Genomic DNA, 71453 nt, shown 5'->3' with positions numbered 1-71453 from the left:
AATTTGGTCAAACAACCCACTTCATCAAATCCTTTCCTCTGCTCTTATGATTTTATGAATATCACAAATAAAACCTTATTAATTTCAACCAAATTATATCATGCTTTCAACAGAACATCAATCCACCTACACGACTAGAAAGATAGTTCAATGAAACATGTTTAGTTTTCAAACATAAAAAAAAAACTAAGACCAGCTAAAACCATCTTTTAACAACAATATAAAAGTATTGCCAAGTCAATCTGCTACTTAAGTGTTATTACGAAAAGAAACTCGGTATAAATATTTGTATTGGGTGATAAACCATATATGTGACAGGGCATGGAGAAGAAGTACAAGGAAAACCAAAAGGGTGGTGGACACTTAGCATAAGTGAACTGCCGTGATCAGGGCCAAACAACATCAACCAACAGGTACAGCGATGTGTTTCGCTGACTTGGCTTAACGTTGAAAGGACTAAAGGTCTCATGGAGTGGCAAAGAGAGTGAGACTCATCTCTATGGAAGAAAAGAAGAAAATAGAAGCTAAAATTAAACAATTGAAATTCTTTCCCCAGTAATTTATCTATTTTTCAAAATTAAGACTAGCAGCATCGACTTAAAAATAAGTTCTTTATTCTCATCATAAAACTCAAATTCCAATCTCATAAATCTTTCTCACTGCACTAGCAAAAGGGGACACTAGTGGTCCACTAACCTGTAGCTTGTGGTTATCGCCACTAATAAGGGGACGTTGATTCACTCCCAAAAAGAATGCACACTCACGACAATTGGCAATACATACACGTTTTGCTGCTATAACCACATGAACTCTCTCACATTGTTTGCTGCCTGCAAAGACAAAGATAGAGAGAAAAATATCATATTATATTATATTCATCCATGAATCAGAATACCATTAGTTGAACTAGAAATGGGTCTAAACATCAGGTTGATTATTTATCAAGAAAGTAAAATATGGAAAGATCTAGGAGGCCGGTGTTAGCGAAAAGATATATTTCTATAAGAAAAGAATAACTAGAAACAAGAATATTAGAGAAAAAACCTTAACTGAAAACAGCTTCTGTATTTAATAACTTCGCACAAAGACAATAACCACTTATACATGGTAGGGCAAGAAAACATTTTTTTTATTGGTCTAACAATCTTAGCAATAGAAAGTAATCGCATGCTTTTTTTGCATGTTTGTTAATAACATAAAAGTTTAGAGGCTTATATTAACGGTGGATTCAAAAATATTTTCGAAGATATGCACACATATATTAATAATATAAATTTTTTTAACGAAATTAGCATAAATTAAATTTCAGAATAAACATTATTAATGAAATAAATAACTAATAAAAAATTAAGGAGGATTACGTGTTCTTCTTTAGGTACAAGTGGATCCTTAGACAATGGTGTCAGTTGTTCATTCTTTAAGCGTTCTCATCTCTAAAGCGGTGTCTATTGGGTTCTGGGGCAGGTTATTTATTTATTTTTAATAAATTTTAGGTAAATATAAAATAAGGCTTATTTAAAGATTTTTAATTTTTTAATAATAAATGCTTATACCTCTAGCATACGTAGTGTTTCAATCTGGAAACTCAAGATATAATAGCGAATCTTTTAACTATTGAAGTCTCTTAATTCGTATAACTGGTTAATTATACGAAACGAAGGTTTTGAAGTCTTGCAAATTCAATTTACTAAAACTTATTCCATAAACATTAAAAAACATTTTTAGATGCTTTGAACCTGTGTCCAAGTTGAAATTAAATATTTAAAAAATAACTATTATTTTGGGATTAAGGTTGAAGACGCAAAACTTGATTATTGGGCTTCTAAAATCTCTTGCTCTCGAGGGTCCTTCCCTACTACATATCTCGGATTGTCGTTAGGAAATCCTAGAACTTACTAATGACTTAATGGTGTTTGAGCCCCTAAAACTTTTTTTTTAAATATCCAATGTGACCCTCAAATTCAAGAAAAAATAATAATGTGGTCATTTGACTAACGACTTCCATCGTTGACTGTTACGGTGTTGATATGGCAGTTTACGATGCTGACATAACGATCAATGATGCTAACATGGAAGTCCATGGTGATTAATGATATGACAGACATGTTAAATTAATTTTTTTTATCAAGTTCAAGGGCCAAATTGATTTTTTAAAGTTCAATGACTTATTTGATTTTTTCAGAAAATAAAAATATTTTAAATTTAAAATATAGAAATATTCAAAATTTTAAATATAAAAATTAAAAATTAAAAATTAAATTTCTGTTTATATATATATATTAAAAATTTAAAAAACATAAAATCTATAAAGTCATAAATTATTAAAAATTAAAAATATTAAAAAACATATATTATATGTCTTGCTTCATATATATGTGAACATGTACATGTCATATATTGTGCTATGCTTGATATTTCATCAATGGGTTATTATATTTGATAATTTTCCTTTTTATCTCATAGTTTTTATGCTTAGATCAAAATATCACAGACTCGATAAATTGAACCTAAAAATGCTTGATATTCAATTGATGATATTTCGATTTTTTTTGGTATAAAAGTATATCACGGGAACAATGTTCTACTGAAAGTATGCATGAATAAGAACATGTTTTTTGTTTCATATATTTTTAATTGATATGAATAATGCTTTTGGTATTTTAAATATATATTTTACATTTTTAGTATTTTATTTTAATTTTTATATATATTTTTATATTTTAAAATTAAAATATTTAAAAAAAAATAAGTTTGTGAACTTATTAAAAAAACTATTTTAGTTATTGAATTAAAAAAAACCCAGTTTAGCATACTTACTACATCATCAGCCGTCGTGGACCGTTACATCATCATCGTTGATCGTCATGTCAGTATCATGAACTGTCACACTAGCATCTTAACGATTAACGACATAAAATGTCGGTTAAAGGGTTATATCAAGTTTTTTTTTCTTTTGAGTTTGAGGGTCACATTGAGTGCAAAATTACTTTGAAGGTTATATTGGTTTTTGGAAAAGTTTCAGGGTCTCACATACCATTAAGCCATAATTAATTTTACTTTTATGTTTTGGTTTAATTTTAAAGGAATTTTTAGGTTTAATTTGTTGAGTATGTGATATTTTTCATTGGAATAGACATTAAACTCGTGTTTAAGAGGTCAAAAAATGGACTCTAAATTTAAGGTTCAATGGTCGTCGTCGTCGACCAACAGCGACCGACAATGACGATGGGTGGTGATTGGCGATGAGGGACTTTGGTTGAATTCAGAGCGGTCAAATTGAGATTTTATCTAAAATTTAAGGGTTAAATTGATATTTTATATGAATTTAAGGTCAAACTAGTATTCTATTTGAAGTTCAATGGTCAAATTAAAATTAATGTCTTTAACTAACAAGTTACATCATCAAACTAACATAAATTAATAGATACGTGATAAAAAAAATATAACAATCGAAAATGTAAATAGTCAAAATTTAATAAATCGATAACATAAGTGACTGAAGTATAAATTTTCTAAAATCAGTAGTTTAGAGTGTGCAAAACTAAAATAAAATGGATCAGTAGTTTAACCTTATTTTATTATATTTTTTAAAACATTGATTTGAAGCCGGGGATTAAATTATCGTTTACACAACAACCTTCAAACATTCCATTCTCGAGAAAAAAACACGTCGACAGAGTACAAAAGTGATGAAATTCCAACATTACCCCTAAAGGAATCCAAGTATCCTAGGAGGTAAATACGAAGAGAGAAGAGAAAAATTGGTTTGAAATGACGTGAACTTTAAGCAAATCCCACCCACAAGAAGGGGGTCGATACCGACAATTCACCTAAAACAATGGGGACCCACTTTCCCTATACCAAACAAGTACGGACAGGGTCCCCAGATTCATTAGCCCAACCAACAGCAAAAGTTACTTATAAAGCAAAAGCACACACTCCCCCTCTCTTGCTTTCTATTTTTCTCCTTTGATTTGCTTCTTTTAAGTTTTATTTCTTCCAAGTAATTGATTTTCTTATGTATCCATTTTGGTTCAATCATCAACCTTCATTGATGTAAAGTAATTCCCTTGGGATTTCATTTCTTTTCTCGTATGCTTCAATCCAGGTCTACGTGAATAGTATCTATTTCTATCACTAAATGAAAAACACAAAAAAAAAATTTATTTCTCATAATATTATCTATTTCTATCATATAAGATAAAAACACGTCTAGCTGACAACGTCTTTTGGAAGAATCTTTCTCAAAAAAATCTTTTATTTGAGTAAGCGGTCTTATATGATATCAGCATTGGACAAACAATCCACGTAAACAAAGATGCTTCCTTAAAGAGTAGTATTTTAAAAGACATTGTCATGTAGATATTCCTTTATCTTATGTGACATAAATTAATGTCATTTTAAAAATTATTTTAATAATTTAACGGTCGATTCCGATTCAGACTCTTTTTAAAGTAGATCAGCTGCATTACTTATTATTGATCGTTTGGAATATGGCGATAGCGATTTATGTATGTACGTATGCTATATCTCTCCCATTTGCTAATTTGATTCCAGTGGTGGACGACTGACAACAACATGTATACTTCTTATCCTCCTTTTCTTTTACAAACAAATATTAATTATGCGTTTCAAAAGAGGAAAATATTTTATTTAACTTACGTTTCAGATTCTTTTTTACTGTGCTCCTCGTAAATAACTTGTGAATGATTTTTTAAAAAAATAATTCCAGTGGTAGGGTAAATGAAGTGAGGATGGTGAATTGGGGGAATAAAATGTGAAAGATGAAAGGGTTAAAGTAGGGTCGTAAAGCGGAGCCTGTCTGAATTTTAACAGCGAAATTTGACCGCTGGGACCGTCTCTTTGTTGGAATTTTCTAGATTCTAGGGGTGCAGGGGGGACCTTCTCTTCTCTGTCTCTTTATTTTTCTCCTTTACAGCCTGTAACCATCGTTTCTTTTGTTTTTGTTCACCAGCACCTGTGGTAGTGGTAGTGGTAGTGGACGCGCCGCTGAGTCGTTGCTAATGCTGGTAACCGCCTCAATTCTTGGTTACCCACTCAACACTTTATGTAATTTTCAAAACTTATTCATTAGACTTTAGGATATAAATATATATATATATATATATATATATATATGATCTTTGACTATCAGATATTATTTTATTAAGTGATTTAATTATTAAAAGTTATAAAATAATTATTTAATTATTTATTATATTTTTAAATAATCTTTTTATATTAAAAAATTAATGATTATTTGAACTAGACGTTAACATACTAATTGAGATATGATAATCGTTTGAGACTATAAGATCATATTTTATCATATCTTAGTCAACATGTTAACATTCAAATTAAATTGTTGTCAATTTTTTAAAAAAAAAGACGAGTTTAATATATAATAAATAGTCAAATGACTATTTTATAAGTTTTAATAATCAAAAATTTTAATAAAATAATACACTATAATTAAAATATTATTTTTATAATAATTAGAGAACTCAAAAAAAATAGTATATAATAATAGAAAACAATTTCTTTACGCTAGATTTTAAAATACTGTTTTTGACGCATGTAGGTTTTCTTGTTTCTTCCTACGGTCTCGGGTCTCGGCTTCTGTACCTGCGGGTTGGCCCGAAGCCTTGCTGCTTTCGTTTTATCCTTTTTGAACCCAACTATAAAACGCAAAATGTATTTTTGTATTTTTGTTCTTCTGTGGTTCTTTCTTTTCTCTCTCTGTTCTCTGTACACTTCAAATTCTTTTTAAAAAATCAGAACCTCTGAATGCTCCAAACCCAGCGCTGCTAACAACCGACATCCGCCGCGTTGCACCCGTCGGCCGCCGCCTTCCAAGGCTGAACCATCTCCTTTTACAATCTCCCTTGTTTTAGATATCTTCTTTACATTTCCGCTCTCCATTTCTCCAAAAAAGGAGAAGAGTAGATTTTCTAAATTTACAACTTAATCCCGAAACTTAAACTCCGGTCGGCGTATACCTTTGGATCGTCCGTAACTTTCAGTATGTGTTTCCTCTCCCACTGGACTTTCTCTTCACCGTTTTTTTTAAGAGAACCTCAAACCGAAAATCCAAATATTTTCTTTGTGTGTGTGTGTTTAACTTTGTTGGTGATTCTGATTTTTTTTTTGTTGCGTGTGTGTTTTCTCTTGAGCAGTGTGTTTTGAAGTTGTGCAAGAGTAGATGTAGATAGTAACGGACGATTGCTGTGTTGTTTTGTGTACTCATATGGATATGATTTTTGGTTAGGGGGAGGAGACCAGATCCAAGACTTAGGATGATTGTTCTCAGCCTGTTAGTTAAGAGTGAAAAAAAAAAAACAAGTTAGGCATCTACTGTTTTTCTTTTCTTTTCATTTTCTTAGTAGCCAAACAGGGATTAGTTGTAGTTACTCTTTTTAACATATCAGGGTAGTTAGATCTAAAACCTTAATTTTCATGCAATTTTTTGCTTTCTTTTTTCAGGAATCGAAGTTGGTGGATCTGAAAGTTTGAAAGGGGTATCTGTTTACGGTTCTCACTTTAACAAAACGTGAAAGGTTCGTGAGCAGTCCTTGTCTACCATGGTTTTCTTCTGTGACTGGATTATGCGTTTTATATTTAATCTACTGTCGTTTTGAGTTCATATAATAAAATGGATGTAACTTCATTAATAATATTTGGTGTTGCTTTAAGTGTTTGGATGCTTGGATATTCTCTTTCTTTTTATTGCCTATTTTTCATTTCCCAAGCATTTAGGAAACTCAAGTCCCCCCCCCCCCCTTATTAACTGATATTCTATTCCAATCTTTGAGGTTCTTGGAAACCATTTTAATTATTGAACTGATTTTTCCTTATTTTGTTATTTAACAGTTAATGTTGAACATTTTTTTCTGTTTTCTTTTGGGATATCTAGTTAACTATTGAACTTTATTTCCAGGTTTTTCTTGGGTCTCTTTGTTTGTTTCCAAAGATGATGCCCCGTCCTCCACCCGAAGATTTTGCCCTCAAAGAGACTAATCCCCACCTTGGTGGTGGGAAGGTCAGTGGTGACAAGCTTACGAGCACTTATGACTTGGTAGAGCAGATGCAATACTTGTATGTTCGGGTTGTCAAGGCGAAGGATTTACCAGGGAAAGATGTTACAGGTAGTTGTGATCCTTATGTTGAGGTTAAGCTTGGAAACTACTTGGGTAAAACTCGTTTTTTTGAGAAAAGGTCGAATCCTGAGTGGAATCAGGTGTTTGCTTTTTCGAAAGATAGGCTTCAGGCCTCATTGCTCGAAGTTACAGTTAAAGATAAGGATGTTGTGAAGGATGACTTTATTGGGAAGGTTTTCTTTGATCTCAATGAGATACCGAAAAGGGTTCCACCAGATAGTCCACTGGCACCACAGTGGTATAGGTTGGAGGATAGGCAGGGAAATAAGGTTAAGGGAGAGTTGATGTTGGCTGTTTGGATGGGAACTCAGGCTGATGAAGCATTTCCTGAAGCATGGCATTCTGATGCAGCTTTTGTTAGTGGTGCTGATGGTCTCGCAAATATGCGGTCAAAAGTATATCTCTCTCCGAAGCTTTGGTATTTGAGGGTCAATGTGATTGAGGCTCAGGACTTGCAACCAGGTGACAAGGGTCGGTATCCTGAAGTTTTTGTGAAGGCTATCTTGGGAAATCAGGCTTTAAGGACTAGGATTTCTCAGGCAAGGGGTATTAATCCAATGTGGAATGAAGATCTAATGTTTGTGGCTGCAGAACCTTTTGAGGAGCCTCTAATTTTGAGTGTAGAAGACAAGGTTGCTCCTAATAAGGAAGAAGTTTTGGGGAAGTGTGCAATTCCTTTACAATACGTAGACAGGAGGCTTGATCATAAACCTGTGAATAGTAGGTGGTATAATCTTGAGAAGCATGTTATTATAGAGGGAGAGAAGAAGAAAGAAATTAAGTTTGCCAGCAGAATTCATATGAGGATTTGTTTGGAAGGTGGTTATCATGTTCTGGATGAGTCAACTCATTACAGTAGTGATCTTAGGCCAACGGCAAAGCAGTTGTGGAAGTCCAGCATCGGGGTTTTGGAATTGGGTATTCTTAATGCACACGGCCTAATGCCAATGAAGACAAAAGATGGACGGGGGACAACTGATGCTTATTGTGTTGCAAAATATGGCCAAAAATGGGTACGAACAAGGACAATCATCGATAACTTTGCACCCAAGTGGAATGAGCAGTATACGTGGGAGGTTTTTGATCCTTGTACTGTCATAACAATTGGGGTGTTTGATAATTGCCATTTACATGGAGGAGATAAGGCTGGAGGAGCAAAGGATACTAAGATCGGGAAGGTGAGAATTCGACTTTCGACTCTTGAAACTGATCGGGTTTACACTCACTCGTATCCACTTCTGGTGCTACATCCAAATGGGGTGAAGAAGATGGGTGAAATTCACTTGGCTGTGAGGTTCTCCTGTTCTTCCTTGCTTAATATGATGCATATGTACTCCCATCCTCTCTTGCCAAAAATGCATTACCTTCATCCATTGACGGTTAGCCAGCTTGATAGCTTGAGGCACCAGGCCACACAGATTGTATCAATGAGGCTAGGACGAGCTGAGCCACCATTGAGAAAAGAAGTGGTGGAGTATATGCTTGATGTTGGTTCTCACATGTGGAGTATGAGAAGAAGCAAAGCTAATTTTTTCAGAATTATGAATGTATTGGGTGGGTTAATTGCTGTTGGAAAATGGTTTGATCAGATCTGTAATTGGAAAAACCCAATTACGACAGTATTGATTCACATATTGTTTATCATACTGGTCCTCTATCCGGAGCTTATTTTGCCAACAATTTTCCTCTACCTGTTCTTGATTGGAGTATGGTACTATAGATGGCGGCCAAGGCATCCACCTCACATGGACACACGCCTTTCTCATGCAGATTCAGCACATCCTGATGAACTGGATGAAGAGTTTGACACATTCCCAACTTCCCGGCCATCTGATATTGTCAGGATGAGATATGATCGATTGAGAAGTATCGCCGGGAGAATTCAGACGGTGGTGGGGGATTTAGCCACACAGGGCGAGAGGCTGCAATCTCTTTTAAGCTGGAGAGATCCAAGAGCCACTGCTTTGTTTGTGATATTCTGTTTAGTTGCAGCTATTGTGTTGTATGTCACACCGTTCCAGGTTGTGGCGCTTCTAGCTGGATTCTACATCTTGAGACATCCAAGGTTTCGTCATAAGCTTCCTTCGGTGCCTCTGAATTTCTTCAGGAGGTTGCCTGCAAGAACTGATTCCATGCTGTGAACAAAACTGATTTCATGTGCAGTTGGACGGAGAGAAAAGGGAATTGAGAAACAAATAGAGTGAGTTTGTTTCTTGTTTATGGTTTAACGACGGGTGTTGGGTTCTGGTATGATGTTTAACCTTCCCGAAGGTAGTAGATTTTGTGGATTTGTGTTTTATCTACATGATTTCTGTTTTAAAACTGAGTTTATCGGATGTTAATTGTAATTTTTTTTAGGTTGTGATTGAAATTTAACCAATGCCGAATCGTCCGTATTTTCTAACCCAGCTCAGAATCCGTGACATTCTATTTGTTTTGTTTAGGCATACCATATCAACACCATGCGAACCATAAATCTTGGGTTTATCTATTATGAATGTAGTTTAGAATCAGCCATCGATCAAAATGCACTTCATCCATATTATTGCATATGAAGTATTACCTGCTTGTGTGTTTTCATTCCTGGAGTAGATAAACTGCATTAAAAAAAAAGTGTATCTTAAATGTGTGGTTCAATCTGTAAGTAGTTTAATATTATTTAAATAGGTTTTGACTTATAAAAACCATACGTGCGATACGAATTATTCTAAATTAATCAAGGTAAAATCTTGGATTATTCTAAATTAGTCAAGGCAAAAGTGTTGAAGTTATATATATTTTTTTTCATTTGGGTGTTCAAACTTTTTTCGATCGATATAAATGTTTAATGTTATAAATGTTATCATTTTAATTGTGTCGATTGTAATTATCGTTAAAAAATCATTATCTGACACATGTTGTGTTTTTTTTAATTATTTTTATTTTTTTTTTTAAAAATTAAAAATTATAAACATAGCCAAATTTATTTAAAATTATAAAAAAAAAATCTCAAAACTTGAACCCATAATTTTACACCCGTTTATAACTGTCATCGACCATCTCGGTCATTTTCGACCATCGGTTTTATTATTGTTTATTTACTAATCAACCATCACTTTTATCGTCATCCCAATTAAATACATAAATTTCTAAATTTTGAACCCTAAATTTAATGAGAAATTGAGTTGAGATTTTAATCCCTACAATCCCACCCGTTGGGAGGAATCACAAGGGACAAAGGGTGGGAGGGAATTTGCAAGAAATTCCTTGGGGAGGCAGGGAAAGCAATTTCGGGGGAGAGGGAAAATGCAGATTCTCTGAGGGGAGGAAGCAGGACCACGCTGGGTATAAAAACATTTTTTTAAAAATATTTTTATTTTTTATAAAATAAATTTTTAAAAAAATATAAACATAATAAGGGTTAGATAATAATTCGATCGATCGTTCACCCATATTATTGATCGAGATATGATAAATTCTAGTCCCAGAATCATTTGATTTATATTTTGTGGATCGATTCTCAATTTACATTATACGGTCGAACCAATGCTTGAAAACAACGACAATGACAATAGACATTATTAAAATATGATTTTATCATATCACAATCAATAAATTAACATCCATTTCAGACGGTCATCAATTTTTTAATTAAAAATGACGAGTTCAAAATATATGAATAATTGAGTGACTATTTATAACTTTTAATAGTCCAAAAACTCAATAAAACATTTTCCTATAATAAAACATCTTCCTATAATAAAGATTTTTTATAATTTTTAATAATTAAGGGAGTTGATAGAGTGACACATTATAACTAAAAGACTATTTCTGCACTTAATCCAAAACATTATATAAAGAAAATAGGTTTAGAAATGTCTGAACTGTAATGTAGTTGTGTTTTTTTTTTGGAGGGGGAGGGGGTTGGGTGGGGAGCGCCACCATAACATCTACGCGTAAAATATGATTTTCCGCGAGGCCATTACTGACATTTCAAATAAACAGTTTCCCTCAAATATTGATTTTCTAAAATAAATAAATGAAATAATTTTTTAATTCAATAATTATAGAAAAATATTTAAATTATTTGTTTTGTTGTCTTTCAAACTTCAAATTTTGTATTTGTTAATCTGGATTGATCTGCGATGTACATTTAATTTTAGTGGTTAAATATTTAAATATGAATTTTCTGTATACATAAAGACTCAAACTATGATTTTACTTAAACAATATTAAACTGATTATCACTTGAATTAATCTCATTAGTTGTATGAAATATATTTTTAATTTAAGATTATAATTATAAATTTTTATTATAATTATAAATATATTTTATTTTAATAAAATTATAAAAATATATTTTCGAAAAGAGCCGCTTTATCTGAAAATTTTGGTTTCATTTATTTAGAAAGGTCATACTAATTTATGAGGAGATATAAAAGGGTTGTCTTTAGTTTCCGTGCATTTTTTTCTTTCTTGTTTATGTTTCTCTCTGTTCTTGCTTGTTTCTTCTCCTCGACTGCTTAGATGGTGGTGGAGGTGGACCAAATGGTTAGCAGAGAACGGTGGTTTCGCCATTAATGGTGAATTCAAGGGCAAGTCTAGCTTAACTTTGGTTTTGGGTTGCTCTTGTTTTCATGGATACTAGTGGAGGCAATTACATGAACCACTCTATCCAACTAAAACAGCACAAACAAAATAATCAACGTCATCTAAATCAGATTCCTTATGCAGTGATGCAATCGTCGTCGTCATCTTCCATCCCTGGAAACTTCATGTAATTTCTTTTGCAGTTCAAAACTATACAAACTCAAACTCAGAACCAACCCAACTTTTTTATTTTCATATTCTTACTTCTTTTCATTTTTTTCCATCATGGGAATCTTTTAAGTTTTTCAAAATTTCATATCCATGTTTCTTCTTTTTCGATGTAAGCAGAAGCAAAGACAGTGGAGCTTATGATTTGGGTGAATTGGATCAAACCCTTTTTCTCTATCTTGATGGACAAGACCCTTCCACTATTCAAGACCAAAGATGTGAGTCTTCTTCTTCTTCTGCTCTGTGAATATAGGAGTTTTTCTGCCTTTTTCTTTCTCTTTTCATTTTCTGTTAAGAAGATTCTTTTTGGAACAGACCAGTTTTGGTAACAGGAAAAGCATGTTCATCTCTGCCAGTACTTTGTTTGACCAGATCCTTTCAGCAAAAGAACTGAGATTTAAACGGAAAACAGTTAATTTTATTTGTTAACATGCTATGTTATGAGTGTTTAAATTTCTCTTTTCTCATGGAATGGAAATTTTCTTGTTGAATTAATGGTTGTAAGACGCAGATAACTCTGGAATGAGGCCCCCGACTCTGAACATTTTCCCTTCTCAGCCTATGCACGTTGAGCCGCCATCATCATCAACAAAGGTGAAACATACTATTATTATTATATGGATGATTTAGTTTTATGTTGGTGCAAGTATTTTTAAATTCTGATTTTCTTAAGTGTTCTTTTCCTAATATTTTGAATTTGGTAGACAAATACAGGATTAGTTTCTCCAGCAAATAGTAGTGGTTCAAAGAGACCATCAGAATCGTCCATGGAGTTGGCCAACGCCAGAAATGATGCTCCACATCAACCAGTTAAAGCTGTCAAGGTATGATTGGCTAGCTCTGAATATAAAAATGGAAATTAATATCTTATTATTTATTTGCATTCATCATCATATAATGGGACTGAGATTCCCATGTTTTGATTTTGATTTACTAACAAATTCATGTTTTAATTTGGAAGCTTGAGGGGATTTGTAAAAGGCCAACATCAAGTTCAGAGAAAGAAGCACCCTAAACACCAGACCCTGAAGTGAATTCTTTGACTCAACTTTTATTTTCTTTTAACTGAAAAAAAAACTGTTGATCTATGAAATTTATTTGTATCATTCCCAATCAGACATTGAGAAGACTTGCTCAGAATAGAGAAGCAGCAAGGAAAAGCAGGCTAAGAAAAGAGGTCATCCATATATATTTTTTCCTCATTTAAAGAAAAGCTTTAATGGAAGAAATTAACCAAGTGTTATTGCTGGGGGAACTTTTGCTGTCAATTTGATGACCGGCTTATATTCAGCAATTAGAGTCAAGTAGGATTAGGCTAACCCAAATGGAACAAGAACTTCAAAGAGCCAGAACTCAAGTGAGACATCAAACATCTCCAGTGTACTTTTATTATCATCATCATCATTGTTTATCTCTATATGTTTGAGTATATTTTTAAGATTTTGTTTCACTGTCTAGGAAGTGTTCTTCGGTGGTGGTATTAACAACATAAGTCCAGGTTTGTGTTCATTATTGTTTTACTTTTTAGTATATTTTTACATATGTATCAACTGGAATTTTATGCTTCAGATGCTGCATTGTTTGACATGGAGTATGCAAGATGGCTAGAAGAGCATCATCGGCTGGTGTGCGAGCTTAAAGCAGCGGTTCATGAGCATCGACTGGAGAATGAGCTTGGGATCTTCGTCAAGAGCTGTTTAGCTCACTTGGAGCAAGTGATGAACCTAAAATACATGGTGGCTAAAACCGATGTCTTTCACCTTGTGTCTGGAATGTGGAAGACTCCAGCTGAACGATGTTTCATGTGGATGGGTGGGTTTTGGCCATCTGAGCTAATCAAGGTGATTTAATTTAACACGCTAACTTAAATTCGTCAGTGAAAAGGAAAAACTAGTCCTTACCATAGATTTATAATTTTTTTACTTAGGTTTTCATTTTGTTATTTTTATTTTCAGATCATATTGAATCAGATTGAGTCACTGACGGAGCAGCAGGTAATGGGGATATGTGGGTTGCAACAGTGGACGCAGGAAGCTCTAACACAAGGGTTGGAAGCACTGAACCAATCTGTTTCTGATGTCATAACATCTGATTCACTGAGCTGCCCTCCTAATATGAGTCAAATGGCTATCGCCATCAACAAGCTCTCCACCCTTGAAGGTTTCGTTAGACAGGTATGTATGTATGTATACACATTACTCCATCATACATACTCCTACTGTATAATCATGGCTTGTGGACCCCCAGCCCATGAAAGATGAATTCGTGGTCACCATATACAAGTGTGCTGGAAATTAAGCCTACCCCCTCTAAAAATATCATGTTTCCTATGAAAGTACTCCATGTCTTACGACCAAGTCTTAAGAATATTTGCATTTTCACACGCTGATGCTCTCTCTCTCTCTCTCTCTCTCTCTCTCTCTAAGTAACCAAGTATTTGAAGGATTTGTTGAAAATGAAATTATCTTTCATTCATCTGTCAAAACCTTATAGATAAGGTAAGTAAAACCATACCCCACAAGTGAATTTGAACAAATTAAGAAAATGCCCTAAATTCTATTCCTTTCCCATTCAACAATTAAAAAAAAACCACCACCAAGTCATGAGTTGATGGCCGATTAAAGTTTATGTAAACAAATTTATCCTCAAAGGCAAGTTAATACATGTTAGTTATAAGGTTACATGGAATACTTTTTGAAACAAGCATGTTTGAATAAGTTACAGGCGGATAATATGAGACATGAAGCTATACTTGGATTATATCAAATCCTGACAGTCCCTCAAGCTGCAAGATGTTTGCTGGCCATCTCCGAGTATTTTCATCGCCTGAGAGCGCTGAGCTCACTCTGGTTGGCTCGACCTCGGCAACAACAATAAAAAACCCTAGCTGAGCAATTATAATATTATTGTCTTCTTTGATATTCTCCCCTTTCTACCGTATAGATAGACTAATAATCAAAATTAGATTCAAAATTTAGGTTGCATGATTAGGAATCTCTCTCATATTCTATTGATTTTTCTAGGCACAATCTCAGGAAAAGGAAACCAATGTGTTCGCTGACATTTCTCAGAATTAATGTTTAAGATGAAGATAAGGGAGATGAGATGAGAATAGAGAAGAAAGTTTGATTCTTTTTATTTCATTAAATTCATTAGAATAGAGAATAATTAATTGTTACTATTAATACGTTGATTGATGGACTTTGTAAAGTAGGGAGGTAAGAACAAGGGTTGAATTTGATGGAACGACAACAAGGAGGGTTGCATTTGATGGAACGACAACCTACAAGAAGCATTGCAACCTCCTAGAAGTAGACCAAACCCACTTTTTTTTTTTTTTAAACTGGTGACTAAAAATAAATAAAACTTCAAATTATGATCTTAATTTTAAATTAATCATTAAACTTTTGAATGTTTTAATTTTATCCCTAAACTATGACCATCATTTTAAATTAGTCCTTAAACTTTTAAACATTTCAATTTCATCCCTAAACTATGACTTTCATTCTAAATTATTCCCCAAACTTTTTGAATATTATAGTTTCATCCCAAACTATACGTATAAACTAATCATATCCCTTGTAAATACAATCGTTAGGCCAAGTTATATTACATATGTCTAAAAAACAAAATTGAGATTAAGTTATGGTTGGAATTAATTACATATTTGGATGAGTTTGGGGATGAAATTGGAATATTCAAAAGTTTGGGGACTAATATAGAAAGAATGTTATAGTTTAGGGATGAAATTAAAATGTTTAAAAGTTAGGACTAATTTAGTTATAGTATGGGGATGAAATTAAAATATTCAAAAGTTTAAAAACCAATTTAAAATGATTATTATAGTTTGAGGACATATGATGCAATTAACTCATAAACAAACGAACACAAACATGGTCATGAAAATTTAAACAAGCACTAACCAAGCGGCCTCGGTGGTAAAGGAATTGTTGTTATTCCTCGAGGTTTCGGTTTCAAGTACAAAGAACGTCAAGGGATGTGAGCATTCAATGTCAAATGATTAAGAATTGTCTTTGAACAGATATTATTTTATACTTACCTCATACTAATAAAGAAAAAGCACGAACCGAATATTAACAAGAGCACAACTTCATTATTTAAATTCAGTTCATTTACACCTCTAAAACTGAAATTCTAGTGTAGAAAGTGGAAGGAATACTTCGTACCAGTCAACTTCAGAGAGTAGTACTAAAATTTGGGTTGTTAGGCATGTTTACAGTTTTCGGAAACCTATAGCTTTTAAACAAGAATGGAAAAGGAGTGTTCCACCAGAGTTAGGGAAACATGATGTATGTTCCATTCCATTTGATTACTCAAAAGCAAAAAGGTTTTGGTTATAAATTTATTGACATAGAAATGGTTGTTTAAGAGATTAAGAAGACATTGGTGGGGCAAAACAGAGGCAGCAGTGCTTAAAGAAATAGTAAAAATAACCCAACTGCTTTTCTATAATTAGTTCAAATGTTGCCACTCCAACCTGTTTTTATAAATTCATTCAACAAAATATGATCTAACTCCCTATGGCCCTCAACAATCTTACAAGAATACAAAGCAAAATGACTTACAGAAACTCTCTTCATTTTCTTGAACGCTTCTTTGCATGTCCACCACCTGAATCGTTCTCAACTTCCCTCCCCCGTTTACCAGCACCCACCGCTCTCTTCGGGGGTCGTCCTGTACTTTTCTTCACTGGGCTTACCTTCTCTTTCCTTCTTCTTCCACTAGACCGTGACCGTGGTGTTGAACTTCGACCCTTCTGTTGACCACCTTTGCTACTGCTGGTTTTCTTCTGCTCAGCATCTCCTCCTTTGCCATTATCAGAACCCTTCAGTGTCTCCGTCAATGCCCCATTATCCCTCATTCTATTTAAGAAATTCGCTGCGCTTTTCTTCTTTGAACTCACATTTGTGTTGTTCTTCTCCTTTCCACCCTTGGATTCCGAGTTCTCATTCAATGATCCGCCTTTGCTCGAAATGGCAGCAGTGGTATTATTGGAATCTGAATTCCCGTTCGCGTTGGTATTATTCTGAGCCTTTGCATTTTTGGTTGCTTTTTTTGCACCAGAAGCGGATCTTTCTTTCCTTCTCTTCGTTGTTACAACAGCTTCCTCAGCGGATTTATCATTCTGCTTCCAATCCAGAGCCGGTTTCTCATTCATCAACGATACGGTTGGCTGCCTTTTCTTCTCTTGTCCAGAAGATGATTTTGCAGCAATTGAGCTGCGTTTGCGACATGCAATCAATGGGACTGATAGTTTAGTTTTCATTGTCAAGGTGAGTGACAGTTCAGGTTCGGGTTTCAAAGGCGTCTGGGATTCAGGCAGCGTGGACGATTGTTCTTTGGGCAATAGGCTTGGATTAGGAAACTGGGTTGCAATCTCCTTTGAGACAAGTTGTCGGAGCTGGATGGCAGCAGCGAATTCAGAGGATTCCTTGCTGAAGAAAAGGATGGCATTGTTTAAAAGCAAGAGCAAGTCTCTAAAGAACTTGCTTTGGCATCCTGAATACCAACCTTCTTCCAGTCTCGTCTGAATAGTCTCCAAGTCAAGATGTTGCCGAATCAAGTTCAGGTAATCCGGGGTTTCCTGCAATATTGAAAATTAAGGATACATTACATATTTCCACACTGTATTTGTATATTCGTCTCACATTTATAAAAACTAGGGTAAACTATATACTTAGTATCAACTATAATTTTTGTTCCGTATTAGTCACATAATTATTTTTTTATTAAAAATAATATCTAATATTACGTTTTGATTTTATTTTGGTCACCCACTATTAAAATTTTAACAGAACTATTGATATAGTATTCTTTTTAATAAAAATGATAACATGACATTATCTTATAGTGACACGTCAACATCACTGTTAATTTTTTAACGGTGGGTGAGAAGGATGGAACCAAGATACTAACCCGAGGGGGCAAAATATAATTAATCACAAAAAATGAGGGGACAAAATCAAAACAAACTAAAATTTGAAGGTCTAATTTAAAATTTACCTATGTACATTTTTAAATTATAAAAAAATGGGGGCAATGACCCTAGGACAAAGTTATATAAAATTGCTTATTACTTGAACAACATGTTGGTAGAAAAAAAAATTCTTAATTGATTCTTAAAATAAGTTTTTATTTTCAATATGATTTCCCTTCCCCAATCAACCAAATAAAAACTAAACACAGACCCAAGAGGTAGACACATGCTTTTGTTTGTTTTGTCATACAAGCATTACATGTGTAAAGTGTGGTGGATGCAAATTGGGTGAAAACTGAAAAAGAAGACGGACACGACGAACAGCATGGAATACAGAAAAGAAACAGATATCGACCACACTCTCACATCTTACTACATGAGATTTTAAAACAATCAACCCACTAAAACAAGTCTAAGCTTTTTAATAGTAATATACTTGACAAGTCTGCTATCCTACAGTTGTTCACAGGGTGATTTTTTCTTCTTCTAATTTCATTTTTTAATAGTAATATATTTGACAAGTCTGTTATCCTAGAGTTGTTCACAGGGTGATTTTTTTTTCTTCTAATTTGATTTTTTCCTCGATAAACAATAATTAAAATATATTAAAGTTTAACTTGAATAGAGATAATTCTTTAGATCAGTAAGAGAAGAACATTTCTTTTAAGGGTAAACTACACATTTAATACCTCAACTATCATTTTTATTCTGCTTTGGTCTTCAACTGTTATTTTTTTAAAATCATACCTAACATTATGTTTTAGTTTCAATTTGGTCACCTACTGTTAAAAAATTAACAAAATTACTGATGTAGCATGTTTTAAAAAAATCAATGCTGACGTGACATTACCTTATGATGATACGCCAATATTAACGTTAATTTTTTAATAGGAGATCAAAATAAAATCAAAACATAACATTTAGTATGATTTTAAAACAAAAAATAATTAAATGACCAAAACGAAACAAAAGTGATAATTAGATACTAACATGTAGTTTAACTTCTTTTTAATTAATTGTCATGCAAATAAAAATACAACTTAATTTTATATTTTTAAAATAATTATATTAGGTTTCTTATTAACCAACTTTCCAACTAATTTGACTCGTGATTCTATATATTTTTGTAAAATAAAAAGAAAGACTAATCCCATGCATGGGCCCAACCAACATGCAATAGACACGAGAAGGACAAAGAATGAAAGGGATGTTTTCGTCAATTGACACCACTGAAAACCTAGCACCATCCTCTTGACCTACTCTCTAACCTTAAACTAAACGTATTATATCCTCCACAACTATTACTATTAATTAGTCGCGCTAGATGAGATGGACGATCCAGATTAATTTTCAGGATGTGATTAGATAAGATTATAAAATCAAAACTGTTTTCAAATAACCACCGGTATTATCTAATCATCTTTAAAATACCTGACCCCAGCTCAGACAAATTAAATGATCAAAACTTTTTCAATTTTCCTTTTCTTTTGGTTCTAAAAACTTTTTTCAAATTTCAAATACCAGACCACTAATATCCATTCATCTTCAAATTCACCAAACCTTATCGTGCCGACACGTCATCCCCAGATTGGGCCAACGTTATTTGATGGAGTGATACAACATCTCACCCCGCGTAGCATCCAATCAGACCCCCCTCTTTTTTTTAAAAAATGTAAATAAACAATTATTTTAAATTGATTGTTTAAACAAAAATAGAATATTTTGTTTACCTGGCTTTCGAGTCGGCGTTCGAAAAGGGAGCCGATATTATGAAATCGTAAGATCTCGAGAAACTCAACCAACGGTTGAGATCCAACGTACACCTCCTTCATGGCGGGAGATTGGTCCAACTCCCTATTATCCGGTTTGTCCGGTCCATCCGGTGTACCTTTTTTCTTTTCCTTGTCGGACAAGCTCGCCGTGCTCTGCACATCGCTGCTCTCTCTATTAGGTTCATCCCGCTTCGATTCGGCCACTGACTCTGACGAGTCACCCGTTTCCCTCGGGTCAACTGGCTCCTTGTTTTCGGCCAATTCCTTCGCAACAGTATCAGAGCTCCCGTTGCACGAATCTCCTCCCGCAGGCTTCACGCTCTGCACCACCTTCCCCGTCTCACGTCCAACCGGTTCGAACGGTTCCGGTTCAATTTTTGCCTCCTCCATCCCGGTTCCTGGACTCTTTTCCTTCGGATCTGTAGAGTTAAATTCGTTTACCGAATGATTCTCCCGGTCGGACTCTTCCCTGCTATGAACCGGTCTTCGGGTTTTATTTTCCGGTTCGTTCTCTTCTTCCATCTTTTCGCTTCCCTTCTCTCTCTCCAGATCCGATTTTTCAGTTTCTTTTCCGTTCTCTATCAAGCTCTGTTCTCTCTCTTCTTTCAATTTCTGCACCTTCAATTGTAAGGATCTGTAAAAAAAACAAGAAAAACTCGAATTTTGCCCCCCAAAAAAATAAATATTTTTTTTATTAAAAATTGATTTTGTAATTATTTACACGATGGAGAGATCATATTGTTGGATTTCGCGGCGTAGTTCAGCGACACGGAGTTTTCGGAGCTCATCAAGCCAAGGAACGGAGGTGGTGGAGATGTTATTAGTAGTTTTATCATCGTCGCCGTTAATAGAGAAACGGCGTTTAAGGTCTTGAAACATCTGTTGACAAGATAGGGGAGTAAAGAAGAGGGGTTGTTGCGGTGTGTAAGTTCGTTTCTGGAGTTCCATGGCAACGGAGTCCCAACTGTCGTTGCCGTAACGATGAACGGCGCAGGCAAGTAAAAGCCCCTCCCGTGTACCCCATGATTGTTTATCCGGAAAGCCGTGGGGTTTAGCCATGAAAGGAAAAAAAGAAGAAAGAAATAATATTAATAGTATCGGCGACGGTCACGGTTCTTGTTCTATAATATTAGTCTGTTTTCTGAATAATAAATATTTGTTTCCCCATGTACGTGAATGAATGTGAACAGCTACAAGGCAACGCTTAAGCGTTGTTCCTTTTTTTTTCTTCTTCTTCTGTGAATTGTGTGGATTTATAGTTCCGGCTCGGCTCGGATTTTTTTTACTGATGATAAGGACCATCTTCGAATTAACTTAATGATTAATGTATTTATATTATATTCATATTTGCGTTAATTCACTTTGATCTTCTTTCTGTCCTATTTTCTTTATGTGAGGATACGGTTAGTTTTATTTAAAATGACGAAATATTAAAAATATAATAAAAAATTATAATTATAAATATAAATTAAAAATGTAATTAGGATATTTTTATAATTATTAATTAAAATATTAACCATTTAAGATCCTACAAAGATTATATAAGAAAAATATCATAAACTCATTTAAAAGCTCGAAATATATATATATGAACATGCTTGACAATATCGTAACGGTCCTTCGGGTGATCCCAAAATTGTATTTCGACTTGATGTGATGGAGTCGACACCGATCATTTCGAATTAGGTTAATCGGACACCTAAAACTTACCATTTATCTTATCTGCAACTTACCAAAAATTAGTCGAATTCGGTACCAACATGATTACCCGATTGTCTTAATTGCGAAATTTAAAATTTTAATTAAAATTTAAATGCTTGATCCAAATTACTGAAAGATCATTGACAATTATATTATACCAAAAAATAATATAGTAATATGACATCAAGTTTAATCATATATGCAATTATTGGAGCATATTTGAAAATATTAGACTTTTAGTTGAGCAAATTCAAAAGATATTAAGCATTTATTCAACAATTTAAAATATCAGGTCCTTATTTGCGAAAATCCTAAAAGTTTAGGTCCTTAGCCAAAAACAAATCATGTTTCTTAGGTGTGAAGTTTCTTTGAAAAAAAAAACTAACATTAGTTTTAAGCCCACATTTTAGCACAATGGCTTAAGCCCAAATTTGAAGAACCGTTTCTATTATCAGTTACTCCTGTATGAAAATTTAGAATTTTTATTTTTAAGCCCAACGTTTTCTAATATGTTTTCGTTGAAAATTAATGTTTGCAATTATACTTTATTTTGATTAATTTTTCCATTACACTTTAACTTGATAATGAACGCTGTCACTTTATTTTGTTTGATCGGATTTGGTCACTAACTTTTTATTTTTAATTGAATTTTGCCACTTAAACTTTGATTTTGAATAATATGATTTTATAAATAAAACTAAACTTTTGTATTGTTCAACATTTTCAATAATATTTTCCAAAAAAATAAGAAATCATATGCTAATTTCTTAAGTTTTGATATGTGTTAATAAATCAATTTATAATTAATTAATAAAATAAAATATTGAACTATTTTTAGGATTAAATTATATCTTAAAATCATCTTAAATCAATATTAAAATTAAAATCTAATTATTTTTTTAAAATATAAATATTTTTTAAATAAAGTTAGGGTTCAAATTATGATATATACGAATAGAACGAGAAGATACTAATCGATTATGATATCAATGATTATAAGTAAAACATTTAATTGTATAATGACAAATTATTTTTCTATTTTATTAGTACAAACATAAAAATATCTAAGTAAAACTCATTAAGTATTATACAAATTCTTTTTATATGTTATTAATACAAAAATAAAAAATTTATCTAACTAAAACTCATTTTCTGAATTTCATTTTCTGAATTTGAATAGTTATGTTTGAAGTATGTATTTACATTGTTAATGGTTATACATATATTAATAACATAACTTTTTTTGAATAAAATAATATTTACATTGTTAATGGTTGTTAAAAAATATTATAAACATATGTTACTGGTGACAGATCTGAAAATATTTCTTAGACTAAACATACATATATTAATAACATAACTTTTTTTGAATAAAATAATCACAAATAATTTTTTTTAAAATAAATAGTATTAGTAAAATAAATTGTATGTCGTTAAATATTATCGTGTAAACAACTCAAACTGTATAAAAAGAATATGAAAACAAAGTATAATAACAAATTTAGTATCCATACAAATTTACGGTTTGGTTTAGTCCTAAACAAATCCTCTTTAGGTCAAACTTCAAGACCCTTTATCCACAGAAATAAATCACCAAACTATTAATTCCAAAATCATGCATTACTTAACTAAACCCCACAGCTCATGCAAATCAAATATTCTGAAAATATCCTAAAACAATTCAGTGAAAGCTTGAGTAATAGTTGAATTTAAATATCAATGATTCTCTAAGGGTTTAATCGATTAATTCAACAATAACTAGATAAATTATAAAGAAGTATTGATTTTAAAAATATATTCACACGCGGTTCAATCAATTTTTTTTTATTCTATATCTAATTCAATGTTAATAATTGAATCTATTAAACCATCAATTTCATGTTCAATATGAATACTATCCTTTAAGAAACGACACCTTAATTAAAGGTTGAAAAATAGTTAAAAACGTTAAACTCAAATAAAATGTGTTAAAAATCATAATATCTTAAGGTGGATGCAACTTAAAATGTTATCTTTTTCCTAAGATAATATTATCTTTTTCATAAGATTTTCGTTTGATAAATAAAAATATTATATTTTTCGAAATAAAACTAATGTTATGTTTTTTTATCACACTTTAGATTCAATCTCAAAGTTGACATTTTTTAAACTTAAATTAAATTGCGACAACAACAAAATTACTCCAGCACATGAACGTATACATATAGAGACTCCAAGCATCGAATTCACCAGAAATAACAAAAGCCCCAAAGCATTTTCATTTCATTATTCCATGAAAAAGAAAAAGAACTTCTACCCTAACTAAATCTATAATATATCCACTAAACATAAAAAAAACAGTACCCTTTCACCAGTTTAACTTCCTCGATTGTTATGGTGCGTCGGCTCAGCAGTCATCTGGTGGCCTCTTGCGCCTTTTGCGATGTATTCGTCTCTGCCGGCTTGTCTGGCCGCAGCATTGTGGTGATATACTTCTTGCTTATCGAGTTCTGCCAGGCGGATCCTGTCTTGTTTCCTTTGAGTTGCCATTTCTTTGACCATTGGGTCATGTGCTGTTGCTTTCTCCACCTTCTCTTGCACCGTGGCTTTGGTCTTTTCCAACCCAGATATAGCCGACGCCGCTGTGTTGGCTGCTGTTTCCTTTACCGACTCCATTCTTTTCCTTCAACTAAGCAACACTTTAAATAATCAAACTAAGATTTTACTATAAATTTAAGTACATATAGCTCTAAAGGAGGCATCTGGGTTCCTGCCACGTATCCCTCTTATATAAATATACGTGGCATTCGTTCTGCTCATGAATTTTTCTTAGACTGACACGTTCTACTGCAATTGGTGACTCACCGATCCATAAACATCTCACCACCAATTTATTATTAAGGGAAAAAATACACAAGCCTCATGGTTTGATGATATTCCATCTAACTTTTATGAAGAGATGGCAATTGAATAGTTTGGATTGGATTTGAATTAGGTTGTTTTAGATCAAATCATTTTCAGTTTAAATTGTATTTAATTTAGGTTTAATTTAGTTCACATAAAATTTAGCTTGAATTTAATTCGAGTTTATGATTAGTTAGATTGAGTCAAATATTTACTCGGATCAATTAATTTTTGGATTGAATTAATATTAAATTGATCAATTTTCATATTGAGTCAATATTGAATCAATTGGATTTTAATTTGAAACAATATTGAGTTAATATCAAATCCACAAAATTTCAAATTAGGTCAATATTAAATTAATTGATGTTTTAATTGGATCAATATTACATTGATCAATTCAGTTCGAGACAACTTTCTGGGTTAAGTGAATATAAATCGTTTATTTATTTATATTCTTATAAAAAATGTCTTTTTTATTTATTATTTTTATTATTTAGATTCAATTTTAATTTCTAACCTTTCAATGTTTCAGATTTAACCTAAGCTGCACTTTCAATGTTTCAAATTTAACCTAAGCTGCACTCTATAAGGTATGTTAGAATAAGGTATTGAGAGTTAAGAGTAAACTATACGGGTAGTCTTTTATGTTTTCGGTCAATTCAATTTCGATCATTAATATTTTTTAAAAATAATTTTAATCTTTTATATTATTGACTTATTTAGTTTTATTCATTCGATCGTTAAAGGGAGTAAGTCTTATCAATTACTAACAAATAAAAAAAATCCACATGTTTTTTTTTCTTCTTCACCATCTAATACAACATGATTTGTTCGAAGGTTTGTGATACAATGATGCATGAGGTTTTCGGACTCACCGATTATGACAGAGAGATGACATATAAATCCCATGATGACGACCATGGTGACGAAGCCAGTCTGCCGTAAGTAATAGACACAATCGATGTTTTCCATTATTATCTTTGATCCACACCTCTATGACCTCCAACTTAAGTTGGAAGCTCTAAAGTGTAGTCAACAGTAGATAACGTGCAAATCTTTTTTACCCCACTTATGTTTACATCGATGGCCATGAAAATCGCTGCTTCGAAAATTCGCAGTGTTTCGATCTTCTGTTGTACGCTTTATGTGATCTACTACTTGCTATTGTGTGATCGATTCTTAAACGTGTTCTCTATTTCCAGCGAAAATGCTATAAAATAAGTAACAAAGCATTTGATGCATTGGCACATTTCTTTTTTCCTTCAGAAAGGTCCCAAGTTTTATTGATATTATATAGATTACTGCCTCTGACAGTACTAAGATTACAACAGGACCAATTTAAAAACCAAAGTAGAAACAAATAACAGTGTTTAACCCCAGAGAGCACAAAAACTCGCCCATTTCATTACTTGATCAGTAGAATCGATCTTCCTGGGTACCCCTAGTGTTCCTTCTACTCCCAGCGTTGGTAGGCTCCCCACTTATGTTCGTGTCTCCACCAGTGGTGAGGCCAGTACCACCACCACCACCAGAGTTGACGTCATGAACGCCGCCTCCGCCATAGATACCAGTTTCAGCTCTGTTGTATCCGCCTGTGGTGAAGCCAGTACCACCAGCACGTCCACCTGTAGCGTTATGATGGTGGGCCTCTTGTTTCCTCAGCTCTGCATCTTCTTTCCTTTCTCTGGCCATGTCTTTCTCAATAGGGCCATTTGCCTTCATTTGGTCCACCTATAACATCATCACACTCACAGTTAGGTGAAGACCAAGTTTTCAATAAGTATAATAAATCAAATAAGTATAAATATTGTTCTGTAAGATGGTATTTGCTGATGAACTGGGATGCTGGAAATGCAATATTGTTCTCATTAAATAAGACCCGAATGATAGTTCCCACACGTGTTCTGCTTTCGGACATTTGGCAAGCACGTAAGGCGTTGGGTGTTTGTATTTTCTTATAAATAAGTAGATCCAAAGACAAGATTCATTTACGTTTTTACTTCTAGGTTAAGAGCATATATATAGCACTCAACATTTCAGTTGATGGGTGCTTCATCTTTATGAGACACACTATTGAACTTCTTATCACTTAATAGCATACACACATGATTCCGCATTAAATGCCTTTTTGGAGTTTTGTAAAAACTTAATGAAATTTGTCGTGATTGAGATTATAATATTTAAAAAGATATAAATTTAAATGTATTTAACTGAATGTTTTCTGAAATAATACTATTATTATTATAACTTCATCTAAAATTAGATCTGATTATCTAATTTTATTAATAATATTCTTGATTCGATCATAATATTTAAATTGAAATTGAGGTGTTATAATAGTGAAAAAAACCATCAAGATATGCTTCTATCCTGGATGAACACAATCGTTTTAGCACTCACGTTTCATTTGTTGGAACAGTGCGTACATATAGTGCACGTTCAGAATCATTTTTGGTTCGTACCACTTAATTAAATACCTAAGGTTGGTCTTGAACCCAATTATTTTAAGTCGGTTTAACTTAATTTAAATAAAAAACTTATTTTATAATTGAGAATATATTAAAATTTAAAAAAATCGATCTGATTCAGTTTAAATAAATAGTGTGATACATGTATAGGTTTGCATTGGGAAATAGAATAGAATCCAGCTCAGCAAAGTTAGATTGGGCATGATGAAGAAATAAAGACGGTGAACCACGTCAACGACTGATGCCTTTTCCCTTCTTTTTTATTCGTTTTGGGTACAATTCCATTGAAAGTAATATAAAATAGATATAATCATATTTATTTCCTTTATTCTTTTTATTTTTTAACTTATAATTTCATATTAAATTAAATCAAGTGAAAAATAATAATCAACTCACTATACTGACGTCAATTACTGTGTTTTCTTCAATTTCGATATAAGTTATTTTATTTTTTTACGTAAAAGTAAAGAATCAAAAGAATTATTTAAAAATAACAAAATTATTAAAAATTGGAGAAATAGAAATTATCGTTTAAAAGTAGAAAATTATTAAACATGTATTACTATTTCACTAATTAATTAATTTTAAAAATAAACTTCCAAATAATTGCAAAGTTTAATAATTTAAAAAAAATTAAAGGCAAAAAAGTTAGTATGCCTATAAAATAAATTTTCCCTCAGACTCTTTATATATATATAGTTATCACATCATATGTTCCTGAACTATAACCCTCATTTTAAATTGGTCATTAAACTTTTGAATATTCTAATTTCATCCTTAAAATATGACTCATTCTAAATTAATCCTTAAATTTTTTAACATTCTAATTTCATCCATAAACTATGGTATTGTTTTTAATTAGTCCCCAAACTTTTGAATATTCAAATTGCATCCCCAAACTATGAATTTATTTTTAAATTAGTCCCCAGTCTTTCGAATATTCAAATTCCATACCCAAATTCATCCAAATATGTAACTAGTTTCAACCATAGTTTAACCTAAATTTTGTTTTTTCAAACATATAATAATATAACTTAGGCTACCGGTTTTATTAACAATGGATGTGATTAGTATATTCATGTAGTTTGAGATGGAATTAGAATGTTCAAAAAGTTTGGGGACCAATTTAGAATGAAGGTCATAGTTAGGGAATAAAATTGTAATATTTAAAAGTCTGAGAACTAATTTAAATTGATAATCATAGTTTAAGGATAAAATTGTAATATTTAAAAGTTTAGAGACCATTTTAAAATTAAGGTCATACCTTGAATACATGTGATACGATTAACTCGTGTATATATATATAAGTGGAAGATTTGAAACAGATCCTGTTTGCTGGGTGCCGGGCAGCCGGCTATCATGCTCTCCACCCTTTCTGTATTATTATTATTTCTTTATTTATAAAAAAAAATATAAAACGATCAATGTCTCTTTCTGTTTTTATTAATTTTATTTAAAATAATAGCTAAAATTAACAAAAAATGTCGTTGAGATAAAATGAAAGGGTATAATGAAATTAAGTTACGGTTGTTATTTTTGTTTTTGGAATAATTTTTATCTCATCAAGTAATTTAAGTGGTAAAATGGAAGGTTAATCTGCATAGAAGTCTTGGGTTCGGCTAATTACATCTGTAATATGTCATCTGTAATATATGTATATTGTGAGTTGGTTAAAAAATTTCTAAATACATATTACCTTGTAATTATCTCATAATATTTTAAAAAGAATTTTACAACATAGACGATTTTTCTAATTAAAAATTGTTTTTTTTTCTTAACGACAAGTGTTGTGGAAGTCGTATACATCAGACGATGAGTGTTAAATAAATCTCTGGTAAGAAGAAAAAGAAAATAAAGAATTGTAAGCTGTTGCTTATCCCTTTCTCTCCCATATGTTGCCATATGTGACCATTTGCTGTCTAAACTTGGAACATTTCCACACGCTTTCAACATTTCTGGCACTCAAGTGTTTGTCTATCTCTCAGGGATGATGGATCGAACGAGGTAGGTAGGAACAGTCGTTTTTGAAAACATCAAATTATTAGATATTTTAAGTATTTTTTAATATTTTTTTTATTGAAAATCTATTTTTGTTTTTCTAAAATTTAAAAAATTTATTGTCTTCTAACATTCTAACATCAAATTATGCATCGATCCCTGTTATCTCTATTATAAATCCTTAATTTATTAATTAAAAAGACTAGTGATCATCATCATACATATTCACAGTTTCATTTCAAAATTGATCGATTTATGCGTGTAGCTGGGGACAAAACAAAGGAAAATCAAATATAATGTAAAATTGTGACCTAATCTATCAATTGGTTGAATTTTCTATTACAATCTTCTCATATTTTTATTATTATTTTAGCATCAATTTTTTTTAATTTAGTTTAATATTTAATATTTTCAATTGTGATACACGTCATTTTAATCTATTTTTGATGCCTGTTATCTCAACCTATTTCTCTATTATAAAAATATCATGCGATGCTCTAATAACATGTCACGTGACACATAATATATATTAGATTAATTTTAAAAAAAATCATATAACTTTTAGTATTTTAAAATAAAAACCATTAATTTTAAAAAGTATAAAAAGTCCTTTTTAAAAAAAATGAGAAATTGGGGATATTTTTATGAATTGTTGAAGTTTTTTTTTAAAAATAATAATATGTACTACGTGCAACGCATCACATTCCAAGAGTGTTGTCTTATAACCTATTTCTAACGGAAAAATGAGTTAGAATAATGTACATCGTGATTGAAAAATTCAGGAGCAAATTAAAACAAAGAAAAATTGAAGTACCAAAATGACAATGAGGTACGATTTCAGGAGTCAAACATTTTATTTAACCCTTATTTTATCTATGTATATTTTATAACATATCCAAAAAAATCCTATTAATTTTGAACATATAAAATCATTTTCTAAAAGCAATTTATGAATTACATATATACATTCAAGTTCTTGTGATCACTGGTAATTTAAGAATTTAGATACCTAACAGGGCATTTTGAGTACATGTACAAAATAATAAATTTCCGAAACTTCTAGGGATGTAGAGGATATTAAACCAATGAGTTACTTGCTTATTATATGTTAGATTCAGGGTAAAAAGAAAAAACAAGTATAAGTAATTACAGCATGCTGATCTGTAATAAGTATCATCGTTTTGTTTAAGTTAATCTTGATATTTGAATAGCCCAAAACTAAAAGAAATAATAAAAAAAAAGGAGACGGCAAAGGGGCATTTCATGCTATTTTCTAAAAATTGTTTAACTGAAAATTAAATATTTTTATTTATTTCAGGCATCTAAAGTTTTTTTTATCAACGTAGGTATCTAATATTTTTAAAGTTATCTTTTAAAAGATAATTTTGTTACGGTCGTTAAAAAATCTTTAAAGATCAGACAATTAATCAGTGCTTGACACGTAATCTAATTTTTAATTTCTTATAGTTTTTTTTTAAATCTTAACTTTTTCTATTTTTCACAAAACATCCCAAAATTCATAAATGCCTAATTCCTAAATCTCTAAAACCTTAAATCTTTGATCCTTAATCCTCATATCTCAGAAACGTTGACGATGAGTTTCCAAAGGAGGGGGAAGTGTCAACTATAGGGATTTAAGTTTAGATATTCAATAGATTGTGGGGGTTTAGGGACGAGTGAGTGAATATTCGATGACGGCGATGGAGGCTAACGGTGATTATGAACTTAGGGATTATGGATTATGGATTTTAGATTTTTTTTATATTTTTAAAGAAATTTGATTTTTTTAAAAAGTAATACTTTTAAAAATAAATAAACATATCACATATGACATTTTGAGTAGTTGAGATTTTTTTAACGAACATAACATAAATAACTATAAAAAGTTTAGGAATCAAATTAAATAAAAAAATTCTTCAGGGCGATAATAAAATACAATTTTATGAGTTAAAACACTATTTAATCTCAAAATATAATTAATGAGTTATGTTTTTATTAAATTTAGTACAAGTAGTATTGTATTAAATTAAAATTTTAACGTCGATGCAGTAACGGATCCGAATTAATCGATCAATATATCATATACCAATGGGCAATGGTTATATAAAAAAAATATAAATTTTAAAACGAATGACATTTAACCTCTTTTTATAAACACATAGTAATCTGTAAAATAATTCTAAATAAATTAGTTCAAAGTGATAACGATGAATACTTTTAAGAATTAAAATATTATTCAAATTAAAAAATATAATTAACGAATTATGTTTTATTAAACTTATTACAAGTATTAAATATAATGTTTTAAATAATATTTAACCAGTGTTTATAAATACACATCAATCTGTGTAATAATTCTAAATAAACTAATCTAATGTTGGTGGGGACCATTAATTACTCTATTGATTCTTTTCCATTTCATCAGACAACGACTCATCCAGTCCTTACATCCAACGAACAGCTTGGTTTTACCACATTTTTCAATTAAAAAAAGTTAATTGCAACAAACACCCTCTAACTATAGTATAAACTCGAAATCGAACCCTGAACTTTAAAGTGTTTTATAAAAACCCTCAAAATATGAGTATAGTATCGAGTACGTCCATCGATTAGTCTAAACATCAGTTTGCATGTTCAATACCAACTCAATATAATATAAAACATAATTAAAATATATGAATAAAATTCTAAATACATACATACTAAATATAAAGATAATTTAGATATGAAGTGTTGAAAAAAAAAGACGATGTATTTCTTTTTTGTTTTTAACGTTTGATATTCAAGTATTTTTAAATTTTATCCACGTATTTAAAGTATATTTTCCATCATATTTGAACCAACATTTTAAGCTCAAATGCCAAATTTTTTTATAAGTTTAAGGTGATTACGAAGTAGTATATTTCAGAATATTTTTTAATCATTGACAACACACACTACAAATACAACTGCACGAATTATGACCTCTAGGGAGAACAACACTCTTTTTTACCACGAAGATCACTCAATTAGTTGGAACAGATGTTTAGAATCGTTTTGATGTTAAAGGACTAATTTAGAATGTAGGTAAAGTTTGATGTAATTAGCCTTGAAAAACAATAAAGCTTGAAGCTTGAAAAAGAATATCCCATCTCTTAATTTCTCTCCCCCTATATAATCCTCCGTTTTGATACGTGGAAAGCGTAAACAAGTACACCAACTCTCCATCGTGTCAATAATTTGGCATGGAGAATTTGATGATGATGAAGAACCAAACCAGAATGTCTCCTCCAACACCATCATCACTGTCCATCCACAAGGATTCACAAACAATATCGAAGGCAAAGCCGAAGATACGCATAATCCACATATTTGCACCAGAGATCATCAAGACTGATGTCGCCAACTTCAGAGAACTGGTGCAAAGACTCACCGGAAAACCTCCTCAATGCAAAAAGAAACCGAAAAAAGGCGACAAGCCGGTGGCCGCCGAGAAAATGGAGGCGAGAATCGCAGGCTCCGAAACTGCAGGGAGGGTTAAGGTAGAAGATGAAGAAAGTATGTGGGGGAGTTCAGGTGGTTTCTTAAGTGATTTGGATGGATATATTCAGGAGCTTGCTGGTGAATTTCCTTTTGATCCTTCTCATCTCATGCATGGATTTCAAGAAACTCAATTACTTGCATAGTTTGATTAATTTTACAGTTGAATGTTTGATCAAATGTTGGATTTTTTTTTTCAATTTTTATGAATCTATTTGTTTCTCTCTATCGCTTATTATATCTGTTGTATATACAAGAGGTTGACTTCATTTCATGCAATGGAATTTGTTCTTTCTTCTATTTCCCATTTGGACGTGATAGACGCATAGATGAACCGAGGGGCGGGTGGGACAGTCGTCCAGTGAAAATTTAAAATTATCATATAATTTAAAAAAATTTAATATATTTTCTATTAAATTTATATTTTTGCTCTCTTGAAATTTTATAGATCTGTAACCTCTTAAAATTTTAAAGATTCATCATCTAACATAAAATTTATGTCCGTCAATCTTTCCTATATTCAATTATTATTATTTTTAATTTGGAAAATGCATTGGGAACAAATAGAAGTTTGGAAGACCAAACATGAACGTGCAAAACTGTATTATGTTATTCGTTTTGATAATGTCCTGCCTGCTTTGAAAGTCTTTCTTTATTTTATAATTCATTTTATCCTTCAATAACTAACTGACTTTACTTTTTATTAGATAATAATATTTTTTAAAAGGTAAAATATACTATTGGTCACTCAGCCACGTGTTTCATCTTTAGACTTTAGTTAAGTAATTTGTTTCCAAAGCGAGGAATTGAAGCTTTATATATATTCTGTAATGGTTTAAGAGTTTGAGATTTAAATTTGATTAAAAATTGATTTAAAATGAAAAAGTAATTGAAAAAGTAAGAAAATCATGAACTAAAAAATAATATTATTTTAAAATTTAATTTTTCAGATTTTAAAATGATAAAATCTAAACTCGACTTGTACTAAAAAATTAACTCACCAATTCAACTAAACTCTAATAACTTAAAAGTTAAAAAAAAAATTTACCTAATCAAAATTTGACATTAAACACCGGTACCTCTAACACTTACGGTAAACTTTGTAATCAAATTGCAATATTAATTTGATTTGGTAGTGTGTGCATTGTATTAATAAGAAAAATGTCATTTGCCATTTCAGTCACTTTATAGTTAATTTATCAACGTTTTAAATCTTAATTATTATTTAGATATAATTATACCTTTAAAAAGAAAAAAATTGGTTTAATGAAAATTTGGATTTACAATAATTTGGAAATTTGTGTCAAATTCAATTTTGTTTTTTGGAATTTGAGCCCATATTGTTATTGATATTGTCTTTAAGCCACTTGTTTGTTTTGGACGTTATTAAAAATCATACAAGAGACTCCTCTTTACCAAGCGCGCCTTTGTATGATTTTTAAGAAGGTACAAAAGGTCACCTAGATTCAAATTATGATTGAAATAACTGTTTTTTCGTTTTACAAGAAATACTGAAGGCCAATATTAGAGAGATTCTGGGGTTATCCCAAATAAAATAATACGCAAAAGATGAAATGTTATTGTAAGGCACACATATTGTATCGTGTAATCCTATTGGTTTGTCTCTTGTTATATTAGCTGCTGAAAAGAATGATCTAATTATTTTTGGTTAATCCTCGAGGGGCCCCTTTCTGACCGTAGTAAAGCATAGAAAAACTTGTGAAAGATGTTCCTGCTGCTTTTGATTCTGCTGAACATGTTGAGAATAACCTAGTTAGGCAACACGTTATGTGTGTTAAATAATTCTATTTATTTACATTTTTGTGCAGAGGAAAAGTGCTTCTGCTAAGCAAAGGAATAGTAGCCTTGTAGAAAATGAGTTAGATGACGGCCTTCAAGATGATGACATGCGATCAAAGAGGCCCAAGAGGCCTAAGAAGAGTGTTAACGAAAACCTAGCACCAGCAGTTACTGCTGCGTCAGCTTCCGGGCAGGCTCAGCATCGACCCGGGAATGAGTTTGGTTCCGGTGGTTTCGGGACTGAAATGGAGCATAACATGGGGGCATAGTACTATATAGGCGTGAAAGGTACATTTTTGGTGGGAGGGAGAATTGTCTTAGGTTTAGTGGTTAATTTACATTATAAAATTTGGAGGACATGCGGCATAATCATATATTGTATATGTAACCAGCCTCGGTCCAGAAAATGTCCGTTTAGCAACATACCCATAATATATTTAACGAGCACTCCAGTTTGGGTGCTTCCCTTTGGATTGTTTAATAATGATTTCTAATTGGATGTAGGGATGGATAATATATAATTGATTTCTATATATTTAGAGATAATTGTTATAATATTTTTTTATTTAAATTTTTAATTAAGTTTTTATTTTACTTAATAAAAGGAGAATTTATATATATATTAATAAAAAGGAGAATTAAATTTCTCTTGTTATAAAACTGTAATATTTTGTTGGTGAATTTTCAAAATCGATTGCAAACGCACCTTCATTAGGACATTCCAAAATATAAAAGTAAACATATCAATTAAAAATTTATTCCTTGAAGGCTTGTTTTTGCACTAATTACCGCATATTGGACCAACCATTTTTTGTTATTTAATTTTTAGTCAACTAATTCTGATGAAAATTGTGGTGGTTCATTGGTTTGAAATAAAATATATTTCACCTTTTTCAATATATAAGCACCTTACTTTCACTGATATTAGTTTTTTTTTTTGAAATCTCTGCCTATAATTTGAAGCTATCCCCATGATATGAGAGTTAAATTTAGTAAGCTTTGTTGTAAGACAACTAAACAATCCCTTAACATTTCAATTGAAGGTTAATCTGAGAAAACAACCATAAAAGTTGGTTTATTTTATAATTTTTAAATAAACAGATAATGCTTTTAATAAGATTAAATTAACAAACAAAATACACATTTTTATTCTTATGTGTTTTTTAATCGTATCGTAATAACAATCAAGGTATATATATAATTCTAATACGTTTATAATTATTCTTTAATATTGAACCTATCAAGGGGAAAGTCTAATAAAACGATAGAAATAGGCGCAACCGAATAAAAAAAATATAATATTTTAGGTTGAATTCGACCTAAAATGTCACATTATTCATAACATTTCCAGTTGAACTTAAAATGTTACGAATAAGATAACATATTCGGTTGTGACTATAAAATATAATGAAGAAAGTAACATTGTAGGTTAATAAAAACTATTGGCGTAATCTAAAATGTTATACATTTTTATAACATTTTCCATCGTGTATATCTTCGTATTTTTAATCTTAAATTGTCATATTGTACTGCAGAACTATCCTGCTTTACTGATTTGGATGGAATTGGAATACCGCGTCCAAAATAGCTGGCTGGATAAACAAACATTTCTGAAAAATACTCAACGGTTGATTTTCTTAGGAAAATGTTAAGGAAATGTTGTTTGAGACAATGAATTTTTCAAAGTAAACGATGAACAAATAATTAAATAATACAAACCAAATTTAAAAATCTATTTGCTAGCTGTACGATGGTATATATTCATATATATAATAATAATATAATAATTTTGTAATTTTTAAAATTATTTATTTCATTTATAAATGGATTAATTTAAATTTAATATTATAAATTTAGTCATTCAACTATTTTCATAGTTTTGTTTTGGTCAACCAATTATTATTATTATTTTTTCAAAATCACACCTAAGGTTATGTTTTGATTCTGGTTTGATCATCCGTCGTTAAAAATTTAACGGTTATGTTGATGTGTTACCATAAGGTAAACACGTCATCATTGAAAAAATAATCAAGTCAACAATTCTGTTTATTTTTTAACAACGGGTGATCAAAATAGAATAAAAATGAGTGACGTGACATTTTCACCAAAAGCTAAATAGTTGGTAACCAAAAAGGAACTGCAGCACTAGTTGAATGAGTAAATATGTAGTTTATACTTTTATATAACAGTTGTTGATAATATCAATGGAATTTCTTTGGGTGATGTACTAATAGCATATTTAATGTCAACGGAAAACGCCGAGCAAAGTAGAGTAACGTGTTTCTCTTTTCATTGAGAATATCCACTACACTTTCCTGGAAAGAGTGGAAAATTCCCTATCAAATTCATATTCATGTTATCGACACTGCAAAATTTTAATATCTACATGTTTGGGTTTATATTTTAATTATTATTATTTTGCAATATATATATATATATGTATGTGTTCTTCCGGTCCCTTCATAATTACTAGTACTTTGAGTGAAACAAGAAAGATGTATAAGGTAGCAAATGCATCAGAATATCTGGTCATTACAGGCATAGGCATCCCGGACATAAAGCTTGCCAAGAAAGCATGGATACTTCCCGGTCAGTCTTACACCGTCTTCGACCTCTCCCCGGTAAACTACACCTTCGAAGTCCAAGCCATGAGCGCCGAGAAGCTCCCTTTCGTCCTCCCGGCGGTCTTCACAGTTGGTCCTCGAGTCGACGATGAGGCCAGCCTCCTCAAGTATGCCAAGCTTATCTCTCCCCATGACAAGCTCTCTAACCATGTTAAAGAGCTTGTACAAGGTATCATTGAAGGTGAAACAAGGGTCCTTGCTGCTTCCATGACCATGGAGGAGATTTTCAAAGGAACCAAAGAGTTCAAACTCGAGGTTTTCGAGAAAGTCCAGCTTGAGCTCAACCAGTTCGGACTATTGATTTACAACGCTAATGTTAAGCAGCTTGTGGATGTGCCTGGACACGAGTTTTTCTTACTTGGGTCAAAAGACTCAAATGGAAGCTGCTAACCAGGCCAAAGTGGATGTGGCGGAGGCCAAAATGAAGGGGGAGATCGGGTCCAAGCTGAGGGAGGGGCAAACGCTTCAAAACGCTGCGAAAATCGATGCAGACACGAAGATTATATCCACGCAGCGGCAGGGAGAGGGGAAGAAGGAGGAGATAAGGGTGAAGACTGAGGTGAAAGTTTATGAGAACCAAAGGGAAGCTGAGTTAGCTGAGGCAAATGCAGATTTGGCAAAGAAGAAGGCGGGCTGGGCTAAGGAAGCGCAAGTGGCGGAGGTGGAAGCTTCCAAAGCCGTTGCATTGAGGGAAGCTGAGTTGCAAAGGGAGGTCGAGAGGATGAACGCTTTGACCAGGACGGAGAAGCTCAAGGCTGAGTTTCTTAGTCAAGCAAGTGTTGAGTACGATACCAAGGTAAACAACATACATCATGCAAATGCATCTGCTCGAACCCAGAGTTTCTTATCTAATATATACCATTTGCTTTTGATCCTTTGAAATTGCAGGTGCAAGAAGCAAATTGGGAGTTGTACCAAAAACAGAAACAAGCAGAGGCGATATTGTATGAGAAGGAAAAAGAAGCTGCGGCGCAAAAGGCCATTGCAGATGCAACATTTTATGGTCGTCAGAGGGTTGCCGATGTAGAACTGTACGCGAAGCAGAAAGAAGCGGAAGGGCTGATGGCACTGGCACAAGCCCAAGGTGTTTATCTACGAACACTTTTAGACGCATTGGGAGGCAATTATGCAGCCCTGAGGGATTACTTAATGATCAATGGTGGAATGTTCCAAGAGATTGCTAAGATCAACGCTGAAGCTGTGCGAGGACTTCAGCCAAGGATTAGCATTTGGACTAACGGCAGTGGAGAAGCAATTGATGGTAATGGTAGTAGTGCAATGAAGGAGGTTGCTGGGGTTTATCGGATGCTGCCGCCGTTGTTTAAGACGGTTCACGAGCAAACTGGAATGCTCCCTCCGTCGTGGATGGGCACATTGCCGGACTCAAAACAGCATAGGACGGATTAAACAAGCGTATCGTCCAATGTCAGGTTCAATCACACTTTGTCATGCACCTTTCCATTGCTGGTTTTAAATAGTATTGTTTTCAATTATTTTGCTTTCGCTATACATATGATGTTGGTAACGGTGATTTTACTTTTGGTTTGAACTGGTTTACCGATAAGTGCTTCATGAGTGATGTATCTTGTAATTTAAATAAGGTGATACTCGTAATATTCATCGTTTATCATTGTGCTACCTAACAACATAGTTAAATACGTGAACAAAAGTCTTCTGCGCCTTCACCATGCTCTTAATTGTACCCATCCTATCATTTTTCGACATGTGTCTTCTTTTTCCTCTTTATTAATATTTTCATTTAATCGGTAGTACAAATGTTAACTTTAATCGAAGTTTGCGGTTCACCACATGAGTCATCATCACTCATTGCTAGGGCGGTAAAAAGCTGATTTGTAAAACTGACTGAAACCGATTCGAGTTAAAATTATTTTTAACATGCGTTGTAGTGATCTGAAACTGACTCGAGTTGGAACTGGTGTTTACCTGAATCCGAGTTGTACTTGAAAATTGTGGATCCGAACCCGACCTCCATCCGACCTAAGAACGATCTGAACATGAATTAAACCGAAAAATGATACCTGAAACCGATCTGCATCTGACTGATATGAACCCGAACCCGAAACCAAGATTGACATGGTAAATGACTAGTATTATCCGACCTTTTTCAACATGACCTGTTTTTAACCTGACCTGTAAATGATCTGACTTGTTAATGACCCGATCTGATATTTACCTGACTTATATATTACCATAGACGAAATTATAAGATTTTAATAAAATTATGAGTTTTTTAGTTTATGATGTAATTAAAAATTAACATCATTACTTTTTAAATGTTATAATAAAATATTTATTATGGTAATTAAATTAATAAATAGATCTATTATATAAAATTATTTAAATGTAAAATAAATAAAACATGATTAATAATACAAAGGAAAATTAATATAGTTTAATTTATATAAAGAAAAAATAATATTAATAATGAAAGTATTTATTATGTAATATATATTAATGTTTTATATTATTAATATAAATAATTTTGGCAATGCATTAGTTTACATAGGCCCCATATATAAACCCAATCTTTTATTACAAATATATATGTATTAGTGCTAGTCCATTTATATTAGGGTTTATGGTTTATGGTTTAGTGTTTATGGATTATGGTTTAAAGTTTAGGATTTAGGGTTTATGATTTAGGGTTTAAGACTTAGGGTTTTTATATTTTATATACTTTATTATATAAAACATGATTAAGTATGTGTTAAATAATTAGTTTTTTTTATCGGATTTAGGGTTTAGGATTTATAATTTAAACCAAATTCTTTATTACTTTATTACTACAAGTGGATTTAAATTTGGGAGTTTGGATTTGTTTTTTGATCGGGTTTCTCTCGTGATTCGAATTTGGTTTGGGAAATTTGAAATTTCCGCGTCGAAATGAACAAGAATTTGAGTGTTTTGAATGGTTTTACTTTTTCCCCAATTAATTTTGCTTTTTCCCTAAGTGATTTTTCATGTTTGAGTTGTTGTCGTCGTGTGGGGTCCATGTTTTATTCATTTTTAATTTTTGGGTAAACTACATTATATGACACCAAACTTTAGACATTGTATCGTTTATACTACTAAGCTTTTAATTTTACCAATTATAACACTGAACTTTGATTTTTGTTTCAATTATATTATTGAATCATTAACGACACAATAACATGGTTGATAGCTACCAACATGGCTAATTGTTGTTGACATAGACAACTCATGAAAACAACATCATTTTGATCTAGCTGGTAATGATTTAACGACCCATTGGTATAACTGAAACGAAAATCAAAATTCAGTGTTAGAATTGACAAAATTAAATGTTTAATGGTATAAATAATACAACGCCTAAAGTTTGATAGTATTTGATGTAGTTTACCTTTTATTTTCACACTTTTTTTATTGGGTAAAGTATGCAAATGGTCACTAAAATATATTGTAATGATATTTTTAGTCATTAATTTTTTGAAAGTTATGAAATAGTCGTATTTTATAAAATAGTGATAAATTTTGATAAGTATATATACATACATACATACACATACATACATACATACATACATACATACATACATACATACATACATACATACATATACATATAGCGCCGTTATCTTGTCAAAATGAACTACCTCTTGCCTCCCGTCTCTCTTATTTTGTTGTTATGAATAAATAATAAATGGGCTATTTTAGTTTATATACACTATACATGGTTTATATGGTTTATAAATAGTAGTACATGTCATATTAATTTCATTTGCATAATTAGTATTTTAGTTGTATGTTAGGTTAATTCACATTAATAGCCCATTTATTTTGTTGTTATGAATAAGTAATAATAAAACCCAAAAATAAGTCCATTTACATTAGTGCTAGTCCATTTACATTAGTTTACATAGGCCTAATACATAAGCCCACTCTTTTATTACAAATGTATATGTATTAGTGCTAGTCTATTTATATTAAGGTTTAGGGTTTAGGGTTTAGTATTTATGGTTTAAAGTTTAGGGTTTAGGGTTTATGATTTAGGATTTCTATAAACTATATACTTTATTACTTTATATAGTTTATGCATAGTGTTTCTATAAACTATATAAGTAATTTACTTTATATAGTTTATATATATATATATATAGGTGTGTGTATATATATATATATATATATATATATAGTTATATATACTATACATTGTTTATACATACATGTACTATAAGTTACATATATAATTCAGGGGTTAGGGTTAAGGGTTAAGGGTTGAAAGTTTTGGGTTCTCGATTTAGGGTTTCTATAAACTATATACTTTATTACTTTATATAGTTTGTGCTTAGTATTTCTATAAACTATATATATATTACTTATATTAGTTATACGTACATATATATACTATATTAATATAAATTATAATTTATAAGCTATATATTTTATACATATATAGTTTATATACATACATATATATATATATAACTAAAAGTAATTAGAATGTATATAAGATTAAATTGCATCGAATTGAAAATTTAAGAATATATTTACAATTAAACCGTGACTAAAATGAAATAAACTAAAAATAAAATACAAGTGAAAAAATGATGATTGTTGGAAGAACATGAGCCTAATTAACCCAAAATATTTTGTTGGACACTATATTTGACGCCCAACTTCCCAAAATTTTATATTCCCTCTAAATTCCCATATAAAATAAAAAAAATTCACACAAAAAAATCTTTCTTTTAAAAAGTTTTCTCTCACCACTCACTTTGAATAATATATATATATAAAAGTATATACATAAATTTATATATATAATTAAACATAAGTAACTAAAATAAAAGATTCTAAAATTAACATTAACATTTAATAATTATGTACATTAAAGAAAGAAGGGAAAATTAAAAATAATTAGAATTATATACATGACTAAATTGCATTGAATTAAAAATTCAATAAATGATTTACAATTAAACTATGACTGAAATGAAAAAAATTAAAAAATCAAATAACAAAATAAAAAAGTTCTGATTGATGGAAGATTGAGGACCTATTTAACCCAGTCCATTTCATTGAGCACTAAACCTTCCCGCCATGCCCGAAAATTTCCCTAAAAATTTTCCAAATTATAAAATCAAATTGCAAAAATTTCCTAAAAAATTTCCCACCTCTAAATTTACCAATTATAAGATCAAAATTTGTCAATTCCCACCTTTAAATTCCTACCACTCATGTGATATTTTTTTTATTAAACTCATGTGAATATATATATATATATATATATATATATATCATTTATTTTAAATTTATACTTAAATTTTTTATAGTTTATAAATATATAGTTTATATAGTTATAGTTTATACATATATATATACACTATATTAATATAAATTATAGTTTATAAATTATATATTTTTAATATTTATACATATATAGTTTCTATATATAATTCATATAAACATAATATATATATATATATATATATATATATAAAACTTATAATAATTATATAATTTATAATATAAATATAGTTTATATATAAACTTATATTATATATATTATGTTTTTTTTTCCATTTTTTTAAATGAATGCAATTTACTATATTTTTTATTATTTCTTCATATTTTACATTTATTTCGATTTAATCCTTTGTGTTTTTAATTTATTTCAATTTTAAGTCTTTCACTTTTATATGTATTCAATTTAGTCCTTAAATTTATATTTGCATCTTCATTTGGCCCATTGTTAGTTGTTATTTATATTTTTATAACTGGCCCATAACTTTTTAAATGTGTTTAATTTAGTCCCTTTTATATTAATTTAAACCTAACATTTTAAATTTATTTCGATTTAGTCCCTTACCTATGTGTGTTGTTTAATTTATATTTTAAAATTTTATTTGTAATTTTACATTTCTTCAATTTTGTCCTTAAATTTATATTTTTTACAAAATTGATCCATGAATATTTATCTTTCAATGATGTGACCCGATCTGAACGAGATCCGACTGAAGTCCACCCGAACCTGAATTAACCTGGTCTTTATCTGCTTCGGACTTGAACTGTTTTTACCTAAACTGACATCGATCCGAACTGAAAGAGATTGACCTGAACCTGATCTAGATCTGGTCACAAATCAACCTGAAAATAACCCGAACTGATTTGACTCGTACCCGTACCTGATCTGGATCTGGTGTCAAATTGACATGAGTTGACTTATACCCTATTTTACCCGACCTACCAAGATTCGACTGAAACATGTCCGATTACCTAATTTTATAGCCCTACCGATCACGAGCCAGATAATATTCAACTCGTACTCGTTAAAAAATTTGTTGTCCGATTTAATTTGTTGCTCTTTAAGTTTATTAAAATTTTATTCAATTCATACTCGTTACAAAATTTATTGCTCAACTCGATTTATTTCTCGTTAAACTCACTAAAATTTTTATTTTTTTAATTATAGATAAAATCTATTAATACTAAACAGAGTTTAATATAAACATAATTTAAAAAAATTATAAAAATAGTTTATGAAATAATTTCAAATTCTAAACTTTAAAGTAACAATTCACAAATGCACCAAACTAGTAAATTAATAGATTAATAAATTAGTGGTAATTATCAATTAATAATTTATCATATTTCTTATTATCTATTAGCAAATTAGGAGTAATTATTATTTAGACTTTCTTTTTTTTTTTGGATGGAATAATTTTTTAAGGTAATTACTAAAAAGGTATAAAAAAGAAATTAACGAACTGCTCGCGGACTTATCGAGTCAAGTTGGACCTTTCTCAACTCCACTCATTAAGGTCTTGAGTCGAGTTAATCCAAGTCAAATATTGATCGAGTTTTGACCGAATCAAATTCAAACAACTTACGAGCTGCTCAACTTATTAAGCACCCATAACCTTGTTTATATATTGTAGATTGGATAAGATCAAACCCGGTAAACGTCTTTTTTCATTTTTTAAACCCTAGTTTTTTTTTCATGTGTCTTCGTTAGTCTTTTTTCTTATTCATCTTTGTAATTGAAAGCGGCGTCAGCCTCAGTGTTGATCGTCGTTCGTTGGTATTCATTGTTTTTTCTTTATATTATTATGTTGTATCTTTGTTATTTTCTTCTTTTATTATTTTTAATAATTATGTCTTTATGATATCTTTTCATCTACCTTTATGACATGCTTCCTCTACCTTTTGACACGTCTTTGGTTGTTTAACCGTTATTTTTATTTATTATTTTTCTCAGGGTTAGATTTAACATCGTCATGACTAATCAAGATGACACTCATTTGTTATCATGCTAACATTCCTTGCTTTGGACCCTCATATTAGATTAGATTTAGATACACTATTTACGTTCGTGGATAATTTTCTCACATCGTTCAATTTTGATTTACGGTTTATCAGTGATATTTCAATAGCTTGATCTCCTTTACCTTTTATAATTTATCTGTCGATGCGATCATATCTATTTATATCTAGATCTACTTTTATTTGAGTTTATTTGGTTATGTTTTTAACTTTTTCCTTATATGATCCTTATGTAATCTTAAATAGCTAATTTATTGTGTTAATACTTATAAAAAATATTCTTATTATTAGTTTTAATTTATGATTGTGATTATAAATTCTTATTATAATTTGAATATTTTTCTATTTTTCACTTTCAATTAAATTGTTCTTTGCGTTAACACGTGATCTTTTTTTAAATTTAAATATTAAAAAACTTTTGAGGCCTATACTTTATCATTTTATATAAATAACCATCTACGTATTTTTTTACATCAAAATAACTTTTATTATATTATTTAATTATTATCAAATAAATCTTTATTTTAAGTGAAAATTTGATTGTACGAACTTCTGATTTAGATATCGAGATTATATATAATTTAAACGTTATATGCAAGAAAAAAAGATTAATTTTTTAGTATAAAGTAAAAGTTAATGAACTTATTTCAGTATACTAAAAAGGTAACAGAAAAACAATATAATATTTCTGGAAGAATAATAAATGATTTAAGAAAACAAAGACTAAAATGTAGAAAAGGTTAAATTTATTGAATTACTTTGAGTTATAATCAAATTAATAAGTTGTATGAGTTTCGAGATCAAAATTATTTTTATACCAAGTCACAATTATTCCATTCTCATATTTAATGATCAGTGGCATGTTTGCAAGGATATTTTAATTTAACAATATATTTGTAATTTTAGATAAAAAAGTGACCCATTTATTATGAGTGACCTATTTTCCAAAAAAAAAAACATAATTGAGTGACCTGAAAACACAAAGAAACTTCTGCTCAGATTCTTGAAATAGTTTGAATATTAAACAGAAAAGCTATATGATTTACCCATAGCCATAGAGTTAATTGCTCCCTTCTTTGTAAACTACCCTTGACACATTAATCATCCAGGACATGAAAACTGCCAAAATTGCTGCCAAAGTCACAAGTGATGGCAAAAATTGGAACAACATCCGTTTATGAAACTGTTTCTCTAGCATCATCTTAGGCAATGATTCACTGCAAATGCATTGCTTCAACTCTTTTCGGGGAAGAAACAATTTTTTTATATATTTGTTGTAAGTTCACCTATTTACCGAAGTAAACACTGAAGTAGGAGACCGAAAATTGCAAAATTTGAAAACTAGTGTCCCACTAGGAAAGAAACATTTAACAACCCCCTTACGGAATTTGCATGGCACAAATTTTACAACAGAAACCAGGAAGAAACATGTGGCAGAAGTGGAAAGAAAACAGATGAGAAAAAAGCTAGATATTGAGATCCAAAAAAACAATCTGATTCAAAATCTCTTACTTGTGTCTGCCAACCTTTCAATTTCTCAAACTGTTAGGCTACCAGCAAACTCCAAGAATTTATTCCACTTTAAGAAATGAACCATTTTCCTACCCACACCAACCAGCCAAAAGTTCAACTTCTGTACTGGGAAATACCCAAGAAGAGGGGTGTTGACAGTATAATATCCAAGGGAATTCAACAAAAAGAAAAGAAAAGAAGTGTTATGGTAAACATCACAATTAGTTGGTAATGTTTTACCTTACATGGTACGAATTAACCAATTAGATTCATTGTTTCTTTCTGGTAATTCACACTAAAACCGTACAAGCTTGTTTTCCATTTTGATTATTAGCATGCCTGACTTTCTTATGCTGCTGCAGAAACAGACCCAAATCATCTTCCAAATAAGTTTTGTTAGAAGTGTACAGGCAATTCTGAGATGCAGTTCGGTAATTTTAAACTCCCATGATCTTTGCTCTCAAAAGAAAATTTCATATTTCACATAGCAACCTCTAAAATGTATTTGGAATAATCATCAGCTTTCTCTTTGCTGAAAAATGTATCATAACTATAATAACTACGGTAAGCACCTTCAAAGGCTAATCACCACACTTTAAGCCATAAGAAATGGCAAAAATGAAGGGTTATTTCAATACTTTCCAGATACTTCAGAGTATGTCAATGGTGCTATTGCTGCTGAGAATGTCATCTCATAGGTGCCAAAAGTGACATTAATGCCTAGCATCCATGAACATCAGCTGTGGGCTTCATTATTTATTTAGAAGAACATATATAAGCATACGGTCTCTAATAATGTCAGCCAAGATTAGATTTGAAGTACGTTTCAGTGATCATTTCAGCTTGGTCTTGTGTGATAATGTACATTGTCTATATTTCTATCAGCTATACCATCTTAAGAGAAAACCGGAAAACAATGAATTCTTACTCAGAGGAACTCGTAGTCCACTGGCCACTATATCCCTAATAGGAACTGAAAGTTGCTGGGCAGTAGTAAGAGCCTGACTATATGCACCTTTCAACTGCTCTGGTATTGTTTCTTCAACAATAGTTGGTGATTCAAACATCCCTTCAACATATTCTTCTTTCATTCGTAGTGGTCCCTCCACAGACACTCTGGTGGAAAGAATAAATTTGCTTTCTATCTGCATTGCACCAAGGATAACCTTCGGTCACTTAAAATTTTTGTAATAGTAAGAAAGAGCTCTTCCTAGAACTCAAATAAATACAATTAGAATTTAGAAAAAAGTTGAAAAAGTGCCTGTTCTAATTAACTCTATCCGTACATTGTTTAATCAAAGAATAATTTTGGTCAAAATTCACACAGCATGTTTAAAAATAGAAAACTCAAATGCTAAATGAGTAAAAAGACTTGTTCCACTTGGTTATAGAATTGTAAAGGCAATACAAGCTAGTGATGATATATATGCGAAACAATCAAAGAAGGAATAGCTCCATGGGGCAGCCAGTGACTGCACAAAGGCTTCCATTATGTACAGTAATGGTTCCTACTCTTGGGAACATGGTCAACAAATATAAATGGAGCAATCTTACCATGCACCAAGATTAAGATTAGCACAAGAAACAAAGAAATAGAGGAAATGATTCTAAAATTATGACCAGTTATTTAACTTTGATGGCAACAGAAATTAAAGAGAAAAAACTTTTGAAGTGGACTCATCTGTACACAGTGTTGTTTCAGTATTCCTAATTAGTGGTCTCCCAATACTAATGGTGTCAAATCGAGAGAATAAAAGGCCACCAAACCTTTCTAAATAGCAATGATGTTGAGCAACACAAGTTTGGACCTTGGATAGTAGACAAGCTCAAGCAAAATTTGTTAATACAAGTATTTTTAAATGGGAGGAAAATAATGTTGTCTCAAATCACATTCAGAGTTCTGATGCCCCAAATAATGACATCATCAGTGAAGGTTTAATGTGTGAATCCATCCAGTTAAGACTAGGGGCAAAACATAATCTTTACCAACTTCTATAGCAGTCAAGAAAAATATACTATTTAATTACCAATAGTGTACAGACTCTAGAATAAAGGATAGTCTCCACGTGGCTATATCATATCATTTTGAAGCAAATCGTGATCAACGTCACTTCCATTGCACAACAAATTATCAAAGCATTTTCTTGTTTAGCACACAGTAGATGTTGTACAGAAAAAGAAAGAGAGAGAGAGAGAACTGAGACCAAAGAGTAATGACTTTTGCTAAAACATTTTTTTACTAGAACTAGTTAAATTAATTTGGCTCGCATCTGAATTATGCATGAAAGAAGTAATAATATGTTGTACTATGTAACTCGACTTGAAGGTGAATACGGGAAGTATCCACCACGGGAAACTCAAAGGTTCTAAGTTTTTCCAAATATTTGGAGGATCACCTCATGTTCAAACATGTGTTCGACAGAAGTGTCGAAGACAAATACCTTAGGAAAAATGAAGAGTCAGGCAACAAAGGTGCTATGTATCTGATTAAATGAAGGAAGATGACAGCTGAACACACACACTCAAGGTGAGCATTTCATATGGAAGCCCATGCTGATGCTTTATGACAAATGATATTTATTTGTGTAGGAGAGGATATAAAGTTAGTTTGGAAATATTTACCGAGTTAAGCAATTTTAAATGTGCTGTAACCTTTGCAGATCCATCCTTAAGAAGCAAATTCATTTTTGAAATTCCTGCCAGTGTCGAAGGAAATCTCCTGCAAATTACAAGGGAAACACCAAGAAGATCAGCTGGCAGTCATTCATAAAAAATGGAGATCAGATCACCAGCTCTCAAAAGACACTCACTCAAATATGACTCTAGCAGCAAAAAGTCCGGGGCTTCCAGATCCAAACCACTCAAAGTTCCATAGACCCTCCAGAAAGGGAGACCTGGAAAGCTATACATAAGTCTTATGGAAAAGATGAACACGCACAAATTTGTTCTTATACTAAGCTCCTACGTTGTCGGCCTTGGTGATGGATTGAGCCTCTCAAGACCAGTTATCCCTTCATTCACATCGATTCGTTGCATATCTGTTGTTTTTCCTGTGACCAAAGCCTCAAAACCCCCAGCATCCTTAAACTGAAAGAATATTTAACAAATTTATGATGAAGGGGCCATGCTTTAAGGTGCTTAATAAAAAAAATGCGTGTATGTACTTGGTAGAGTACTCAAATAAATGATTGATACCTGAAATTCTGTTCTCATTTTGAATTAACATTATTATAGGCCCTGAAAAAATAGAAAAAAGAGAAGGCAATTCCTAGACGAATCTAAACACCTAAACAGACTGCTTTGACTTGTAATTGAGGCAATTAACCAATTGCTCGTAATTCTTTTTCTAGAAATCCAAGATTTAGCCTTAACTGAAAAGCAACTCAAAATTTTGAAATCAAACATTTTGACTTTGGCGAATTTCTATAACTACAAAACTTATTAGTAATTTAAGCTGGAAAAAATATACATGTTAAATAGTATGGAGAAACTCACAGCAAGCAGAAGAGATTCCTTAGCAGAGAGTCGTTCCATCTCTTTAGCATAAGTATCCGGAGCTCCTCCCTGCACAGTTTGCTGAACCATATAGGTACAAGGCGTTCTAGGACGGCTTATACGGCAGCCGGAGCTCCTCCGGTTACATTCCGGCGGTCTAATGAAAGAAACTCCCGCCAAAGACGAAGAAGAGAAGCCGGAGCGTACTCCCAAACTTGCAGGAAAGGATCCTTGTAAAGAGGCCAAGGATTGAGAAGTAAAATGTTTGTTTTTGTTTATTTATGATGCATTCTGCAGTGAAGAGAGGCTCTGGTCAATTTTGTGAAGATTTTTATTTTTGTGCCTCTGATGACCGTTACGTCACTAATAGTTTTTGTAAAATACACTACAGGCATTCAGTTATTAATAAGCTTACAAATAAATCATATCGTTTTAAAATATCATAATCAAGTCACTCAATTAATAGAATGTTTTAAACATGTTATTTGGATCACCGTTAAATATTATATGAAATACTGATATGATTTGGTATAATAATAATTTTATTCTTTAACACTAATACATTAAATTAATTTGATCTTAATTTAAAATAATTTAAATAGTTTATTCATACTTAAAAATTCTATTATTAAAATATTTGAACACTTCTACTGATAAAGTCTTTAATTATCTCTCTTCAACATAAATATATTTATTATTCTTTGAATATTTTAAGTGGAATCAGTCTTACCTATTCTATTAATGATTTTTGAAATTTTTAAAAATTTTTATCATAAAAAATTTATTGATATTGATAGATAAAACAAGGTTAATTATATATATATATATATATATATATATATACGCGCATGCACGAATGTGTGTGAAATAAGTATGTAGATTGTATTAGTCATAAAAGGTATGATGTAGAATAATATTATATATATATATATATATATATTCAAGATAATTATAAATAAAATATAACGAAAAATAATTAGTTACAATCCAATGAGTAAAAGCGTGAATAATTGAGACAATTACATATAAAAACATATCACTTCGATATTCCTGAGCATTAGGCATAGAGGAGAACTTAAATAGCATCTAAAGAAGACAAATATAAAATTAATATCTCTTTAACTCTAATATTATCCGACACATATAACTGAAAATTAATAAAAATATTCAAAATCTATAATAGACTCATTTTGATGAGATAGTTGAAGCGTTCAAAATCTTTTAAATTTTAGCGTTCCAATGATTTATAATTTTATGGATTTTTATATTTTTATTTTATCTAATTGTTTTAAAATTTTAATAATATTTGACTTTTAGTATTTTATAATTTTATTTTAATCATTAACCATCATCGACCAACCACATGATAGGATTACTGACTCAATATCGTCATCATCCTCTGAAATACCAAAAATATCCCATTCCTTATTCTTAACACTTTTCAATTCCTCCTTCCTCCTTCCTTCCTCCTTCCTTCCTCCGATCTTTATTTCCTTTTATTTTTCATTGTTTTAACTTCGTAATGATAAAAGCTTTACAAATTATTGGTTGTTCATCTGAGTTTATCTCTCAAAGACTAAAGAAGCCTCATTCTGGTAATGGGCTTTCTCTCATTTCTTCAAAAATAAGCTGCAACTCAACTCCCAAATCTCCGTCTTTTAGAGTGATTCAGATGTTTTCGACTCAGTCCCAGTCCAACTCAGATGCCCCTTCTTCCTCTTCTACTTCCGTTGCAGTTCATTCAGCTGTGAGTATTTTCTTTCGAATTGTGAATTGAGTGGTTTATTGAACATCTTATGATAGAAAAAAGTTGACTTTTTGTGTAATTAAGCAATTAATTCAGTGATTTACTTTTATGTAGTAGTATGCCGCGTATGTGATTATAAATAAAATTTAATTACAAAAAGTACAGTGTTTTTTAGGGTTCAAATGGCTATGTTGTTGAGTTGGTTTTATCTTGTAGCAACTTTATCTCGAATATTGATTATGGGTTTGCATTTTATCATGTCCGGAATCATCATATTGTGATCAATCTCAATCATGATATAAATTGTATGATTCTTTGTACAAGGCAAGTTTTGTTTAAGAGTTTTAGTTTATTAGTAAGCAAATTGCATTTAGCTGTTTGTTTGTCTCAGAACCATATTGACTTAGGATACCCTTGTTGAGTTTGGACGCTTTTGTGACTTCATTGCTTTTATGATTTCAGCTTTAACTTTTTTTTTTTTTTTTGATGAAGGAATAAACATTATTATTAAGCTGCCCTTTTTCGCAGCTCTTGTGTACTTACTTTGTAGAAACAAGTAAAATTCTTTATGTTAGATTTACTGTAATTTAGTTGTTAGAAACATTTGCTTGTTACGACTTAATTTTCAGTTCATTTTTTGTGTTGATATGTTGTTTACAAAGTTCATAAGCCCCCCCTGCGGTCGTCTATATTCATTGTCATTCATCAATCTCGCTTTATGTTTGATTACTTCTGTCTTTTCATCAAAATTTGATTAATGTATCTAGGTTTTCCTGAAATGGCTGCACTGATTTATTAAATATTGCTTGCAATGCAGCTTTTAGGAAGTTTAAGGAGCCTTGCATCCCATGATGTATTCATCTGTGGATTCTCCCAATGTCTTGTTATTTAGCGGTTGTTATAAACATTTCCAATTTTCTCTTGTTTTTCTTTTGGGTTCCATATATGGTTATTTTCTTCTGATTCTAGTCTCATTGTCTGCAATTTTTTGTTTTTTTCTCAGAATGTTTAAGCATTAGAAGAATCCTATAGTCTTTAACTTTGTTTGAGGGAGCAGAATATATTTCATATATTACATACTGTGCTATTCAGTATTCATTGATTTTTCTTTATTTTTTTGAAAGTTAAGTCCGCTGGAAAATTTTATTTCCTCTTTTATAGTTGTATTATTGTGAAACTCGAAGTGCGATGGTAGCCATAACTCGTTTTAGCACAAGGCAATTGTAAATTAAACTTCTTCGATAAACTGAAATATGGATTTTGTCTTGGTATTTTTCATAGTTGTTTTCTTTGTCATTGTACAGGGCAATGTTCATAAGATCAAGTTCTGCCAGTGGTGTGGTGGCCCAGCAAAGCATGAAATACCTGATGGAGAAGAGAAAATAAGAGCTATTTGCACCCTTTGTGGAAAAATTGCTTATCAAAATCCAAAAATGGTATGTTATTGCACCCTTTGTAGAAAAATTGCCTATCAAAATCCAAAAATGATATGTTATTGCAAATTAAAATGTGGCTTCTTGTTTTCCAAATGACAAGTTTCTGCCTAAGCCTTTGTGATGTGTGTGTGTGTGTGTGTTTTTTGAGGGTGGGGGGTGGGTGGAGGACCGAAGCAATCAGAAGAAATAAGGCTGAAAAATGAGTTAGAAGTCCTGAATATATCTAACACCTCATAAATAAAATTGAAATAATAAAATATTAAAAGCTCGTGTCATTTTTCCCAGCTTGGGAAAAATGACTCTGGCGAGAAAAGTTTTACCTCTTCAGCATAAATTTTGGATCAACTCCTTGCAGCTCTTCTTCCAAAATCCAAGTACTTTCACTAGTTCGTTTGCCTAACCATTTCGCCGAAAATCTCTTCTTCTTGATTACTCCTTCTAGACCTGGTTTCTTTCACATTCAACACATCCTCACTAAGCTCTGTTTTAGTCCTAGAAAGCTGATACATCTTATCTGACTTTTCAGCAACATCTTATGGTCCCCTCATCACAGCAGCAACGGCTGCATATTGCATTCTTACTCTGGTACTCGTCCCTTTTTGTTTAAGATGGAAAGGGTAGTTGACTTAGCTTGCTTTTATTTTTCTAACTCAGTATGTAGAAGTCACCAAAAATAACATCTGGAGGAGCACCCTCTCCCAAGAGATTCAAATGCTCAAACCAGGCTACAGAAGTTAAAATATGCTCCCTAGCTTCACGTAAATAATTTCCATCATCTATGCCACAATTGTTTCATATGAAATCATCAACTGACAACTTGTTCTTAACCATGGGATTAATAGAATCAATATGGAGCATTATGACAGAGTAAGCAAGGACATATGCTGTTTCAGCACTTATTCTTTTGTTCTTAACCTTTGGGTTACATTTGCGGTAACAATCAGTGAAATTTTCCATGGTTCGGTCAATCTTTTGTTCCTCACCAGACAATAAAAACCCTGCAAAAAAGCTCGGATTGCCTCATCAAACCACATGCCTTTAAAGTTAAAGGAGTTAACATAGGCATGCATCACACTCAGTGACAAATCTCCTTTCTCCAGGTTCAGGACTGCTTTGAACAACATCAATTCTCTTGGGAGAACAAGGAGTTGGAATGTGTAACTGTTTGTTCATCCAGTCAGTCACCCATTGATTTTAAAATAGCCATTAAGCACTTACTATCTTTAAGTTTCATGGTTGCTTCAAGTGTATAAATCCATTGACCAACCTCTCAAATATGTTTGAAAAATGGATATCACAGTCATAGTTGATAAATATATCAAAGCGCAAAGCCCTGTGTTAATTTTTGAGGCAGGATATTCCAGGTTCTCGATAATTCCAGACTTGTGTGATATCCTCTGGATTTTCAGTAGGTCGCTCCTTCCTGTATTTTGAGTTATCAACAAAAGGAATGAGTTTAGATTTTTCTGAAATAACGCACTTGCATTGAGATCAGGGTAGGTATCATTTTCTATTTTGGATGATTAGTTGAGGAAATAATACTTTGAGTAAATGCCTGTTTCCAATCTGAATCAGCGTTTCCCTTACTGATTTGTACTTTTGTTGCAGACTTAAATCATGATTTTTTTAAGATTACACATTTATGCTTAATCTGTTTTCTAAACTGGTACCTTTAGGTTGTGGGTTGCCTCATTGAGCATGATAGAAAGATTCTACTTTGCAAGCGGAACATTGAACCATCTTTCGGTCTTTGGTATGTATTTGGATGGTTGGAATTTGGTTTAGAAAAGGATTGAATACCGTTTTCTCTTCATCTTCCGATATTTATTTGAAAAGGAGACTAATTATGCATTTGAAGTATGGGGTACTCAAACTTGCCTTTATTGTGAAGTAGCTAGTTTCTAGTATCCTAATGGCCATTACAAATATTTGAGATGATTGGATGGCATTAACATAGGACACTTCCTGCTGGTTACCTGGAAATTGGAGAGTCCGCTGCTGAAGGGGCAATCCGGGAAACATGGGAAGAGGCGGGTGCTGAAGTGGAAGTCATTTCGCCTTTTTGCACAACTGGATATTCCTCTTATTGGACAAGTTAGAAGAAATATCCTTTATTACTTTATTCCATGTACATTTAAGGGAGATGTATGTAAATCTACATTGCATTGTCTATTTTGGAGCAGACTTATGTTATCTTCTTGGCAAAGCTGAAGAAGCCCCAGTTTTCACCCGGACCAGAATCATCCGAGTGCTCTTTCTTCGAATTGGACAATATTCCCTTTGATTCTTTGGCATTTTCTTCAATTTTTGTTACTTTGAATTTGGTATGAGCTTTTTCTCTTTCTTTCCCTCCATAAAACTAAATCTTGTTAGAATTTTGTTTAATAATTGTTATCAACTTAAATTTTACTAAAATGCATTCTCTCTCTGTTGATGCAGTACATTGAAGACGTCAAATCTGGGAATGTAAAGTTTCACTATGGTACCATTAACAAAAGGTATTTCAGTTTTTTATTTATTAAACTGCCACTAATGCATAAACAGAGAAATAGGTAGGAAAATATGTTTTCTGGTGTTTGTCAAAATATGCAATTTTAAGTTTTTCCAATAAAACTTTTTTTTTTACTTAGCCTGTTTTGCAGTATGACGTCACCTAGAGAAGCATACTCTTTTGATCATTGCACATTGCTTTTATTATTAATTATTGAGAAGCTCTCTCTCACGAGTTTGTTTTGCTTCTAATGTGTGTTGGCAGGCTTGGGACTGGTCCATCTGATATCCGTGCCTTCACCCTCGACTATCATTTGCAGGTTTGAGATACGGTCGAGTTCCCTTTCTCACATCTTACCAAAGAGGCAGAATTCTTGCAAGTGAAATCGTTGTTACCTTTTTGTCTGATGCTGCATCTTCCATTGAAGTAGTAAATCGCTACAATATTGATTCGATTGGTGTAATGAATTGCATTTTTCTTCTTACAATTCTCCTATCCTTTCGATTTGTTAGTCGTCATCCAGATTGTCAGGCCTATTGAATTCACTCTGTTTTGCCGCACTTTGAACATTGGTTTTTGTTCTACTTCCCTTTTAATTTTTTTGTTCTGCTTTCTGGGATCCAATTTTCATGCAGAATGCACAAGTTATCAGTTGATTGTTGAGATAGAGTCGAGCAACGAGTTGATGTCTATGAAATAAAAGTTTGAAGAGGAAACAACTGTGTAGCTCTTATAGAATTTATTAGGTACGATGTTGGATGTTGCAAATATAGTCTTCTAAAGCAATGGGGTTGAGATTGGGAGACACAAAAATGCTTGCTTCTTGTTCATCTGATTACACTGAAATAATAGCAAGACAAAGTAACCAACATGAATGTTTTTAAGTCTAGCAGAATTCACAAGAGAAATCTGAAGTCTACAACTTGGTTTGCTGATATTCAAATCTTGATCTTGCATCTCTGGGAAAAGTAAAACCACCACATTTTAAACATCTTCTTGCATCTCTCTGGGTTTTAGCATTAGAAAATTCTTATTTTTCGTATACTTGGAAGGTCAGGCAATGGAAATGAAAGACGATCAATGTAGGTAAATAATTGACCGAGAAAAGAGCAATATTAGTCGTAAGAACTTAACCAACTCATGACGAAAGGATCAATTCATGGTGATGATGCCCCTAAAAACAAATTCAAAATATTTGAAAGGAAATGGAAGAAACTTGATTTTGTTTTTCTTCATTGTGTTTGGTAACCGGCAAGAAGCATAGAACTAAAGATGATAGGATAAAAATATAATTAGAAGGACTAGTTAAAGTAAGACTAATGTTTTCATTTCACACTTGGGAGGACTGAATTTGAAAGGAAGGGAAAGGTACACAAATAGGATGATTCTAAAATACAAGACGACGGAAAAAAAGACAAAAATCGGAAAAAAAAAGACAAAAATCGAAAAAAAAAGACAATAATCGGAAATTTTACTAAGAAATTAATTTTTAGAACAAATTAGCTAACATTTTAGGTTGAAACCGAAAATATTACGTTCTCCATAACAAATCATTAAAATTGCACAACTATTTCGGTTGAAACCTAAAAAATTACCCTCAAGACATTCTCGATTGTAACTAAAATTATTACTAAGTTTATAACTTTTTAGGGTAAACATGCAACATTTTAAGGTTAAAACCCACCACAATGTAACATTCTCGATTGTAACTAAAACTATTGCCAATTGTATCACTTTTTATATTAGACATTGTAACATTTTAAGTTAAAATCCGCTACAAATTAACCTTAGATTAGGCCGTTGTATAGCAGAACTACCCACACAAATATATCCATTTTGCTACCAAACGAGGAAGTAGTTATTTTTCATATATATGAAAGATAATAATAACTCTTATATCCATGTTTGAATATGCATCAACATATATGTTGGACACAAATACTTTTAAGAGTAACATAGAAAGCAACAGCCTCTAACTGACTAATTAATAAATGAACACTACAATCCAGATTCCAGCAGTTGGGCACATATGACACACTGAAGAAAAATGACAAGCAAGCAATAGCAGTATAGCATTGAAATTACAGGTGCAATGGACTATATTAGATGATACTGAAAGAAATAGCAGCTGAATAACAATGCCTGTTCAATACAGAATTGCATACAATTTAACAGGTTCTCATAATGAACGCACCGATACCAACAGGTTCACCACAGTTTACCATATCCTCAAACCAATCTGATTCTAACTAAATCCTAACCACGGATTCAACATGCAGTGTAAAAACAACATAAGAGAAACATGAATGAACCAACCTTGTTACGGGTTTCTGCAAATCACGAGCCTTTAATGGAATCAACAAAACCACTGGTGAGCAGTCTCTCAACATACTTGCCAAGAATATCCATCTCCAAGTTCACCTTTTGCCCAATTTGCTTCTAAGGAATCACCACTTTCTGCTGGGTATAAGCTACTAACATGAAATTGAAACAAAGCTCCTCGTCAAACACATCCACCACTGTCAAACTAGTTCCATCCACGGCTATAAATCCTTTTGGCACCACATATTTCAACAAGCTTTTATCCACCTTAACCTTGATCCACAATGAATCTCCTTCAACGTCTTTCCCCACTATCTCCCCTGTTCCATCCACGTGTCCTTGCACGAAATGGCCTCCCATCCGACCCGTTGGTTGGATAGCCCGCTCCAAATTCACCAATGACCGGGGTTCCAATTCACTCAACGAAGTTTTCCTTAGGGTTTCAGGGGCCAACCCAACAGTGAATTCTCCCAAATGGGTGTCGAAATTCGTCACCGTTAGGCAAGTTCCATTGACGGCAATGCTGTCACCGAGGCGGACATCCTCTATAACGGTTTTGGCGTGGATTTTTAGATCGAATCCGCCGTGATCGGTCATACCCAACTGCTTGATTTCACCCATTTCTTCGACGATACCGGTAAAGAGGGAGCGGATCGTGGGGGTTTGGGTTTGAATGGTTGAGTAAAAAGTGAGTGAGAAGAGGGTTTCAAAATGGGTTGGATTTTGAGGTTGGAATTCAATGGAGCAGCTTTTAGGAGGTTGAAGATTACTGGGAATTTAGGAGAGGCATCGGGGATTCTGGCAAGCGAATTCAGAGATGCAGAGAGCGCCATTGCTTTGCTTCTCCAGAAACAGAACAAGTTGACTTTTCTCCGATTGTTTCTCCAGCGTTATAAATATTATCATATTAAGTGTTCAACTTTTTATATGTTATCTAACCTCTTTTTAACGTTGATTATTAATGGGAGAAAATAACATTATCGACCGACCTTGCACAACATCTTGCAATATGGATGGACTTACAAAAGACGGTTGCTCTTTTAAAATTTAAAAAAAAATATTAAAAATTATTTTTACTTTCTTAAATTTTATAAATTTTTTCATAATTTAAATTTTATAAATTTAATCTCATAACATAAAATCTTATATTCGTCTCTACTTTGTAAGCAAACATAAATATTAATGAGAGAATTTTTTGCAAGACACTAAACTTGCCACGTGTGATCGACGATGATTATTTATTGTAGTATAAGGATTGAATATTTGAGATTTTAGAGTTTTAAATTTAAGAGTTTGATAATTTAATATTTTGAGACGACGATAAGAATGATGATCGGTCAATAAAAACTATTATTTTACTGTTTATTTTTTTGGATTATCGTTTATCTAAAGAAAAAAATATTTAGCCTCATTTAAAAGTTTGGTGGTTTAATAAAAGAATATTACAATGTTTATTTATAATCGTCTTCTTTAAAATGTTATTCATTGCACCGCATGCATTACTGGTTTGGTTGCAGTCGCCGCCAATAGATACAAAGAGCATGCAAAAATTAATTATCCATTACTCCATTATCTGATCAACCAATCAAGTATTGCCAACTGTGAAACCTACGGTGGTCGGAACATTTATGGCCGACTTATCTAAAACTCACCTTAGTTACTCTAGGCTTCATGGTACCTTTAAAAACTACACCTTCGTTTTTCATAAACATTCGCCATTTTTTGTATTCATTTCAAATCAAATGGAGAAAAACAAACCAGTCAGCTACTCTGATTCATTTTTTGGCCAAGTAAAGGAAGATAAATTCTGGGTTTTGAATTTGGTTTTGCTGGCTTTTCGGATTATGAGAACCGGTAACCGGCAAATGAAGAGCTTGCTCTTTATGATTTCACTTAATTTGGCCTGTTCTACAGTTGAGTTCGCCATTGGACTCTTTACGGGTCGTATTGGTCAGATTCTACTTCATTTTACTATTGGTTTTTCGATTTCAAAAGTTAATTTATTCAGCTTTGTACTTCGATATTCATTTTGATTCTTCAGCTTTTTATCTGTTTTTCTTTTCTTATGTTGTTGTGCTTGTCCTTTCAGGTCTGGTATCTGATGCATTTCATTTGGCATTAGGGTCTGGTCTCTTGACATTTTCATTGTTTGCAATGGCAGCTTCTCAAAGAAAGCCTGATCATGTTTACACTTACGGGTGAGATTATACAAATTTTATTTCCATGAGTAAAAGTTGGTGGGATTTAATGGTATCTGTACATGATTGAGCTCTAATAGTTTCATGTTTTTACAATTATTAGGTTCCAAAGGCTTAATGTATTGTCTGCTTTCACCAATGCCGTAAGTATTTGTATTTCCAATATTCTCTTCTGCTTTCAAATGTACTCTTAGCCTGTGTTGCACGGGTATGACAAGCCAATTCCATTTCAATTACCTAATACGTATCCGTACCATGTAATTTTGTAAATTACCATTTCACGCCCTTGTATCCATCGCCGTTTCTGTCCCCGTATTCGTATGATCAGTGCAACATAGCTCTTAGTAATGAGAAATATTGCAGCAATTTTTTCTTCTTCTTCTTCTTTTCTTTTCTGCAATGAAAATGTCATTCTCCATTCGTCTAATTGTTTAGACAGTGTTTCTATTGTTCATGTCATTCTCCTTAACTGTGGAAGCACTTCATGCTTTCATCGAAGATGAATCAGAGCACAAGTAAGTCGATCATCTTGTTTTTGATTGCTGGTACATTAGGATATTAATTAGTTGTCTATGATATATATTTGCTGCTTCAGACATTATTTAGTCGTATCGGCAGTGACAAATCTGATGGTGAATCTTAATGGCGTTTGGTTCTTTAGAAATTATGCTCGAATCAATCTTGGTAAGTGGGAAACTGGGAATACTTTAGTTTTGAGATTTTACATCTCAAGTTGAAATAAGAACGCTTAATAGGGTTATGATGGCATAATTTTAACATGGGGTTGAATCATGATTTTCTTGCAGTTTACAAGAAAGCTGAAGATATGAATTACCACTCAATTTGCTTGCATGTTGTTGCAGATTCCATTCGCTGGTGTGATATGTTCTGTCTCTATGCATGCCAATGACTGCTCCTTTCTTTCATCGATTACGTCCGACTTAAACCTATATATATATTTGTTTGTTTGTTTTCTCAGTGTAGGTTTGATATGGACGTTCTGGTTATTGTCTCTGGGGTAATTTCTTGCTTCAATCTTAAAATCTACTCCTACCGCTCATTCCTCTAGTTTGTCTCGTAATTTTTGTTCTGCACATTGCAGGGTAAATAATGCTGAAGCTTTGTGCATGGGATTAGTTTCGTGTTCAGTATTCATGCTCGTAATGCCTGTATTTAAAGCTAGTGGCGGCGTCTTGCTTCAGATGGCACCACCTAATATTCCATCTTCAGCTTTGACCAAATATTGGGAGCAGGTAGGTAATTCGCCTCTACCTTTGACATGGCTATGCATTGTTTTTCTTACGTGAAATAGATAAGTTTTTTGTTTTGGATCTTGGTTAGATCAGTTGTCTTAAAGATGTTACACAAGTGTCGGAAGCTCGGTTTTGGGAAGTAGTTCCTGGCCATGTTGTTGGATCCCTTTTACTTGAGGTCATTTATTGTAACATTCTTCTCGTATGTTATTTTCTTAGGCAGAAATAGAAATATTTAGTTTGTTGAGATTTGAGCAGGGTAAGCAGGGGATGGATGATGGGGCAATAGTGGAGTACGTGCATGGTTTGTACGGTGACTTGGGAATCAATGATTTCACTGTACAAACTGATTATATATGAACATTGTATCTGCTTCTTGGCTTCAGTTCACCTTTCCCATAATCATAGTAGTACTAGTAATTGATATTATTTATCCATTTAACAAACTTTTTTTAAGATAAAAATATATATTAATTAATCCAGAATGCATAAGCTTCCACAAAGTTTGCGTCCTGCATGGCACAAAATGGACGTCCATGGCAGGTCATCACTTGCCCAGCATGATTGCGACCCACAACCCCAACTGTGCCCTGTCCCGTAGCTGCCACGAAAGTTCCATCAACATTGATTTTAACCACCCCTACCGGCGGCTTTGTCTAGTGCAACATAAACCCGACAAAGGCCTGACCACTACTGAGAAATCATGATGCAATAATCGAGCATCGTCTACGATGAAGAATACCGGATGAAGACTATTCTCGTGCACCAACATGTTCCTCCAGTTTCAAACATTCCATAGGATTATGATGAGGAATGTAAACATGTCTAAGTCCAGTACTTCCAAAGTAGTTTCAAGACATAACTTGCAAGAGATTTGTCGACCCTCTCAAACTCTTCTATCAATTGCAACTAGTACAAGGAGACTACGAGTTTCAGTATAGTCTCTCGTTGCATTTAGAGTGGTCTCCTCAGCGTTGGAACAAAGAGCACGAGTCAATTCTCAAGACTGGCAGCACGTAACCTTAAACCTACAGGTAGGGCGTCAATCCCGAGTCGCCAACCAAGGATTCTTATCTTGGGTAAAACAGGGGGCTTGGCCAACGCATGCCACAGCGTCGAGGAATCAACCTTACCACCCTGCTGTCACCAAAGCCAGTGGTAGCCAAACCTGGTGGAGTACAAACCCGAAGCATGATGGCTCCAAAGCAGCATGTCACCATACACCAGAGCAATGGGGCAACGAAGGATAACACCCATGTCATCTGCTATAAAGACATTGCTAACACGTTTGGCGTCCCACACAGACATATCTAGAATCATAAAATCCTCACAAAGAACCGAGGAAGTGGAACTATCCACGTATGTAGCCTAGAGCGAGATTAGCCTAGACCCACCCCATGGATCGCTATGCGTTCGTATTCAACTGTTAATACCAATCCTCCGTTAAAAACCTGGTTTAAGATCCTTTATTATCGTGTAGAGGCTTCTCCAAGCAAAGGACGACCTAGTACCCAATTGAGCCTCTAACACGCTACTACGAGGGTAATATTTAGCAACTAGCTAGAACCCTACACACAAGAGTTTGAGGGTCGTGAATCATTCACCTAATTTGTTTTCCAAGATGAGCAACGTTGCAAAGGTGCAAATCCTGACAGCCGAGTTCACCTAGTAGTTTAGGAAGGCAACATTTTTTCCAAGCAATCAATGGCCAACCCCGATCGTGAACCATCTCAGACCACCAATAATCCTGCATGATAGAGTCCGAGTCATTAACAAAATCATCCGACAGCAAATAGCAAGTCATGATGTATGTCGGTAGCACTTGTGCAACGTATTTAATGAAAACCTCATGACCACCATGAGACAAAAGATTCTTCGTCCAACTCTTCATACGTTGGAACACTCTCTCTCTCAGATACCCAAAGGTAGTCGTCTTGTTTTGACCTGGGCATTCCTAAATATAGACCTGGATCTGATTCATCACGAACTCTCAAAATAGTAGAGATTTTTTATCGGATAGGCTCAATTGTGTTTGTACTGAAAAATAACATAGATTTTGAGTAATTTACCTTCTGACCTAAACTAATTTCATAAACATCAAGGAAATCCTTAAGGTGACGAGCCTCGATAGTTGAATACTTGAATTCTTGAAAAATATCATGAGGTCATCTGCATAGAATAAGTGGTTCGCCCGGGGACCCTATTGGTTAACCCGAATACCTCTAATCTAATTCGATCGTTGCTGGCTAGTCAACAAAGCTGATAAGCCATGTTAACACAATAAAATTAAATATGGGGATAATAGATCAACTTGTCATAACCTTCTCTCCGGCCTGAAATCATCTCTGAGCTTTCCGTTAATGGCGATCTTATGTAAAATTAAAAAAAAACCCCTCAATAATTAATTAAATAGAAAAACAACCCTAAAACAAAATTATTTAAAAAATGACCCTCAAATTGTAAACGTAGAACTATATCGTATTCTACATAACGTGTTTTAAAGATATCGCGTTTTGTAAAACGTAAAATTCATTAATTTTTCAGATAACTTAATTTAATTTATGGATAAAGGGCACTATAAATGTATGTAACTTGTATTTCGTAAAATGCGAGATATTAATGACTTTTTGTAAAACACAAGATTTGAGGATCATTTTTCTAAAACTGATCGAGGGTTATTTTTCCAAAAAAAAAACTGTTTGTGGCTATTTTTCAAATAATTAATTATTGGAGGGTTTTTTTTTTACATAAAATCGTTTCCGTTAATGTGCAAGTAATAGGTGACCAATGAAACACAATGCATAGTCAAACTCACCAAATTTAGAAGCAAAACCTAATTTAGACTAACCGCCTTCAAAAAAATATCATTCAACCCGGTCACAAGCTTTCTTCGTATGCGCTTAAGCGTCACACCTTTAATCATACCGTTCTTGGATAGTTTCATGCAAGGCCGGCCCAATACATGTGCCGGATGGGCGATCGCACAGGGCATCAATGCACAGGGCATCAATGTTTAAGGGGCATCAGTTTTCTGGGGCAACACGTTTCAATGGAGTTATTTTCTCTTCCCTCTCTCTCTCCTCTTCCTCTGCCATGGCTACTTTATTCTGCCTCTCTGCAACTTCAAACGCGAATTTGTTTCTCTCGTACGAGAATGGGAGTTTCTTCAACTTCGTCTAAGTCGACTTCGCAAGTGATTCGGCATGTTGCTTCTTCAAATTCGAAAGTCGTCGACTCGTCGTCACCAGAGAACGAGGCAAAAACACCAAGCTCATTGACGCTCTGGTTTATACTTTCACTTTCTTCTTTGATTTCCCCTTTTTAAATGCTTCTGATGTTTTTATTAAGTTAATAAGTTACTTAGAGTTTCGCTTTTATCACTTTTTATTTGGAACTTGAAAGAAAAATAGTTCATTTTTTACCATATATTGAAAATCGTTCACTGGATTCTGGATTTTGGAATAAAAATCCATAGGAATTCTTTCCTTGGTTATCCTAGTTTATATAAATAATGATATTAGAAGGGGAAAAAGTGATTTCTTGAAATAGGATTTTCCCTTCCAATATGAACTTTGATAAATTTTAATCGAGATTAAAAAAATTGAACCTTTTTCACAAACGATTTTTAATTCAAATGCACTATGTTATATCTATCTAGGTGCACTCAATAATCTGAACTTTGTTTTGTGGATCCAATGACACTTATTTAGCTGTAGGAAGTTGAGATTTATGACCTTGAATGGTTGAAAAATTGGAAATTTCCTCTGAAACTATTGGTTGTTCTACTTCTTACTAATGCAATCATCTAGGTGCACGAGTTTGTATCATTTTTAGTTTAGAGTATATATGGAAGTCTATAGTTGCTTCATAATCTGAGATATTTTTCCTACATTAGCTTGGGGTGCTGCTGGAACACTATCCATCAACTTATATGTAAATTAATTAGTTGCACTTGATTTGCTGTTTGTAGATGTAAGAATCATTTATAGTTATGGCATAGCATATGGAGTAGTCTTGCTTTTCATTGAAATCAAAATCCTCAAATTTGATCAGTAATTGAAGATTGTTTACAATTGTCAATTGACAATGCTCATTCCTTTCAAGTACCTGTTGATCATGTTGATCAAATTGTCTTGGAGAAAGCCCTATTTGCACCGGGTTGTTGCTGTTGCTTCACCTTCTGCTGTTCGGTATGTAGTTGATCCTTTTCTCAGCAACTGTAGAATGTCTCAAAATATTTTTCTATTTGTTAATCTGTTATAGAGGATGTTCTTCTATTGAGCTTATCTTCAGCCAGCTTATTATCCGTCCTGTAGACTTGTTGCACCATATAATTGGAATTATCATGGTAGCTTGACCTTGTCCTGTTTCGGATTATAATTGTTTTAAAAATATTATTTATGTTTTGTCTATTATACGGTACAAGTATAGGGGCATAAAAATATTATCTTGCCCAGGACATTAAAACTCATTGGACCGGCCCTGGTTTCATGTAATGAAAGAATACCTGTTAAACTTATTTTATAATCATTTTTAAACTTGTGAAATTCTAATTGTCTATAATTTATTAAGAAAACTTACTTACCGATATCTTTAATTAATATATTTCAAATACTAATATTTTAAAAATCTTTAAAATTTTAAAAATGTCCATTCAAACAGCACGTTAAGATTCTATTTAAATTTTTTTTATGATTGTATAAATTATACTTGTAACGTTTGATTAAACAATCACTTTTATTTCTATTCAATTTTTAGAGTATTTTAATTTTCAATGTTTCATTTTAGGGAAGAATATTCCTGGTCGGATGAAAATCGTTATTTGATTAACGATCAATATTTATCGTTGATGTGATAAGTTATATGTGTTCAAAGTACCGACGTGACACATACCACGTGTTCAAAGTGATGATGTGACACATATCACGTGTTCAAAGTGATGATGTGACACATACCACATGTACAAACTACAAAATGATAGTGACACGTGTTACATGTTCAAAGTGATTATGTGTCATTGTTATATGTCTAAAGTGATGATATGAAACATGTTATGTCATCACTTTTGACACATAAGACTTGACATGTCAACAATAATAATTGATCATTAGTCAACTAATGATTTCTATCGAACTAGGAGGCTTTGTACCCGAAATGAAACATTGTAGTTAAAGTACTTTATAAAAGAATATAAATCAACATGACTTTTTTATCAAATATTACTAGTGAATTTTAACATTACACATTTGAAAAAAATATCCTACATTAGAATACCTTTATTCAAGTTCAGTTTTTACTCTAGTGTTTTGGTATTGAATGTGCGATTTAATTTATCCTTTTTGTAAGTCTATTTTTGGTTAAATTTGAACTACATGTTGATAAAAAAAAACTTTAAAATATCTATTTAGCTTCAATTAATCTTTTTGAAAATAAAATTTCTCCTTTTTTTAGTTTAGTTCCTCAATTTTACATAATTTTATAATTTTTTCAATTCCTCCTTTATTTTAAGTCCATTTTGATCAATTTGGAACCATATGCTCTTATACAACTATATAATGTCTATGTAACTTAAATTTCTATTTTTAACAAGATAAATCCTATTTTTTAAATTTAGCCCCTCATCTTTTTATTTTATTCAATTTGGTCATTCGATTGTATTTTTTTTGAAAATTCTTTCTTTCCATCAATTCTTTGCTTTATCTTCAAAATCCACTGTTTTAGAAAAATAATATTATACATATATTTTATAATTTTAGATAATACTTGATTTATTTAATTAACATTTCAAACCTTATTTACACATGTGAAAAGAATATGAAGAAATATATATATGTATATCATATATGATTAAAGAAAGTCGTTTAAATTCGAATCAATTCGTTTCATAATATTATAAACAATTACAATTAAATTTGAAGAGAAACTCGAACAAATCAACTTAATTTCAAAAAATAAAATAAAATTTGAATCATAAAATAAGCTCGTCAAATCAACTAACCGATCGGATAAGGAGTAATCACCCATACTAACTTCTATTCAAATTCATTGTTTAAATGTTGACTTAACTATAAAAAAAAGGTAAAATATTTTTTAACCATCCACGTTTATATTTTATTTTTATCAAATTGACCCTTAAAAGTTGTAAAGATAGATGATTGAAATGTATTATTCAACGAATCAAGCCACCTCAATGGTGAAGAAATTGTTGTTATTTCTTAAGGTTTCGGATTCGAGCACCACATAAGTAGGGGTGTACGAGTATCCAATGTCAATGGTGAAGGAATTGTTATTATTCCTTGAGGTTTCGGGTTCGAGCACCACATATGCATGGGTGCACAAATATTTAATGTCAAATGATTGAATGTCTTTAAACAAATATTATTTTATATTCACCATAAACTAATAAAAAGAAACTAATGGTGATTTTTTATGAGTTAATTGGATAGGTCCCCAAATTGTCCCCAAACTATGATCACATTTTAAATTAATCCTTAAAATCTTAAATATTTTTATATCAGTCCTCAAATCATCAATATAATTCTATTTTGGTCTTTTAACTAACATGTCATTAATTTTATTGATTAGAAAATAATTTATTTTTAAGGTTTGAGAAATTTTTAAAATATATTAAAATACATAAGTGAATGAATTTCGTGTGCGTATTTGGTTAATGTATATAGAGTGTGAAAATTAAAGCAACTAAAAATAAAATATATAAAATGCATATTAATATCCAATATTTATCTTGCAAAAACTTTCAAGTGAATAGAAAAACTCAGAGTACAAACAAATTATACATCTTAGACTTGGAAATTATTTCATTTCCTTCGGTGAGTCCAAGATAAATTAGTTTCTAAAAATTAGTTTGAAAATCTAAGTACTTATCTCAGAGTCTATCATACATGAAACTTATGTACTAATATAACTGTAAAACAACTGTTCTATTCAAAAAGGAAAAGCCACCCAGGAGTACAACTATGAACATGACAAGGATCATCTGCCACTAAGTTCCGTTGTGGTCGTGAGTTGACCTCCGGTTATTGAGTTATTGATATCTTCTCCGATGAGCGAAGGGGCCATGGCCGGCCACATGAATGCAGGCTTTTCTGTAGGCACATCTGGTGCACACACTTCCCCCGTAAGAACCTGCAAAGCACTTCTCATGGAGGGTCTTTCATAAGGATTCGGATGACAACACCCCAATCCCAACATTACTGTGCACCGAGCTTGATCCTCGTCGAAATCATGGTTTAATCGATCATCGACTACATCGGTAATTCGTTCCGTCCTATGATGTTCCCAGACCCACTCTACAATGCTGATGTTGTACTCGTTTTGCTCATTTTGATGCCCTGGTTTTCTGCCACACGCTAATTCAAGTGTTAGTACTCCAAATGCATAGATGTCGGTTTCAACGGTTGCCTTACCTGTATGGAAACTTTCCGGAGCCATATAGCCCGGCGTTCCAGCAATCTCCTTGGTTGAATAGTGTTTTGTCTTTGAACTGAACTGTTCGGGCGAGTCCGAAATCTCCCAGTCGAGCATTGAACTCCGAATCTAACATTATGTTACTGGCTTTTACATCTCGATGAATAACCCTTTTCTCACAACCATTGTGAAGATAGTCCAGTGCCTTGGCCACCCCACAAATGATGTTATGCCTTGTTTCCCAATCCAGAGTTGTATCGGTATCGGTCCGAATTTGGTTCCGAAATATGTACCTGTCTAGGCTCCCATTCGGCAGGAACTCGTAAACCAGTAGGAGCTCATTGCTTTCATAGCACCAACCAAAGAGTTTAACTAGGTTCTTATGGTGGAGGTTGCTAATGGTGGTCACTTCTGCTATAAAATCTTGCTTCCCGTGGCGTGTATTCTTTAGAATTCTTTTCACAGCTACCTCTTGCTTTCTCAAAATTCCTTTATAGACCGTTCCGAATCCGCCGCTGCCGAGTTTGTTATTGACGTTGAAGTTACCGGTGGCGGCTTTAAGTTCCTTCAATCGGAACTTTTGAGGTGCACTAGAGGACCTTTGTATCTCTTTCTCGATGTCCATCTCGTCATCGTTGTTCCTTTTCGATCTGCTCTTGCGTCTTAGGTATAACAAGAAGCCAACCCCCCCTACCAAAATGACTGCAACTGTTGGAATCAAGATCCAAAGCCAAAGAAGATTGGCTGAACCTTTGATTTGAGTCTCAAAACTGATGAAATCCCAGGATTTTACAGTATTGACCTGTGCATACTCCCCGGTCGAACTCGAAAATCCGATGAAAACATCCTGAGGAAGATTTTTCGACAGATCGAGATGACTAATGATAACAGGATCTCCCAAATCATGTTCACTTAGCCTAGTCAACTTGACATAAACCAACAAATCATCAGATCTTGCATCATATTGAATCCTGGCAGTGATATCTTCACCACTTGAAAGATTCACACCATGGCTTGCCAATGGTTCTTGATCGATGGAATATATATTTTTCACATCTACACCAACATGATTATCATCAACATCCATCGAATCACTCTTCCTCGTATCGAATTCCACAGCAGCTATGTGATTTATGTTTATGGTACTTACGTTTACGATCCCGAGCCACGGCCCTCCGCTGTTGGTCGGGAGTGCAGCGCTGTCGGTCAATACGAAGGCGAGACCCTCCGCTCCGGGAGTGGATAGGGGTCTGATGTTAAGCACAAAGGTTGTGATAAATGATGATTTGGTGCCTTTGAGCTTGTCCCATAGTTTGAGTGGCTGCTTATACAGGATCCTTCCTGATGAATGCCTGGAAACGGGGCTTACTTGAACGACATTGTTGATGACTGAGGAATTGAGTCGAATGAAATCGTTGGCATCCGCAGAGGTGAATGATGGATATCTGAAATTAAAGCACAGAATCTGTGAAAGGCTGCTAGAAATCAAAATTGCTTGGAGGAAGGGGATGAATTTAAAGTGAGAAAACATCTTAAGAATTGGCTGTTGATCTAAAACAGTTGCTTTTAGTATAATTTGTACATTTTAAATTTTTGTGAACAATGAAATTATATTAATAAGAGTTAATTGCATCATATGTCCCTAAACTATTATTCTCATTTTAAATTGGTCCCTAAAATTTTAAATATTCCAATTTCATACTCAAACTATGATACTCATTTTAAGTTAGTCCTTAAACTTTTGATCATTCCAATTTCATCTTCAAACTATGACCCTCAGTCTAAATTGGTACCCAAACATTTAAATATTCCAATTTCATCCCCAAATTCATCCAAATATGTAATTAGTTTTAACAATAATTTAGCCTGGAATTTATTTTTATTCAAACATATAATAATATAGCTTGTCCTAACAGTTTTATTTACATGGAACATGATTAGTATATACATATAATTTGGGATGAAATTGAAATACTGAAAAAGTTTGGGGACTAATTTAGAATGAAGGATATAGTTTGGGAATGAAAATAAAATATTAAAAAGTTTGAGGATAAATTTAGAATGATAGTAATAGTTTAGGGATGGAATTGTAATATTTAAAAGTTTAAGAACCAAATTAAAAAGAGAATCATAGATTGAAGACATATGATGCAATTAACTCTATTAATAAATATCCAATTATTTAATTATGCGGTAGAATACACTGTAGGTTACTCAATTATGTGTTTGGTAACAATTGGATCATTTTTTCCATAAAAGTTATAAACATGTCAATTAAAATATTGTTACAAACATGTTACTTTTTTTTTTGTAAAAGGTTACTTTGTATTAGGGGATTAACAAAGTAAACATTCCAATGTCCTCGTTAAAAAACCTCCTTAATCCGGAGGAAAAAAGTATGCCTTGAGGTGCAATAGGGAAAAAACATACCATTACACACAAACAGAAATAAGCAACACAACATGAGACAACCCCCAGCAAAAGCAGAATAGGATCAAGACAAACATTAAAACCCAACCCCAAGCTAATCTGGGAGCAAGACCGGACAAAAGAAATGATAAGGAAAAGCAAAAAAAGCAGCTTTAGACTCAAAACAAAAACATTAGCCATGCAACCACCATCCACTGGAAAAACAAACCTTACTAAAGACGACAATGACCAAAGGTAAAGCATCGTAAACTCCAAACAGATTTCACGAGAAAAATCAAACGATGAAAATCGAAAACCTACTCAGCCCTGTAAATTCCACCCCAAAGCAACGGCAACCACTAGAGCCAACTCCGCTTCATCATAATCACCTCGAACTCCCTCATAATACACTTTATCTCTACTCCCAACAGGAATGCGACTACTTCTAAACGTTTGGCCTACCATCTCGACACCTTCGATCAAAGATTTTCCTATTTCCAAGAATGAGTCTTGACGATGCTCTTAGACTAACCCCACACACCCACCTTCTTCTAGCCTTAGAAACTCTAGCAACACTCGAAGAACTGGGGATAATAGGCCTTATAAGAGAGCTCCCAGAACTGAAAACACAGTTATCTACCGGATGCTCCTCATCCAACACGAGGAAGGAAGACACCTCGTCAAAAGCCACGTCAAAAGTCCTAGTGCTGGTGAGTATGGGTTGATTCGCCCATGCTAGATCCATTCCCCTATTAATATTAATTAAACCAGCACTATCGTCAAACACGTGCTGCTCACGACTACACTCCACTAAATCAGTTGCGTGTTGTCCCCCTTCATCTATAAAAGCTTTGACTTTATCGACAATAACATGCTCCTCACGAAGCTCATTAACAGAGGAGAAAGGCACAACATGGAGCCCTGCATAGTCCACGTTATCAACTACACTTTGTCCCCTATCATCCAAAAAAACATTGGTTTCATTACACCTCTGACATACCAACTTTCCATAGTCTTGCGCGACAACACCCCCCACGATACCACCTCTTGCAGTACCCACCGCCTCGAAGACAGAAGAAATTAGACCTTCTTCAACCTCAGTACTGTTAAAAGTCAAATAATTTAGGTACCAAATGG

At 32.6% G+C, this 71453-nt stretch overlaps 8 protein-coding genes and 4 pseudogenes across 9 annotated transcripts; 6 read left to right on the top strand and 6 right to left on the bottom strand.

The window, feature by feature from the left end:
• The first annotated feature begins 6512 nt into the window (after nt 1–6512).
• Nucleotides 6513–9475, top strand: LOC120146635 (FT-interacting protein 3-like). The gene is made up of 2 exons (XM_039160147.1): nt 6513–6558; nt 6940–9475. The coding sequence occupies exon 2, from the start codon at nt 6971–6973 to the stop codon at nt 9296–9298; it is 2328 nt and encodes a 775-aa protein (XP_039016078.1). The 5' UTR covers nt 6513–6558; nt 6940–6970; the 3' UTR covers nt 9299–9475.
• A 2151-nt stretch (nt 9476–11626) lies between these two features.
• Nucleotides 11627–14867, top strand: LOC120146637 (bZIP transcription factor TGA10-like). 2 transcript variants are annotated; one of them, XM_039160149.1, is made up of 10 exons: nt 11627–11913; nt 12075–12172; nt 12466–12548; nt 12659–12778; nt 12916–12984; nt 13072–13311; nt 13413–13452; nt 13524–13795; nt 13910–14128; nt 14679–14867. In XM_039160149.1, the coding sequence occupies exons 6-10, from the start codon at nt 13279–13281 to the stop codon at nt 14829–14831; spliced, it is 717 nt and encodes a 238-aa protein (XP_039016080.1). In that variant the 5' UTR covers nt 11627–11913; nt 12075–12172; nt 12466–12548; nt 12659–12778; nt 12916–12984; nt 13072–13278; the 3' UTR covers nt 14832–14867. The 2 variants fall into 2 exon arrangements, with proteins under 2 accessions (XP_039016080.1, XP_039016081.1); XM_039160150.1 differs by having other exon boundaries at nt 12916–13311.
• A 1563-nt stretch (nt 14868–16430) lies between these two features.
• On the bottom strand, nt 16431–20852 carry LOC120146636 (myb-like protein X). Its single transcript, XM_039160148.1, has 3 exons — nt 20446–20852; nt 19683–20358; nt 16431–17559 (listed from the first exon to the last, which is right to left on the bottom strand). Exons 1-3 carry the CDS (start codon nt 20781–20783, stop codon nt 16552–16554), a joined length of 2022 nt encoding a protein of 673 aa, XP_039016079.1. The 5' UTR covers nt 20784–20852; the 3' UTR covers nt 16431–16551.
• Nucleotides 20853–23780: 2928 nt separating this feature from the next.
• On the bottom strand, nt 23781–24080 carry LOC120146669 (11 kDa late embryogenesis abundant protein-like). The gene has a single exon (XM_039160173.1). It carries the CDS (start codon nt 24078–24080, stop codon nt 23781–23783), a length of 300 nt encoding a protein of 99 aa, XP_039016104.1.
• A 1644-nt stretch (nt 24081–25724) lies between these two features.
• Nucleotides 25725–26033, bottom strand: LOC120146668 (late embryogenesis abundant protein D-113-like). Its single transcript, XM_039160172.1, has one exon. The coding sequence runs from the start codon at nt 26031–26033 to the stop codon at nt 25725–25727; it is 309 nt and encodes a 102-aa protein (XP_039016103.1).
• Nucleotides 26034–31972: 5939 nt separating this feature from the next.
• On the top strand, nt 31973–32449 carry LOC120146581 (VQ motif-containing protein 25-like). Its single transcript, XM_039160104.1, has one exon. The coding sequence runs from the start codon at nt 32002–32004 to the stop codon at nt 32440–32442; it is 441 nt and encodes a 146-aa protein (XP_039016035.1). The 5' UTR covers nt 31973–32001; the 3' UTR covers nt 32443–32449.
• A 4101-nt stretch (nt 32450–36550) lies between these two features.
• On the top strand, nt 36551–38266 carry LOC120146579 (annotated as a pseudogene).
• Nucleotides 38267–46386: 8120 nt separating this feature from the next.
• On the bottom strand, nt 46387–49287 carry LOC120146594 (probable plastid-lipid-associated protein 13, chloroplastic). The gene is made up of 5 exons (XM_039160114.1): nt 49033–49287; nt 48503–48624; nt 48348–48431; nt 48160–48256; nt 46387–46682 (listed from the first exon to the last, which is right to left on the bottom strand). The coding sequence occupies exons 1-5, from the start codon at nt 49120–49122 to the stop codon at nt 46419–46421; spliced, it is 657 nt and encodes a 218-aa protein (XP_039016045.1). The 5' UTR covers nt 49123–49287; the 3' UTR covers nt 46387–46418.
• Nucleotides 49288–50518: 1231 nt separating this feature from the next.
• Nucleotides 50519–55273, top strand: LOC120146595 (annotated as a pseudogene).
• A 1742-nt stretch (nt 55274–57015) lies between these two features.
• Nucleotides 57016–70571, bottom strand: LOC120146682 (annotated as a pseudogene).
• Nucleotides 58782–60839, top strand: LOC120146683 (metal tolerance protein C2-like). The gene is made up of 10 exons (XM_039160182.1): nt 58782–58978; nt 59118–59226; nt 59330–59366; nt 59662–59741; nt 59822–59910; nt 60033–60102; nt 60206–60244; nt 60329–60479; nt 60568–60657; nt 60738–60839. The coding sequence occupies exons 1-10, from the start codon at nt 58873–58875 to the stop codon at nt 60837–60839; spliced, it is 873 nt and encodes a 290-aa protein (XP_039016113.1). The 5' UTR covers nt 58782–58872.
• Nucleotides 67406–69439, bottom strand: LOC120146681 (annotated as a pseudogene).
• Nucleotides 70572–71453: the final 882 nt, after the last annotated feature.

Source organism: Hibiscus syriacus, unplaced genomic scaffold, assembly GCF_006381635.1.
Source record: "Hibiscus syriacus cultivar Baekdansim isolate YM2019G1 unplaced genomic scaffold, ASM638163v2 tig00110930_pilon, whole genome shotgun sequence".
In the NCBI taxonomy this organism is placed as follows: Eukaryota; Viridiplantae; Streptophyta; class Magnoliopsida; order Malvales; family Malvaceae; genus Hibiscus; species Hibiscus syriacus.
Note: the sequence above shows the minus strand (reverse complement) of the source record. Positions and strands in the feature narration are given on the sequence as shown.

What these genes read in the sequence shown, in the direction of transcription:
- LOC120146635 (XM_039160147.1), top strand. Translation starts at nt 6,971, where the DNA reads ATGATGCCCCGTCCTCCACCCGAAGATTTTGCCCTCAAAGAGACTAAT.
- LOC120146683 (XM_039160182.1), top strand. Translation starts at nt 58,873, where the DNA reads ATGAGAACCGGTAACCGGCAAATGAAGAGCTTGCTCTTTATGATTTCA. An exon ending in TTATGCTCGAATCAATCTTG is followed by an intron (nt 59,911 to 60,032) that starts GTAAGTGGGAAA and finishes ATTTTCTTGCAG; the next exon opens with TTTACAAGAAAGCTGAAGAT. An exon ending in TGACCAAATATTGGGAGCAG is followed by an intron (nt 60,480 to 60,567) that starts GTAGGTAATTCG and finishes GATCTTGGTTAG; the next exon opens with ATCAGTTGTCTTAAAGATGT.
- LOC120146669 (XM_039160173.1), bottom strand. Translation starts at nt 24,080, where the DNA reads ATGGAGTCGGTAAAGGAAACAGCAGCCAACACAGCGGCGTCGGCTATA.
- LOC120146668 (XM_039160172.1), bottom strand. Translation starts at nt 26,033, where the DNA reads ATGAAGGCAAATGGCCCTATTGAGAAAGACATGGCCAGAGAAAGGAAA.
- LOC120146637 (XM_039160149.1), top strand. Translation starts at nt 13,279, where the DNA reads ATGGAACAAGAACTTCAAAGAGCCAGAACTCAA. An exon ending in TTCAAAGAGCCAGAACTCAA is followed by an intron (nt 13,312 to 13,412) that starts GTGAGACATCAA and finishes TTCACTGTCTAG; the next exon opens with GAAGTGTTCTTCGGTGGTGG. An exon ending in GGCCATCTGAGCTAATCAAG is followed by an intron (nt 13,796 to 13,909) that starts GTGATTTAATTT and finishes TTTTATTTTCAG; the next exon opens with ATCATATTGAATCAGATTGA.
- LOC120146636 (XM_039160148.1), bottom strand. Translation starts at nt 20,783, where the DNA reads ATGGCTAAACCCCACGGCTTTCCGGATAAACAATCATGGGGTACACGG. An exon ending in CAATATGATCTCTCCATCGT is followed by an intron (nt 20,359 to 20,445) that starts GTAAATAATTAC and finishes TTTTTTTTACAG; the next exon opens with ATCCTTACAATTGAAGGTGC. An exon ending in AACGCCGACTCGAAAGCCAG is followed by an intron (nt 17,560 to 19,682) that starts GTAAACAAAATA and finishes TCAATATTGCAG; the next exon opens with GAAACCCCGGATTACCTGAA.
- LOC120146581 (XM_039160104.1), top strand. Translation starts at nt 32,002, where the DNA reads ATGGAGAATTTGATGATGATGAAGAACCAAACCAGAATGTCTCCTCCA.
- LOC120146594 (XM_039160114.1), bottom strand. Translation starts at nt 49,122, where the DNA reads ATGGTTCAGCAAACTGTGCAGGGAGGAGCTCCGGATACTTATGCTAAA. An exon ending in CCATCACCAAGGCCGACAAC is followed by an intron (nt 48,432 to 48,502) that starts GTAGGAGCTTAG and finishes ATAGCTTTCCAG; the next exon opens with GTCTCCCTTTCTGGAGGGTC. An exon ending in ATTTAAAATTGCTTAACTCG is followed by an intron (nt 46,683 to 48,159) that starts GTAAATATTTCC and finishes GGTGCAATGCAG; the next exon opens with ATAGAAAGCAAATTTATTCT.